The sequence below is a fragment of the Carassius auratus genome, chromosome 32 (assembly GCF_003368295.1).
Source record: "Carassius auratus strain Wakin chromosome 32, ASM336829v1, whole genome shotgun sequence".
Lineage (NCBI taxonomy): Eukaryota > Metazoa > Chordata > Actinopteri > Cypriniformes > Cyprinidae > Carassius > Carassius auratus.
In genome coordinates, this window is record NC_039274.1 from 5593878 (window position 1) to 5654825 (window position 60948).

The 60948-nt window shown below is 38.1% G+C and overlaps 1 protein-coding gene and 1 long non-coding RNA gene across 3 annotated transcripts in view; one reads left to right on the forward strand and one right to left on the reverse strand.

Moving 5' to 3' along the window:
- The window catches only part of LOC113051414 (sal-like protein 1), a 13820-nt gene extending 3748 nt beyond the window's left edge, over nt 1-10072 (forward strand). The window contains exons 2-3 of the mRNA XM_026215155.1: nt 3649-7049; nt 8490-10072. Coding sequence (XP_026070940.1) covers nt 3649-7049; nt 8490-8930 — 3842 coding nt within the window. The 3' untranslated portion in view covers nt 8931-10072. The remainder of the gene's footprint in view (nt 1-3648; nt 7050-8489) is intronic.
- Nucleotides 10073-44269: 34197 nt separating this feature from the next.
- On the reverse strand, nt 44270-57279 carry LOC113052475 (uncharacterized). 2 transcript variants are annotated; one of them, XR_003277033.1, is made up of 3 exons: nt 57205-57279; nt 56380-56492; nt 44270-44892 (listed from the first exon to the last, which is right to left on the reverse strand). It is a non-coding gene; the product is annotated as an uncharacterized LOC113052475 (long non-coding RNA). The 2 variants fall into 2 exon arrangements; XR_003277034.1 differs by lacking the exon at nt 44270-44892 and adding an exon at nt 47911-48265.
- Between the last annotated feature and the right edge of the window lie 3669 nt (nt 57280-60948).

Sequence of the window (60948 nt, forward strand, 5' to 3'; positions counted from 1 at the left end):
CCTTTGTGAGGTATTAGAAAGCAGTATTATGGCTAGACTGAGGTGAGGAGTCTGTCCCTGTTGGCCTGTCAATGAGGGTGGGATGTAGAGCTTTTTTAACCTTTGCCAGGCTTCCTCTGTGGGGAGGCGAGGAGAGATCAGGTCAGAGTGTGTTCATGTGTACCATGTCTCTGACCTCCACCATGCTGTGCTATAGCTAACCAAACAGGGACTCTTACTTTTTTTCTGGGATGGTGTGTGTGTGTGTGTGTGTGTGTGTGTGAGAGAGAGAGAGAGAGAGGGGGGGGGGGGGGTGATGTGGATTGAGATCAATGTGGCTGCTTTCCCCTTTCACCTCAGCAAATTTGCCACACACCCACCCAGAGAGATTGTCAGTGAGACACCCCCGCCCCCCAAAACACACACACAAGCATTGCAAACAACAAGGATTTTGTATCTTGTCATTTTGCCAGTGTTTATGTTGTGAAAGTTTTGGTAGTGGCTTTGTTGTCTGTGTTTTTTTTAATTATTATTATATTTTTTTTCTCTCTCTATAGTCCCCTCTTACAATTGTCCTTTTAAGAGCATGTCATAAGAATTGAGAATAAGGGCTAGGTGATCAGAAGAGAAGCCTTTCCCAGGCACACCATCTAGTGTTCAGTAGGAAGTTTTCTATGACTTGAGAGAGAAAGTGAGGGAGGGAAGCTAAGGGAAAGCAGGAAAGTTGAGGGTGGGTGGTAGATTGTAAGGGACACACAAGGAGGTTCTGAGTGAACGGTAACTCACTCTTCGGAGTCACAACTAGCAAGGCGCCTGCAGCTGAGAAAAGTAATGTAGACATTACAAATTATTCTCATGTATGTTTATCCTCTCTATTTTTCTAGCCATTCTTTTTTTTTTTCTTTTTTATCTACTAAAACACAAATTCATTCTCCTTTCTCTGTCTTGATTTACTTGAGATCAGATCTTTGACAAGCTCTGTAGCATGCTAATGATGACCCAAAGCCATCACGCTGTAAAGAACTGTTCTCATCAAAACTAGCTCTGCCTCACTAATCTACATCACAGCACACAGCCGTGCACGGTGTACAGTAGCTTTCACAAACTGGAGTCGTTTCTTGCTTTCCTTGTACTACGTATTGACACACATCTGGCTTTGTAAGCTGCCCATTGCACATTTTTATTTTGAGTATAATTCAAACTCTTTGATATTAATGTTCTTCAATTTGCGAAATGGGTTTTAAAATTCATTTCAATTGACTTATGTTGTTTGTTTGTTTTTTAAAGATGAAAGTAATTATTTAAAATGTTAATTTATTTGTTCAAATGCTATTCTATTTATTTTTGGGAACACATATGTATTTTATTTTATTTATTTGATTTGATTTGAACCAATGTTTACATGCAGAACAAAGCGTATGCTTTATTTTAAGGTCCGAAGTTGTGTCAAAATGTCTATTTGGACAGACATGTCAACAATCTATTTCATGGGATGATCGTCAAATCATTGTTTGGAAATTGATAGTTCAACTGTCAACATTTTAGAATATGTATTTTCTTAGAAAACAAGGTATCTTTTAATTATTATTTTTTTTAATTTACATTCGAATAGCCCACAGTGATGTAACTTTTGAATATGCATTTCCAAGGATAGAGTATCAACTTCTGACTTCTGTGCATAGCAATCCCCCCCCCCCCAAAAAAAAAAAAAAAACTAAACAAAAACAAAAACCTTTATTCCAAAGATATTTTCTATTCTTCATATTTTAGTCTCTTGCAGCACATATTTACCAAGGAAACTAGATATTTCTTTGTTTGTATTTTATTGTGTGACGAAGTGACTTAAATTTGACTAAAACCAAAAACAAAGGTCTTCAACGGGTTGCACTGAATAAATTTAAGTTGTTTCATTTCTGGAGTGAATTTTCATTACATTATATGACTGTAAATAAACAAGCGACTGTTAGTATGCAGTCGCTAATAATTATTATGAATACTAAATAATTATTATTACTATTAATATCAGTTATATACACATATATTTTGAAAACAAATTAATAACTTTTCCTAATAAGCAATGTGACGTGATTTAAACATCAATCGTTAAATTCTTCCCAAGTAATCTTTTTTCCTACCCCTCACTAAACTCACTTTTTCCGTTTCATTACCCTCTACTCGACAGACTTTTAATATTAAAAGTTTTTCATCAAAAAAGTCGACTTTTTCCCGTCTGGGCAACACATCGTTTGTGTGATACACGGCTTTACTGTCATGGCAACTTTAACATTATCTGATGTTCCAGCTCAGAGAGACACAGGGAGAAGATAATCCCTGAATTAAACAGGATCTGCTTTAGAGCCAGCCGTGATGAGCAGGCTGGGCCCTCACCCCTCTCCCCTGCTCTGACACTCCCATGCTGGGGAACAATGGGGAGCCATCCTGTCTCTCCACAGGGCTGGGACACACTTCTTGCAGGGGTTTCATTTGCAAATGAATCTCCACGATGATGAAAATGTTGAGAGCAAAGCCCCACAATGAGTGGGACTCATAGAGAATTGCAATTTGTAAATCAACTTGTATGTTAAACAGCATGATTTTGGAGGGACAAAAGAGAGGAGGTGGGATGAGAAAGAATGAGGAAACTGGAGAAAGGCCACAGCCCTCAAAGAAGGGAGGGAGTGAACAGAACCATTTTTCTCACTTTTTTTAGTGCTTATGGTTCATTTTCAAGAAGAGATTTCAACCTGTTCCACTGTTAAATTTAAATAAAAATCATCTCGTTTTCTGGAATGTGATATTATTACTGTACACTTAAACTTACACTTGTTTAATCAAGCAAATAGTTTCTTGCTTAGTCAAATCTTCAGTAATTGTTTACTTTTCTGTATTTATATGGATAAACAATCAAATGTTACAAATGTTCCTACTGACTGAACAATGATTTAGAATTCCAAATAATGTCATAAGATCATGAAATTACTTAATTCATGCTTAGCATGGTATGAGTAAATTTCTCTGCTCCTGTAGAGTGCCTAGCAATCTGAATGCCAATGGCTTACTTGTTCCTGTCAGATCCTGATTGCAGGCTGACTGGATACAAATTAGTTTAGTGACAGGGATAACCTGTCCAAGATGCCTGCAGTGGGTTGAAAATGAGCAAAGTTGACAGCAAATTGAAAGTCTAATAAGTCCTTCAAATGGTTGATTTGTGCCTAGTGGACATGTAGACATTGAGGAGTATGAAATATTGGAAATCAATGGCCCTCTATGAGATTTCATTAGGGCCCATTGTTCTCAGTTCATAGTATTTTTATGTTTTGATGGATTATCTGAAGAAAATGATTACCTAAGGTGGTTGAATTGATGGGACTTTGATACACATCTTCAAAGATCACGTTTAAGCAATATTGTAAAAGTGCTATTGATTTTGTCTCTTTTCTTATCTTATTTCATCATAGCTCTACATAGTGTGGAGGCTTTTTTCTTGGTGTTATTTGGTATTTGTTTATTTTTTCATGTTTTTTTTTTTACGTATGAAGGGGATAAGCAGTAAACTGATTAACAGAAGATTAACAACAAAAGAATTTGAACAGATAAAGCTGCTTCTTCAGATACAAAACGTTTCTAATCACTAATCCCCATGTTCGCCCCTCTTATTTTCCTCTGCAGGGGACACAAGGACCCACCCGGACGACTCCCCCTGTAAAGAATCGGGTGCCCATGTCTGCAGCAGATGTTGCGCAGAGTTCTTTGAACTATCGGATCTTGAGCAACACCAGAAGAATTGCACTAAGAATCAATTAGTTCTAATCGTGAATGAAAATCCAGTGTCTCCTTCCGGAACCTTCTCCCCAGGCTCCTCTCCTCATAATCCTGATGAGCAGATGAATGGTACAACTAATAACACAGATCAAGCAGAGTTGACTGACCCTTTGGAGCAGAACGTACTTGACAAAGAGGAGGCCATGGACACTGAGATGTCAGGAGTCTCTGCACCCCATAATGATGGGAGTGGACGTATTGCAGGTGGCAGCCCACTCAGTAGTGTTGGAAGCAGCCATGGAGCTCTGAGCAGCACTGGGTCCAATCTGGGGAACTCTGCCTCACTACCTCAGCTGGGTAACTTGACTGAGCTGGGCAATTTTTCCATGATCAACAGCAACGTCATTATTGAAAACCTACAAAGCACCAAAGTGGCTGTGGCTCAGTTTTCTCAAGAGACCAGAGCAGCAGGGGGGCAAAGGGTGGCTGTGCCAGCCCTCATGGAGCAGCTTCTGGCCCTACAGCAGCAGCAGATCCATCAGCTACAGCTCATAGAGCAGATTCGTCACCAGATTCTTCTGCTAGCCTCACAGTCACCTGAGCTCCAAACACCGCCTAATTCTTCCCCTGTGACTTTAGGTTCAGGCACTAGCCCACTAACCACTCTTAGTTCCCATTTATCTCAACAGTTGGCAGCTGCTGCAGGGTTAGCACAGAGCATAGCTAGCCAGTCTGCAAGCATTAGCAGTTTGAAACAGATGGCTAATGTTGTGCAGTTACCTCAGAACACTTCCAGTGTGGGAGAGTCATCTCAAAACCTTGGATCTTCAGGGCCAGTTACAGTTAATGCCCAACCTTCAGACAAAAGGCCAGGTAATGCAGGAAGCTTGCATCCACAGTTAGGAAATCCATCAATTGCAAAGTCATCCACACCAGCCTTTGCAATGGGAAGCCTTTTGAATCCTGTGGCTAATACCCTTCTACCTCAGTCCCCCCCAGGCATCCCAATATTTTCCAGTGCATTGCCCAGTGTCGGTACTACAGTTGAGGATCTCAACTCACTGGCTGCACTTGCTCAGCAAAGAAAAGGCAAGCCACCTAATGTCTCTTCTTTCGAACCGAAGAGTAGTTCTGAGGATACATTTTTCAAGCATAAGTGCAGGTTTTGTGGCAAGGTGTTTGGTAGTGACAGTGCTTTGCAGATTCACTTACGTTCTCACACAGGTGAGAGACCATACAAATGCAACATATGTGGCAACCGGTTTTCCACCCGTGGTAACTTGAAAGTTCATTTTCAGCGTCATAAAGAGAAGTATCCACACATTCAGATGAACCCATATCCTGTCCCAGAGCATCTAGACAATATTCCTACGAGTACTGGCATTCCCTATGGTATGTCTATGCCTCCTGAGAAGCCAGTAACTAGCTGGCTGGATACTAAACCTGTTCTGTCCACTCTGACATCTTCTGTTGGCATGTTACTTCCACCAACTATACCAAGCCTGCCTCCATTCATCAAGAAGGAAGATAATAACTCAGTGGCTATAAGCAGCCCTTCTCATTCTGCTAAAAGCGACTCAGGTCCTGCTGATGCACCCATGAAGAACACAGATAGTCTGTATGAAGAAGGTGAGAGCACAACCCTGCCTACCTCAAATGAAAAAGTTGAAGAAATCAACCGTTCATCTGGTTTAATGACAAACATGAGCTCTGCGGTAGAGGGTACCATTGAGTACACCACCTCCAACAGCCCCCCAATGGCCACTAACCCACTCATGCCCCTGATGTCAGAACAGTTCAAAGCTAAGTTTCCTTTTGGGGGTCTCCTTGATCCTCTCCAAGGTTCAGAAACATCTAAGCTTCAGCAACTCGTTGAGAACATTGACAGGAAAGTGACAGACCCTAATGAGTGTGTTATCTGCCACCGTGTTCTTAGTTGCCATAGTGCACTCAAAATGCACTACCGCACACACACCGGGGAGAGGCCTTTCAAATGTAAAGTGTGTGGTCGTGCCTTCACCACCAAGGGCAACCTCAAGACTCATTACAGTGTCCATCGAGCTATGCCGCCCCTGAGGGTCCAGCATTCTTGTCCTATTTGCCAGAAGAAGTTCACAAATGCTGTTGTACTTCAGCAGCACATTCGCATGCACATGGGTGGACAGATCCCTAACACCCCTCTTCCTGACAACTATCCAGAATCCATGGGATCAGATGCTGGTTCCTTTGATGAGAGAAACTTTGATGATCTTGACAACTTCTCTGATGATAACATGGAAGGAATCGAGGATGGACCAGACAGCAGCATTCCAGACACACCAAAGTCAGCTGACGCATCTCAAGACAGCCTCTGTTCATCCCCTACTCCACAAGAGTCTTTAATCATGGATAACCAGGAGAAGAGGGCCAACCAGGGAGCAGAAGATGAAGTGTACTTTGATCAAGGAAAATCAGTGGAGAACGGAGTAATGGAAGGAGATAGACTCACAAATGACTCCTCTTCACTTGGAGGTGACATAGAAAGCCAAAGTGCTGGAAGTCCAGCTGTCTCTGAATCTACCTTTTCCATGCAAGCTCCATCACCCTCTAATGGTACTATCCAACAGCAAAAGTCTCCTAGTCTGGAGGATCGGCAGCAGAGGGCATTGCTATTGGACCACATCAGTGCGGGTCTCATGCAGTCTCATTCTGTCAGTCCTGGAGCTCTGGATCTTACTTCAGTTAACTCATCAAAAGATCCTCTTAGTATGCTTTTCCCCTTCCGTGATCGAGGCACCTTGAAGAATACAGCATGTGACATCTGTGGGAAAACATTTGCCTGCCAGAGTGCCTTGGACATCCATTACCGAAGCCATACCAAAGAGAGACCATTCATTTGCACAGTATGCAACCGGGGCTTTTCCACAAGGGGGAACTTGAAGCAACATATGCTGACTCACCAGATGCGAGATTTGCCCTCCCAGCTCTTTGAACCCAACACCAGTCTTGCCTCCAGCCCAACTCCATCCCTTCTGTCTGTTGGACCTTTGTCCTCTATGATGAAGACTGAGGTCAACGGCTTTCTGCATGGTCTTCAACCTGAAGTAAAAGACTTGCCCTCCTCACTGGTGACCTCATCTGCTTCCACCTCTCCAGTACTTTCGACTGCCCCACCACGGAGGATGCCTAAGCAGCACTACTGTACCACTTGTGGGAAGACATTTTCCTCATCCAGTGCTCTGCAAATCCATGAGAGAACCCATACGGGAGAAAAGCCCTTTGCTTGCACTATCTGTGGACGAGCATTTACCACCAAAGGAAATCTCAAGGTAACTACTGGTTTATATAAAATGGAAATGAATTTGTCTGTTCTTATGAATTACATTATTTGACAATTTTACTTGACGTTATTTTGCTATTCATGTTTGTGAAAATCCAGCCAAAATAGGTAATGACTGTATAAAAACAAGTACTGATGAGGTAAAATTGCATTCCCTTGATTTACTATTTCGTTCATTTGTTTTATAAATTGTGCCCACGATTTACTAATTTGTTCCCTCGATATCGACTGAATGCAATAGTAAATTGAAGGAACGCAATAGTAATTATGTGCATGTTTTAGTACATGGAGGGAATGAATTAGTAAATCGTGCACACAATTTATTTATTTTTTCTTGCATGTCATGTGCGGTGCTCCGTTATATATATAGGAGGGTATACAGAAATAATAAAGAGGAAGTGGAAATGTTAGATCATCAAATTAATATGAATATTGGGCTGAAACCTGAGCTTGTAATTGGTGGAACATAGCCAGGAATGGTTCACTTAACAGGCTTTAAACACATTTAACAGCGGCATTCACCCTAAGAAGTGGTACGCTCAAAATCTTTACAGAATTTATCTCATGAAAAAATGTTTCTCTTTGATTGCAATGAATAAAAAGCCTAGCACACAGATAAACAGAATCCTGGGGGTTTTATATGGATATTTGATTGCACTAATTTGTATGAAACATGATTCACTATAGGCATAATTTTCAGGAAGAATTGAAATGGCAAACTATAAAAAAAATTCTGAGTAAATGAGTATGAACTCTTTTAGTGAAGTATAAAATGTAAAATTTATTTTAATGAGTCAGATTTCACTGCATAAAATATTGATTTTGTAAATGTACTATTTTGTGAAATAATTATAAATTAGCAATGCATTTAACACCATCAGTTTGAAAAGATTATCATATGAATGGGGAATGGGGATCACTTAATCATTTTAGAGCTTTGTAAACTGCAAAATTAGCAAAAGGATGTTCAAATACCAAGGTATACATTTTATACCTCATATGTTCAGTGCTACACTAAGGGTTGCAACAATTAAACAAGGTACTTTTTCCCCTGAATGTATTGCATGCTTCAAGGGTGAACTGGGGTCACCTGTCAGATACAATACTGTCCAGCACAATGAAAGTGGACAGTGCAATTTTCTCAGAACACACATCTACCAAAGGCCATTTGTTTCATATGCAGACCACCATTCTCAGTGAGTGAATGTTACAACATTTTAACCTTGTTTTAATAATTAGACAAATGCTGCTTCCAGTGGGCCTATTTAAATACTAATTGTTATACTACTTCTCTTTTTCCATTGCATCATCTTATGTGTTATACATTTTAATGTTTCCCATTTTTAAACATTGTAGCTCTCCTGATCGTTTGTTTTTATACTCTTTAATCCCTTTGCTTCCACTTCCTTATTTCTCTCTGTCTCACTAGGTGCATATGGGTACCCACATGTGGAACAGTGCTCCTGCACGACGTGGTCGCAGGCTTTCAATAGATGGTCCAATAGCTTTCCTTGGCACCAACCCAGTAAAGTTCCCTGAGCTCTTCCAAAAGGACCTAACTGGTAGGGCTGGAAACGGAGACCCAACAAGCTTTTGGAATCAGTATGCTGCTGCTTTCTCTAATGGCCTGGCCATGAAGACCAACGAGATCTCTGTAATCCAGAATGGAGGCCTGCCCCCTCCACTGTCAGGGAGTGTGGGCAATGGAGGCAGTTCTCCGATCGGAGGTTTGACAGGCAGCATGGAAAAGCTGCATAACTCTGAGCCCAATCCTTCTCTGGCTGGCCTAGAAAAAATGGCCAACACAGAGAATGGGACTCACTTCCGCTTCACACGCTTCATGGAGGACAAGGAGATAGTGACCAACTAGAGAATCATTTTTGTTGTGCTCATGAACAAACATACACTCTTTTAACTGGCACACACACACACACAAACATGCTCCCGTATATGCATCCACGAAAGAAAGAATGAAAAAAGAAAAAACTATCAGCATTTGCTTGCCATTGAGACTTTATGAAGAGGAGTTTGAAAAGAACTTGCTTTTTTGTACAATGTACAACATGTTATAGTTTTATGGAGCTTATTTATTAGTGATTATAACCTTGCTCGAAAAACCAAGTGAAAATATTAACAGTTACTTAGTTTTTATGCTATTTTCTGTTTTATCAACAGAGTGAATCTGTATGAGTGTTTAAAGTGTGCTTTTGAAACTTAGCTTTTCTTGGTAGAAGACTTCACCATGGCATTAAATTATTTTCTATCTCTAGTATGTGTTAACTAAACTTGATGTTCATGTAATTATTTAGAGCTTAAAAAGTGCAACGTAAGGCTGTAAATACTGTACACTTATCTGTGCTAGATGGTTTACAATCTGTGTAGAAACTTTCCTCTGAGAAATATCAACATTTCATAAATCCAGGGACATAGGTTAGTCCTTTTCTCTCTGTCTTGTAAGTTAAAAAGAACAAAAAAGTAAAAAAAAAAAAAAAAAAGGTTTTCACCTCAGCTGTTTATTTAGACCTTAGTATTTTCACTTTGCTTTTTACTACATTCAGTTCTCAATCTTTATTTGAGCTTATAGGATGAAAAGCATAAACGGTTATTAGATAACAACATGGAGAGGTCCACACGCTTACGAATGGGAGAGTGAAATGCCTTGTGTGGTCTTGAGGTGTTGCTTGTCTTTCAAACAGCTGCTAGGTACTAGCGTCTTTGTTTCACATATACTGCACTTCATGTGTTGACGCGCCTACGTATGTGGAGCAACAAATTCCTTTACAGCAATTGTACATAGTCTTACTCGAAGACAAGGTCCATCTCGGCAAGGGGACAGATGATGATAGGGTTTTTATAAATATTATATAAATATATATATATATATGGACTGTTTCATGCACTTTCTTGAAAAGTTGGAAGATCTTTTAGGGCCCAGTTTCTCTACAGTTTAATACCTACTAACAGCTACGATACTGTAATTCTTTACTAATCAAATACATCAGTTTTCCAAAAGAAAGTGTCCGTCTTGATGATTCATTTGTATTTTTATTTTTTTTGTTTGTTTGTTTCTTAACTATTTCAAACTATACGTATTTTTTCAAAATGTTGAGTTTGCCCAGTCGACAATCCTGGTTCTAGCTCCGGCAGAATTTATTTATTTATTATTATTTTTTGGCTGATGGACTATGGATTTCTTCTCTTGACAGAGTGCATTAAACGTGTGAAATGTTAATCCAAAGTCGGTTACATATTTAACTTCAACGTGTCAGACCGCGTCCGGCAGGATGCAAATGCAATTACAGAGCGCTTCATTAAAACACATGCAGCTCTGCTGTAAATCACATTTCTGAGTTCATCATTCTGGCGGTTGACAGGCTTCAGCATCTTTAATTAAACATTCGATCGTTTTAGAAGCCCCTTTCTTTCAGAGTTTGTACAGATGGATTGGTTCACCGTTACTGTCCCATTTGGAAAACGTTTCATGTCCGTTTTCTTTGAGTTATTAGGATTTTAGCTGAAAAAATATATGTATAGCCTATATATATATATATATATATATATATATATATATATATATATATATATATATATATATATATATATATATATATATATATATATAAATGTTTAATAGGCCTACCTGGAGACTGTAAATATATACATTTTATAATTATAAAAATATAAATTAGCCTAATTAAATTAATTTAGGCTGCACAAACACAATGTGGCATATATATATATATATATATATATATATATATATATATATATATATATATATATATATATATATATATATACACACACACACATATATACACCCACACACACACACACACACACATAAAGCGTTTAGGGGAATGTCACCGAGGCATAGCATAGGTGGATGTTAGTGGATAGTCTATTAAAATAAATAAATACATACAAATAATAACTATCAATCTATCACCGTTTAAAATAAAATATATGTCCTGCTTTTTCAGCAGCTGCATTTAATTTAACAGACCACTGCACTTCCTGAAACGCAAAATCTGTTAATTTGAGGCTTGCATCCTCTCGCCCCATGCCGCCTACTCCCCTGGTTTTATAGCTGGCTAAATTCCCCAATATTTACAAGATCGCGATGCTAAATGACCCTTGCAAACACTCCGAGAGCGGCAGAGGGTCCCCGCCCCTCTCAATCTGTGCTCACTCTTCTAGCGCCAGAGACGGTCAGGCGCTTTGTTTGAACACCTCGTCAGCTTCCGGAGTATTCAATGACAGACCGCGAGCAATTTATTGACAATATTGATACGAACCGCCTCTCAATTATGACGTTTGTCATCGGTATTTGAAATCAGAGTTATTAGATTTACAACCGTGAAACTTTGCAAGAGGACAAATGCAGTTCTTAATAATTTATATTATGTATTTATTTTTGTCAAATCTATTTATCGACTAAAGCCAATAGGCTAGACTACTATAATTTAATTTTAACGTAAACCTAATTATGAAAACCTAATTGTTTCACATTTTTCTTTTATCTTTTTGGCAGTGTTTAATATCGTTGAACATTATTAACGTTTTATGTATGTTTATGTGTTTTTCATGTCTATACAGAAGAATAAGAAAAAATATCAGATATTGCATAATTGCAGTTTAAGAGAGCGATGAGACAGCTATTTTATTTTACTTCTTTTTTTTTTCTTCTTTTTTTAGCCTGTTATTTGAAGATGATGATGACGATGATGATGATGATCACTGATGGCTTGATATGTGATCAATCAAAAAAAACAAACAAACAAACAAAAAAACAACAACAACAACAAACCGGATTGTTCCAATCCAGTTCTCATTCAAATGTGATTTTTCTACTTTAAACCCCCCTTTTCATTTTTTTTCCTTTTAAAAAAAGAACAAATAACACAATTAATAAATAGAAAATTTAAAGAGATGTACTAAACACAGATAAATATTAATCTTTCATATGTCTTTAGTTCAGTGAAGTTCTTATTATGAGTTTGAATTGTTACACTACAAATCAATTAAATGTTTATTATTATTATTATTATTATTATTATTATTATTATTATTATTATTATTATTCAATGCAGTCAGTCATCCTCTTATTTATACCAACTCAAAACATATGGGTGTCTAATAGTCTGATTTAAACTGAAATTGAACATTATCTGAAATAGTTTTTTTATGAAGCAGACAATTTTATATATAATAAAGTATTTATAAAATAAATAATTTAAGTATAGCAATAAATTATTTATTTAAAACACATGCACACACTGAATGAGCTATGAACAATCCATGAGAGATACTATGTGTGTGTCTGTGTATATGTATGTATTAAAGAATGAGAAAGTGAGAAATTGTCTACACCTAACCAAAATGAGAGCAGGGAATAAAATAATTAAATAATAATAAGAATAAGAATAATGACACCCCTTACCTCCTGCCTTGCAGTGCAAAAAAAAATGAATAAATAAATAAAAACATTTGTGACATTTTACGTTTTCTGGCAGTGCATTTTTAAAAACACACAAAGATGAAGGAACTGAGTGCACCTTTGGGTTTCTCATGTTTTATTGTCGTTTGATCAGTGTTAAGTGTACTCTAGTATTTATGCTCATGCTTCAGAGTATATTGATCAGTTTAATTGGCTTTTATGGTACAGGTCGTATGTCGTATGTAATGCATCTAGGCCACTTTATGTTAGGTTAACTGTAATATTTGTATTGGTTAACAATATATTATGTGTAGATCAGTCTATGAGAATATGCAATTTATTGTATTACATTTAATAATAGTGGTAGGATGAGGAAGAGAACCAGACTGTAATGAGGCTTTCCAAACCTCAGGTTGACTGATTATATGTGGATTTATCTTGTGAAGAAGACACAGTCTCAGAAATGACTGATGTAATAAGAGATTGTATTGAATTCTATTCACTGTTTTGTTTTTGCAATTGAGTTGCAGTGTGTACAGTTATGGAGGTGTGGTGTGAATGAGTGAATAATAAGGAAGGGGGCTGCTGTTTCAGTTTATCAAAGAGGAAGGTTATGAGATCTGACAGGATTCAGCACTGTGTATGAGCCTCGGGGACAGAGTGTGCGATCTCTTCACGTAACGGACCCACCTCTGCTCTGTATTGTCTGTACTGGCTTTAGCCCCGAGGGTTGGCTGTGACTCCCTGCTGTGATTTTCGTCTACGCAGGGGAGATCAAAGACACATTTGGGACAATTGAATTGCTGCTCGACCGAGCCACTACTCAGCCCCACACCTGCCAACCTGTCAAACACTCCCAGGTGTCAGGCGAGTGTGACAGTAGCGGGCCGTGTAGGAGCAAAGGATACGATTAGGGAAATTAGTGATGTCTTTTGTGTCCTCATGGATCCACTGCTCATTTTGTTTTTCATCTGTTTGTTGTCTGTTATTAGTGTTCATCCTTACTTCTCCAGCATTTTCTCCCTTTTTCTTAACTCCCTCCTGACCTGTTCTCATGGTTCCTGATTTCCTGAGGAGAGAGCCTCATGTACACAGACATGTACACAGCTGGCTGAAAGAGGACCTCTAGATTGAAAGAGCAAACATGGAGGAAGATTTCTCAGCCTGTCTTTGTGTGTTTGTGTTATCATGGCAGAGTAATCAAAGCCAACACGTGCCATCTTTACACTGCAAGAACAGCACAGAAGCTGCATCTCAAGCAGCATACAATAAAAAGATAAATTCACACATATTGTTTAAAGCTGCATAAATTAAGAAGAAATGCATTTAGACTGAATTTAACAATTATGTTAACATATTTTAAATAAATAAAGGCTATATTAACTTTCATGTCTCAACAATAAAAGAGGTTTAAGGCTGCTCTTATGATGCAATTAATTTTTTTATTATATTTAGTAAATGTCAATCAAAATGAAATGGATGCATTTTCAAAATAGAAAAAAAAGTGTTTGAGGTAGCAAACAGGCTGCAGAATTGAATATGAATGTTTTTTTTTTCAATAAACTTTATTGTATCAAATTCAAATCATAATAATAATAATAATAATAATGAAAAAATAAATAAATCATAAATTGAAAGGGACCAATTATTGAACCCTGAGTCTTGCACAACTCTCATTTTAGTACAGCTTGTATGCAGCCTGGCATCTTAAGTCAGAATGCGGAGCAGGTGTGAAGTCACCTATGAAAAAATTTCAGTCAACAAGTACAGCTTTCGCAATAGGGCTCTGTCTTCTGCTCGGTCTGGCCACAGGTTCAATCTACACGGTTTCCTGAGGTGGGACAGGGGCCTGGCTGTGGTCCAGGTGTGCAAGTCATTTATCTGTCCACTCCTTCGGCTTTTCTCCTGGCGTAGAGCGACACACACACACAGATATTGTATTACATCTCCCATTGTCCCTAGACAGACAGGTGGGACTCTCACTGTGGGGTCCTGAAAGCCAGGCGGCAGTAGGCAGACATTGGGTGCGTACTTTATCAGTGCACTCATGCCTGCAGAAGCCTCCCAACAGTACGAGGGGAGGGTGTACAGTAAGGTCTTGTCCCTCTCACAGAGCGATGGCTGTCTCAGGCTTGGGTTTATCATCACTGCTGAAATTGCTGGAAGTTCTTTTGTTGGGGCTTTATTGCAAGAGGGGTATTTAGCCTCATTCTGATGCTAATGCCTTACATTTTAGGGGCTCAGAGCTCCCTCTCCAAGTCTCAGGGCCGCAAGGGTGGTGACACTGTCCGTTATGAAAACAGTTCCCTCTATCTCTCCCTCCTTTCTTTTTCCCCTTGTGAATAAAAGAAGAGAAGGGCTGCATTTAGGCCATCTGTGCTTCCAGTGCTTGAGTGTAATTTAATGTGTAGGTCCATTTTAAGATGAAGCCCATGTACTCTTGTGTGGTTTGTCTGTAGAATGGAGCCCAGATCAGTTTCCTCTTCCTTTAAGAGCAGTGGGAGATTAAGTAGGTTGATTGTGTTCCTTTCACCATCCGAATAAGGGCTGGTAACCTTAGCCCGTACTGTCTGCCTGTCTCAAAGACAGGTAGATGCTCCCTCCTCCATTAATGTCATCCTGTAGATTACGTTTCCTCATCGTCAAAGTGTCTTAAGATGCACTGTAAGGACACACATTCCTTACCTATCCTTCCAATAACTGTACGATGACAACGAAGGAGCTGTTTTCAGAAAGAAGAGAAAATGACATATGCTAGTGGTAGGCACATATAAATGTATGCATTTCTATACACTGTGATCAGCCTCATCGATTGTGGTATGCAGTCATTTAAGTAGCTCAGGTATACATAAAACTATTCTTCCTTGCCTACTTTTATTGAGTCCCATCTTCTATTTGGTTCACTCATGAGTTCTGTTATTTGAGATATTGTATATTAGGATAAACAATTATGAGCAAGGATAGGATATACAATTATAAAAATCAAATATATTATTTGATTTTGTTTTTGACAAAAAAGATAAGGTTACCAAATATACAGTTCAAACATTTATAATAATAATAAATGGAAATCGATTATACTAAATGATTATAAGTATATTTTTGATTGCTAATAGCAGAGAACAGTTTGGTATAATCTTTCCGTTATTAAAGTGTTTAATTATGCTGTAAATTGCCTTAACCTGCTTTCTGTATTATAAAATAAATCGTATTTTATATTTATCATATGAACAGTATTCTGTACATTTAGAAACAGCGCTTTTTTGTCTCTTTTTCTCTTTTTCTTACTGCACGGCTAGTACTTGGATACACAGCTAATTTTTTTAACCTTTCTTGTGCTATTATCAATTTCTAAATCACTTTCCATAAAAGCTGCTGATAAATGAATAAATGTAATTCATGTAAATGTATTTTATTAATTTGCATTTTTTTCTATCACACTTTTGTTCATTTCAGTCTTGTTTTCTCTCTGCATTTCCCCCATAATCCATCTCTTTTTTTCTCCATCGTCTCCAGTGTGGTCTCAGGAGTAACGGCTGAGTTTTAATATTAACCTGTTGTGATGAGGGCTTGTCAGCATGAATATGTATGCGTGTACTCTAAATGGATACTGAGCTCTCTCAGTCACCTCTGAATGGTGGGAACAGAGATACAGACCCTGATAGGACTTATAAGAGTCTCTCGCAGGAGCCATTAAGTTTCCAGTGTTGTTTTATGGGCCTGGAAAAAAACCTGTAAACATTCATACTGATATCAGTGGTTCTTTACAGTGTAACTCGATCGCCCCCTCCAAAGCTCTGTGTTTTACCGACTGAGATTCACTGGTTGTTAGGGTGACTGACCCAAATATGTTTGGACCTTTGATCCAAGTCTTGCTAAAATGAGAAATGCATGCCTCAAAAAGATGTTATTCTCTCAGACCAGACGTGACCATGGCATCTGACATGAATGACAAATATCCTGTCTAACAGGTTAATGTTTAATTGCCTAAAGCCTAGTTTTAACAGTTCTAAATTAGCCCCAAAGAGACTTTCTATTTTTATTATATATATATATATATATATATATATATATATATATGTGTGTGTGTGTGTGTGTGTGTGTGTGTGTGTGTGTGTGTGTGTGTGTGTGTGTGTGTGTGTGTGTGTGTGTGTGTGTGTGTGTGTGTGTGTGTGTGTGTGTGTGTGTGTGTGTGTGTGTGTATTTATGTATGTATGTATGTATTTTCACTTTGAGATATTGTGTTCTGCAAGTGATTGAAAAAAAGGATAGAATTCTAGATAGATGTATGTTACCAATAAAGTAGAGTATGCCTTTATAATGTAAAGTATTTAAGCATTTAATGCAAAGTATCATGAAGAGAGAGGAAATATCAATGAATAACCAGAATTAAAGGGATGGTTTACTTATGCTTGTTCCCAGTGTACTTTTAATTTCTGCGTCTACAGCACAAAACATTTACTTACCAATAGAAACAGAGTCCAGCCTTTAGTTTAAAACCTCTTAGAGGTCTTTGGATTTTTTATTAGATAATCGATATGACCATATTAAAACAACAGAGTAAACTTAGTGATTCTCATATACTTCATTATTGCAGCCATTTGACCGGGCAGCATATTTGAGCAAACTGCACGTCACAGACCATCAATATGGCTCTAATCATGGTTAGTTATAGCTGTACTATAATGGCCAAGCCTCCTGTGGTCACTGGTCCACTGTATGATTGCTCCATGTATATGTGTGTGCTGCGCAAACTAGTGGAAAGAGAATGGGATGCTCAGCATTTGCACTAACAATTTGATTATGTTGTTGAATTACTGTAATATAGATCTGCTGAGGCATTCATTTCACCGTATGAAGAGAGAGAGAGAGACAGTCTGCGGTATGTGGATACCGTAAGTGTGTTTGTTGTGGTATCTGTGTGTTTTTCTTTTTCTTTTTTTTATCACTGTTTATTTAGTTTGCTGTGTGGGTGTCAGTGTTCCTCTGAGAGATTTGCTGTGAAATACAACCCTTTAGCTGTCATTACTATGAAAACAATTCTGATAGCCTGGAAATGATAATGCTATTTTGTCTAAGAACATTGTGCTGTGGATGGCAAGACTTATGCAGCCTGTGCCACTTTGACTCAAACAATGATAAAAACATCTCATTTCATTTTCACTTTACAGAATATTCGATGCCTGTGATCTTCAGCAGTTTGTGACTCATTCAGTAATGCAGGACTTGTATCTTTACAGCGCTATATTTCGGTCCAGTCGCTTCCATTCAGCAGCAGTGCGGACACAAGACAGGTGTCATCTTCCCTGACCATGGAGGCAGCTAGGCCTAACCCAGGTAAGATTATCCTCTCTCCTCACCGCATAACTCAAATCAGTCAGCGCTATCACCCAGCTCCACGAGGAGCCATGTCATGAAACTCAACACACGAACATGTGACACTTACACCCGTAAAACATCTCCGATATTTAATATTCAACGGCCGGTGTTATTTACATCTCACTCAGTGATGGACGATCAGTCTCAAACTGGAGTTAACTGCAATTCACAATAATCGCTTTTACATATCTGAGGAGTTTCTCAGGTGGTCCATTCTAATTTGATAGGGTCTTTAAAAAGTACAGTTGTCTTGAGACACTTCAAAACATATTGTCTTTTTGTTTTAGATTATATATTAATGTAACTCTACCCTGACTTCTACATTTCTGTAACATAACCCCTTAGTGATGTCAGATGGCAGTGATTAAATATGGATGGAGATTACATTTTCCTACAGGGAGAGAAAGACAGAGACGGGGAGAGGGAGAGATAGAAAGGAAGTAAGTTTTATTTCTTTTCTTTTTTTAACAACCACCCCACTCGGTCAGATTGAGAAATCTCAGAGGTCCTGTCAGTGTCACCTGCATTCAGAACTAATTGACTTAAAATCAGCTCTACCTCCCAAGCTTTAATGAGTGTTAAATTAATGAAAGGATTCCATCCCATCCTCAACCCCCTCCCTCTCTTTCTCTAATTCTCTCTCTTTCCGCTCTGTTTTTGCATGACAACATTTTCAGATTGCGCTCTGAGACGGATCAGTCCCTTGTTGGCAGTAATTGGGTGCTGGCCTGGGTTAATGCGCTCACCACCATTAATGAAAACGTTAGGCTGTAAGTGGGACTGTATGAAACGGAGAACGTTCTCAATAGCTCCCAAACAGTCACCAGGGGCCATTCTGCAGCAGGCCAGGCCCAGCTTTTATTGGAGTGAAGTGAAGCATGAATTCTGTGAGGGAAAGATGGAGCCAGTTATATTCAAAGCTGTAAGCCAGACAGCTGAATGAAATAACCTTCTTTTTTGAGATAAAGAGAATCTCTTGGGTAAGTCAGGTGAATAAAGGCCCACACAGAAAGTAAAAATACAATGAAAGACACACACACGCGCACACACACACACACACACACACACACACACACACACACACGCACACATGTTTGTTTTTGTGAAAAGTGGGGACATCCCATAGGCGTAATGGTTTCTATACTGTACAAACTGTATTTTATATCGCCTTTCACCAACCCTACCCCTAAACCTAACCCTCACAGGAAACTCTGTGCATTTTTTACTTTCTCAAAAAAACTCATTCTGTATGATTTATAAGCGTTTTGAAAAATGGGGACATGGGTTATGTCCCATAAGTCACCCTCTCCTTGTAATACCTGTGTCATACCCATGTCATTATACAGAGTTGTGTCCTGATATGTCACAAAAACATGCCCCCCCCCCCCCCCACACACACACAAACACACACACACACACTATCTAAACATACAAACTTCTGTGAAATCATATAGATCCTGTGATAGACTATATAAAGTTATTTCCAATAAATACATTTCTTCAGAGTTTCATTGTCATTTGGCTGGGCTTCCACTTTTGGTGGCATGAAAACTAGAAGTACACTAGAACTACCATAGTATACGCAATCTCTCATACTGAGACTCCACAAGAAAATACGCCAGCTTCTTTCTGGATTAATCACAACAAAAGCAGGTACAGAAAGGGAGGAAAAGAGAGTAAATTAAGCAACTCTCACTGAATGATGTCATGAATATATTTAGGGGATTTGCTTTTAAAACTATGACATGTATTTCAATGAATGCACATACATTTCAAGACATTTGAGATATGTATTGCTTTATTTTTTATTGCCATTGCAATGTCAAAACAATGATTTTTTTTAATAATCTATCCTCAGAAAATGTAAATAGATTTTATCAAGCACCGTACTTCAGAAATGTGTGTGTGTGTGTGTGTGTGTGTGTGTGTGCGTGGTTGCGTGTGTGTGTGTGTGTGTGTGTCCAGACAGCATCACCAACAGACATTCAGTGGGGTCACCATCTCAGCATTGGTAACCATCAGCAACAGACCTCTTTAATGGGAGTTAATCATGTACCCTGAGGTGACATGAGAAAAGCGGTTCTGTGTGTTAAACTGTTCCACTGAGCCTGGATTGGTTGATCAGGGCTGTTACAGGATTTCCTGACAACATTGTAGCTGCATTCACACGAACATTAGATGGAAAAACATGTAGTGTAAAATTGTGGATCAGTAATGAAACTGAAATATAATGGACATCTGAATGTTCTTTGAAAAAATATATAGAGTTTCATAATGCATTTTTGTGCAAATTTTCTTGATTTATTTTTCTCTGTCCCTCTTTCTATTTAACAGATTTTATTTTGGCCTTTGCTTACATCAAGACACATACTAACTGTTAAGTCAACAGTTTTTTAATCATTCACTCTATCAGACTGTGAATGTAGCATTTAATAATCACTTAAATGAGCTGTTAAGGAGAAGAAAAAAAAGTTGCTACATAATCAGAATAAGTACAACTACAAAGTAGCTAAAAGAAGTGTGAGACCAGGAGAGGGAAGGAATAAATGAGATCTAATGAAGGGCTGGAGATGAACAGATTGCCTGGCAAGGAAGGACAGTCTCACAGTGTGGATGTGACTGCCGTATCGACATATGCACAGAATCTGAAATCTGAATTTTAAATTCTGAAGAGCTGCTCACACTCTTTAGTGTCAAAGAAATGCCATCCTGTACAGCTGTCACATGACACCTCAGACCTCACATACTCACACCATTAGCATACATACATACACACTGCATACCTAGCTTGTGCATCTGACACACGCACACACACACGCGGTCATGAAGGAACTGGTAAACACCAGTCTTGCCAAATCGCAACATCTTAGACACACATGCTGCCCAATGTTCTTGTTAAAAGCTGAGAATGAACATGAAAAGAATCGGTTAGGAAAATGTAAACTAAAACTTAAACATGTAAAAACTACACATAGACGGATATTTGTTTAGTAAATGTAGATTTTTTTTCCAGATGTCAGTTTAGTGTCTGTAGTTACCAACTATTTCATAGATAATTTTCTGAAGCCATTGTTTGAAGAATTACTTGCTTGCATTACAGCCACATTCTTACAATTAAAGAAAGAAATTAATAATGTAATATAATATAATATAATATAATCAACAACAACAGTAATAATAATAATAATAATAAATAATTTTACTATAAGAGTTATAATTTAGTTATTATGTTACTCTAATAATATTGTTTTACTATATTATTGTTGTTGTTTAATTCTGACATAATATATTTTATACTTCAACACAACTGCAATCTTGCGACTACTGAATAAATGAAGACATTTTTATTATAGCACAATTTTCACAGTCTTCAGAATAAACTAAATAAATTACAACAAATAAATGTGTGCTCATCCAAGCACCAGACAGTCTGGCAGTCTAGCTTATGGAATGCTAACAGTCATGTAGAGAGACACAAACAGTGAAAAGTGTATATCAACACTGTTAGAATGGGGATTGCATTTAGATGACCTGAACTGTTTTATGATACATTATAATATTTGCTAATTATTTACATACTGAAATTCTGATGTTTAATACAGGTATGTTGAACCTGGTAAATGAATAATGAGTGACGCATTGGGTGACTGCACAGAAAATATAGGAAACACACTTTATGAGAGTGTGTGTGTTTGTGTGCATCATGTCTGTGAATGCCTTTTGTGTATGTGCCTGTGTCATGAATGGCTTTGTGTTTGTGTGTGTGTGTGTGTGTGTGTGTGTGAGTGAGTGATAAGAATCTTTAACAAGTCTATTGAGGGTGGCTACACACTTACCCCACATCCAGTCCCCTACTGAATCAGATCTGTCTCTGTTGTCAGAGCACATTAGATACAAGGCCAACACACACACACACACACACACACACACACATGAACACGAACATACTATGTGCTCATACCACAAAGATGCTCACATATCCCGTTCACACACACACTGCAATTAACATTAGAAAATGGGCTATCAGTTGAAATAAGCAAGATGGAAAATCGACAGAACGTGCATGTGTGTGTGTGTGTGTGTGTGTGTGTGAGAGAGAGAATGTGAGAGAAAGTGTGTGTGTGAGAGAGAAGTGGTTAGCATAGTTTACCATAAAACACAAACACTCTAGTATCAACAAACAAGTTTTAAATGATTGCATCATCCTGTTCAAAAACACAAGAAGCACAAAAATCTCACAACTGTTCAAGAGCATCAATTGTGATTCTAGAATCATAATTATTTAAAATCATTTGACGACATCACACTGAGAGAGCGGGTGCTCTCTGTACCACTATTCAACAAGCCAGGGCCTTTATCCCCACAGAGCAGAACATTTCTCTGTGTCTTTCTGTGACTTTGGAACATAATTGAGTTTAAACACTCAATACAACATTAATTAGTTTAGCCGTCTGCTGGTGATACCATAGATAAGAGACTATGTAATTCATATTGATTGGAATATGCACATTGAATACGACCTCTTAAGACAAGCCTCCTTTATTAAGCTAGCACAAAGAGCAGGTCATCATTTGTACAAAGAGAGATCGCTTTAGATTTTATCTTTCTCATAAAAAGATTTGATTGGGTTTTCTCTCCAAAGAAACCGCGCTCCTCATGTTATTCTACTTTGATTATATTACCTCTTAATTAGTTTGCATATTGAGTTGAACAGAGTTTATTGATTTCACCAGGTTTCATTTGCATTGCAAAATTCTTCTAATCCAATATAATCTTATCCATAGCCACATAGAGAATAATTACTTTCTTTCTGCCAGTTTTCTTTTTCCCTCACCTTTACACAGTTTCTCTTTCTCTTTCTCTTTCTCTTTCTCTCTTTTGTATTTGTTTATTTATTTAAATATCTTTCAAGACTGTGAGATGTGTTTTATTAAAGAAATAAATGGTTGTGTTTCTGTTAACGGATCAATAGATGTTTAATTGTAAATTAAAGAACAAAAAAAGTCTCTCTCTCTCCCTCTTATTTTTATTATCATCATTATTATTATTATTATTATCTAATTATTATTTTAGTTTTACAGTGTACAGGCGTTATTTTTACATAATTTAGCATTTTGACTATTTTTTATAAAAAAATTTAGTACAAGGCAGAAACCTTTATACCTTTCTTTTTTGTACCAGAAATGCATTTATAAAGTTTGCAATCTATAACACACACACACGCTATCTATCTATCTATCTATCTATCTATCTATCTATCTATCTATCTATCTATCTATCTATCTATCTATCTATCTATCTATATATATATATATATATATATATATATATATATATTCAGACACACTTATTTTGAAGTTATAGTTTGTTGGCCGAGGTGTTTTCCTGTGGACTATGTTTATCTCATTCTATGTGTGCTTTTTCATCATTGGTTGTTCCACGCTGTATGAGTATGCAACCCATAGTGCTGTGTGTGTGTGCGTGTGTGTGTGTGTGTGTGTGTGTGTGTGTGTGTGTGTGTGTATCTCTGCTTTATTCAGTGACTCATTCACCCCAGGTTGGATCAAAGGCTTTTAAGTGGGCCACACTGGCTTGGAGGCAGAGTGAGTTACCCGGGGTTTACAGCATTATCAGCACCCCAACTATCTACACACATATGCACTGATCTACAGCAGTTGAGCACTATGAATAACAGCATTGTTCTTTAAAGAAAGCTACACTTTTTGACTACTTTATAATTAAGGGTAAGCTGCTATTACATTATACATATATTAAAATTATTAAAAAATAAATAACAAATTTATTCAATATTACTTCATTACTACTAGCTATATATATAAATATATAGATAGATTATATAGATAGATTATATAGAATAGATTATATATTTTGGACCATGTTAAATCTGATACAACTAATCTCAAATTGTGCATTTTAAGTAATCATGATTTTAAGTCCCCTTCTTCCATTTCCAGTCAGCACATCCCATTTTACTGTAATGGTTATACCAGATGGATTCCAGGCCGTTTGTGCATGAACAATAGGCACGGTCAAGATCATGTTTATGTGTCTGCCAAAATACCCATGTAAGTTAGTATGGTGTTACAGGAGGAAGTGGCTATGACTAACACTGAGGTTTCCAGATCAAATGCAAACAAAGAGTATTAGTTTTCAACATTTGTAACCACCATGGCGTCTTCTGGAAAGAGTGAATGTGTCACATATGTCGCTAAGAACAGCTGTTTTCAAACATTTTGAGGCTGCAGACCCCCAAATAAAAAACTGTGGCTGTCAATAGGATAAAATAATTAAGATTAATCTCATGAACAGCCTTTATTTATTCATTCATTTAGGTTTATTTTATTATTCTGTGAACATTCCTGTCCATATAAAGGCTATACTACAAGTAATATAAATCTATAAATTATACAATTTAATTCTGCGTATTTAACAAATTAGGATTTTTCTTTTCAAATCGCAGATTCTAGCTGAGGTCTTTAGGTTGGTTTTGACCCAGACTTTATAAAGTCGTAATAAAATGGCTAAATACTTCTCACACAGACCCTGCAGCCCGAGGGCGCCCACATCACATCACACTGAACTCTGACCTTATCAGGTGAGAAGGCGTAAGTGACTTGTAAAGCATGTAAATGAAGACCTGTGCCCTTTGAGGGGTTACATTAGCCCCTGAGGAGAGACAAGAGGTGGGGAGGGATTGTTGAATTTGTGAGTGAGCAGGAAAGGCTTGTTCAGGCTCTGCTTGCACATTTGTATGTACTGGAGTCCTGTGGTTTGATTGATGCTGTTCTTTGCTGTAAGGTGAAGACCTGCAGTGTAGACGGTCTTGTGTATGACTACCAGTAATGTAAAACTACTTTGCATGTCTGCTCAGCGTGAGATGATGAATCCACAAAAGCTTTTATTTTAAGAGTTTGAAGTATGAGCCGGTTTGTTTCAAAAAGGTCATGGGTCGCTCATCCAATTTTCCATAATTTTATTGCAGTGTCACCATGAGTTCTCAACGATTAAATTATGCCCACAAAACAATGCAAGCAGAAGGAAAAACCATATTAATTCATTATATAAAACATAGGTCAATATAGGATTTTAAAGCTAAGTTTTTATCATCTGCAAAAGCAAACATGAAGTATTTCCATGCAGTTGTCTTCTCTGACTCCTCTGCTCTCCATTCTCTTGCTGTCAGCCTTCAGCATCCCAGCAGGCTCTGAATGATTTATCGACAGGGTAAACTCCATAGGAATCAGACCTAATCTTTAGTTATACAGTTTACAATGTTTGAGTAACTAAACAGCATGTGTGTTACATACACTTTTCATCCAAATGTTGGACTGAAATCCGTATGGAGCTGAGGTATGCCGCATTGAAGGAAATCTCTAAGTGTCTTAATGCTGAGGTGTAATGTATGTGTATAAACTGGTTATGGTAGCATGTGGACACACATAGATTGAATAATAATAATAGTAATAATAAAATAAAAGGGGGGGGGGGTCGAAAATGGATGTATTCTAGCATGTATGTAACACATGAGTTATAAGACCGCACACTCACTTCCAGGTGATTTTTAAATTACCAACATTTCGGCACAACGCCTTTATCAAGTTATAATTTTGTGCAAAGCAAGGAGAAGCATAAATAGACAATTATTCTCAGATGTGAACAGTCAATTAATCTCAGTCCAACCAACAATCAATTAGAATGAAAATAATTCCATTACAATACATAGATTGTCCATTTGTATAAATATTGACCAAATATACATCAACTCAAAACATCATTACATCATCTACAGAAAACAACTCAGAACAAAACCCACATTTAAACCATGTGGAATCAGTGTTCAATCTATTAACCTAATCCAGTCTATGAAATCTTGGAAGGATACTTTGAGAGATTACTTGGTGAGATTGGATCTGTCCCTCCACCTGTAACAACACAAAACACGCTACCATCAATTCCAGAAGGGAATTACCATTGTGGTACATGTAGCCAGTGTAGATATACATATTGGTGTACAGCGTTTAAACATCCTCATACTGGTAAATCTACTTCTACTAAAGGAATTATGAGTTGTAAAACAAAAGGAGTTATTTACCTTATTACATGTCATCCTGGCAAATCCTATGTTGGAAAAATAAGTTGCCAACCCAAAACACATATCGTCGAACATCGTAGTACAATAAGATGTAGAAATATGAATAATCCAGTAGCTGTATGTTTTATTGAAATTATCATCCAAATACCTCTTTACGTTATAAAGGAATTGAGAAGGTTTTTTTGCTGGCGAGAGGGGGTGACTTGGGTTGTATTTAGCTGAAATGGGAGGCTTATTGGATTCATAGATTTAACACTTTTGATTCCACCACTTTGAATGTGGATTTTGAGTTATTTTCTGTAGATATGTGGTGATATGTTTTCTAAGTTGATTTTAATTCTAATTGATTGTTGGTTGGACTGAGATTAATTGATGGTTCACACCTAAAAATAACTGTCTATTTATACCTATCCTTACCTTACATGCAATGATAACTTGACAAAGGCGTTGTGCTGAAACATTTGTAATAAAGAATCACCTGCAAGTGAGTGTGCTGTCTTATGCCTCTTTATGCTACTGTAATGCCTTCTAACCGGCACCTCAGATAGTGTGCATATGCTTTCTTATTTTACTAAGGAACTAACACATCAGTTAACATTTTACACCCCAAAAGATACAATTTAAAACGCATTTACCTCTAACTACTGAATAAACAAATAAACAAGAATGAAAGAATGCATGACTGAATCACTGACTCAGATATTCATTCTCAGAGATTTTCTTTATTAGAATTGTTTTACGTTATCCCCAGTAGTTTATCTACATTCATTCTGCATGCACAGTGCCATTTTTCTGGCATGTTTAAGTGCAGCTATTGTAAAAATGGTTCTCTGCTGAGCAAGTGGTTGTAATCAGGCCTGAGGAAGGGGAAAAGTTTAAATGCAGATGATTGCACCCTAAACACCTAAAGAGTGTGTGAACAGCAGACAGAGCAACATGAGCAAAATTAGTCTCCCAACACTTTTTCACAGAAAACAGGTTAGATATGGGGTTTTATTTTACCTTAAACCTTAGAATATCTCCGGAGAAGGGAGAGGAGGTGCACTTCTGCCGAGCCAGCGCCACTGCGCAGAATGGCCGCCGGTCCAGCGCCGCTGCCAAGGATGACCACCAGCCCAGCACCACTGCCCATGATGGTCGCAGGTCCAGCGACACTGCACAAGATGGCCGCCAGCCCATCTTGATTCCCAGGAGTGTTCACATCCCGTCTGCTGATCCAGAGATGGTTCACGTCACATCTGCTGAGCCAACGCCACAGTACAAGTTGGCTGCCAGTCCAGAGCCACTGCACAAGGTGGCCGCCAGCCCAGAGCCACTGCAAAGTTTTGACCCTGCCTGGACTGATTACGATTTGGATTACCCCATTAAAAGGCATACCTGCATTTAGATCTCTCTCCGTTTTTTACTGATTGAGGCCATGAAGTTCTGTTTGAAGCGTGCATTTGAACGTGGCAAGAGCAATCTTCCTCTACCAGTCATGGCGACTACTAGCAAAGCATTTAGACTGTGTGTGCATCTGTGTTATTGTTACCACACTGTGGTAAGGTTGCAGTTTAGTTCATTGTGTTATTTCTAATATCCTTTTTGGTGAGGCCTTCATGTGGTTGCTTGGTGCCCTTTCTTGAGCTGGTAAGCCACATTCATCCTGGGCACCACTCATGTATCCTCAGAATACCTATTTAAACAGGGAGTTGCTACTAGGAATCTATTGAGACAGTTCCTTCAGCATGGGTAATGCATAAGTATGCTTTATATCGCTAGGCTCTTGGACGTATCCCTTTAAAGGAATCTATCTTGATTCCTAGCCTTGAGCTCCTCCCCGGGCCTAGGAGTCTGGCCCTAACAGGTAAGTCTGGGTATGTACCCTAGGCCTTTGGCCGTAAGGGATAATGTCATGGACAGCCGTCTAATGCCCCAGGGGCAACTCCCATGGAAATGTTAGGGTTGGTACTTAGTACTCACCATAGTTCTGGTCTGCACTCCCCTCAGCATGTTGGCATGGGTATACTGTTCCCCATAGCGACCACTAGAGGATGCAGTTCAAGTTCCCTTGAAAGGGAAGGTCTCAGGTTACGAATGTAACCATGGTTCCCTGAGTAGGAAACAAGACACTGCTTCCTTTATCTCTCCTGCCATGCTTCGGACACAATCTTCAGAAAAAGAAGTGAATGACGTGTTCTCCTGGCACCTATTTATTTTATAGTCGCATCAGTAGTGATGTCAGGGGCTGTCGCCGACCAACTTGTTGGTGTTTTTTCAGTGTATGCTTCAGGTACGAGTCATGACGAGGCGTTCCCCCATAGCGACCCCTAGATGACGCAGTGTCTCGTTCCCTACTCAGAGGACCATGGTTACATTCGTAACCTGAGACGTTATTTTGGGAGAGGAGAATTGCATTGCTTGAACAAATCTAAAACATTTATGGTGAGTTCATAGTGCCTTAAATTATTCCCAGTGTTACTTTTAATTGTTAAATTTATAGCTGAAGTTAAACTCCAGTGTACTTGTTACAACCCCTATTATTCAAACTAGCCCTATTTGAGGAGATATACACATAAAAAGTAAATTAGAAACATTATCTCATCTGTGGATCAGTCATTTTGCTTTGGGGGACCCTTGAATATGTACATATTGTTGTAATCTCCATAACTTTCTTAAAACAGTAAACAGAATATTCCGTCCTCCTGGTTACAATTATTTCCATCTTTTAAGAATGAGTTGTGCAACAATTAGCCCTTGGGTTTAATTTGTGTTGTCCTCTGATTACTGATGCCTCTTAAGACCTTTTAATATGATGTAATTGCTTCCATAGAGAGTTTGGGGGCAGAAGTGAGAGAAGCAGAGGGGTTTTTATCAGTAAAGTATGTCATGACTTAAGAAATGACCTTGTCTAATAACTCTGATATAGTCGATCTCTGAGTTCTGAAATTTAAACCAAACTCTGTTGGTTTAAATTTAAAAATAATCCCAAGGGACCGCATTTAACTTTGTTTTATTTAATCAATTAAAATAAGAAAATTAAATTAAACAAATGATGTAACGAAAATGAGAAGATGATCACTATTAACTTTGCGTGATATTTATACATGTATGGAATTAATTTGATGCAAAGGACAGTTTCTGTATATTGCATTGGCCTTTGTGTGATTTATTTATTATTATTATTTTTGTTCTTCACATCCCCCCTCTCCTCTCAGTTACCTCTCCCTCCTCCTTTCATCCCAACGCTCATCCTCCTTGGTCAGCTCTCTTTTGTCCTCACCCTCCCCTCCATTTTGTCAAGTGGTCATCAAGGGGTCAGCTGGGGTGATGTGAGGCTGTAAAATGGCCCGAACCATGCTGACCACAGAAAGAGAAGAGTTTAATCTCAGTGGTGCTGACCTCTGACTGCTGAGTCTGAGTTAATGTCAGTGCTGAGCCTCCAGCCCCGAGCTGCCAATACCACCATGATTATGACCAATCTGCCCCTCCTAATGCAATTATCTGATCAATCTCCCATTTTACTGAATAAATAACGAGGGAGAGATGGACATCGGGATGAGAATTGAGGACAAAAGAGAGAGCTCTGTAGAGGCACAATTCTGGAGAACATTTTAAGAATTTTAAAGATTGCATGTAGTCAGTAATAGTGGATGTAATAATATAATAATAATAATAATAATAAAATATATTAATGCTAATGTAAAACTGCTCTGTAAAGGTGACTTTGGGCCAGTAGCTTCTCTGAAATATGATATAAAGTCCCATACACCCACAGTTACTGATAGCAGGACTTGACAGGAACCTCTTTCATTCGTTTCTAAAGACTTCTGGATATTTTCATTCCACCCAGTCTTTTGTTGGCTAGGACCTTGAAAAGAAAAGGCAAATTAGTAGATAAAGCTAAAGAGATATGAGATATTGCCTTTCAAAGAGAAGAGAGAAAGAAAAAGAAAGATTTCTGTGCGAGGGTGGTATAATTCAGATGCTAGCTTTTGATGCTAATCGGGTGATTATCGCTGAGGGCCAGGGTTCAGTGTCTCACACTGGGCTTCACCTTACTTAGCTGAACTCTATAAATCTTTCTCACATGTCAGTTACACTCACCAGAAAACATGACGAACATAGCAGAGGGAGAATGAGAACAACATTTTTGAGTGACGTAACCAGACTGTGCTCTTCGGTGAGAATCCGAGATCGTGTGATGACTGAGCTTTACATGATATTCAGCCGAGCTCAACCGACAAGGAAGTGACACGACGGTCCCTCGTCATTTATTTACTTGTGGCTTTTTGTTGCTTGCTTTACTGTGTGCACCTGACACCCAACTCCCCTCTCCTTTTCTTTCTGTTCTTCTCAGTTCCTCTAGTCTTAGCTTACTTATTTCTCTTTCTCTCATCATCTAACTTTAATCAAGTAAATGGATGTATTTAAATGCTACTAATTTCAGCTCAGGTAATTGCTATCCATTAATTAAATTTGATCAAAAAAGGCATTGTAATTGATTGGAAATGTCCAAAGTCACAAAGTGATTAAATCTTCTCTGTGCTTCAGAGCATTGTGCTGAGAGAAGATATTGCCCTCTAGTTTTACAAACCTTCTGTACAGGAAGAAATGCACGCATTGTTTGGGCTATCATCCATAGAGGCAGTAGGCTAAAATATTTTTTTTTTTTCTCTCAAGAGGGTCTAGGTCTATGAATGGTAGTTGAATGTGGTAGGTGGCCAGCTGTGGACAGTAACAGTGCACTCTGAGTATGATAACATCTGGAGATCAGGTTAGAGAAAGAGTCAACACGACACAAGAGAGAGATGGCTGGATGAGGTAGTGTATAAGAGCAGCAACAGGTGGTCGTTGGCAAAAGACATCACATGTGTGTATGCTGAATGAATCACAAGGGTGTATTTGACCCTCTTTTCATCTGTTGTCCTTCCACAGATTAAGGGAAAAACTGCTTTAGATGGCCAAGCAACTTCATGATGACTTTTTTTTTTAAATCTTAAAAGAAAATGAAAAACATTTTTGACCATTCTAAGCTAGATTTTAGTCTTCCAGTGTCTGGTGTCTCATCCTGGTCGTGCTGGTCTGGGTTAGTTTTAAAAGGGTTTTTGCCACTATATATATATAAGAAATCAATCAGGAATTTGTATAATCAGACCGCAGACCTGACCTACAATTGTAAAATTTAATGGATTTGAGATATTCTTCTTTACTGTCTTGAGTACTTCATATTGGTCATTTCTTGTCACATTTAACACAAGACATTGTGCTTGTTTGTAGTCATCCTGAACACAAGGGTCTTATCTAATGTGTCTGTGGTTTCTAAGGATGGACTGATTGAGCTGGCATGGAAACACAGGTCTTTCCATTGATAGTGTTGAAGTCTGGTTGCTCTGCAAGTCTCACTGTTTCCATTGTCTTTATCAGAGCAATGACAGAACACAGGACTGAAATTCAGACTTTCTCAGGACCTCACACACACACACACACAGGACTGAATACAAAGACACATATGCAGACACTGACGTGAACACACACAGACTCACAGATAACAGGCTCATAAATTGCTGTTATTCTGCAAGACTGCTGAGATCAAACCCTTACACTATTGAAGTGTGTATGTGTGTGTGGGGGGGGGGGGATGTCTGTAAGCTTAAGCAGAGCTGGCAATCTAAAGACAGTTTTTTCATTCATTGTTAAGGGTAATTAAAACATGTATGACGAGATGTTTGTCAGCATCAGTGAGATGGAAATAGTAGCACAGAACTTTGATAGTTTAAATTGAGAAACACAACTTTATGAACACAACTGCAAACAGAAAAGCTTGTCGGCATGACAAAAAACATTCCGCTTGCAGGAACAACCAGTGGGTGCAACTAAGCAGCAGGGATGAGAGGAGAATGTAAAATGAAAGCAGCTGTATGCTGAGAAGGAAACTTTGAGAGGAGACCAGGAAAGGAGGGGGTGTTGAATTTTCATGAATGAAAAGAGAAAAAGAAGAGCAGGGAGAAATAAAGGTGTATTATTTATGTATATGTATATATACATATATATATATATATATATATATATATATATATATATGTGTGTGTGTGTGTGTGTGTGTGTGTGTGTGTGTGTGTGTGTGTGTGTGTGTGTGTGTGTGTGTGTACTACCATTCAAACGTTTAGGGTCGGTAAGATTTTTTTATGTTTTTGAAAGAAGTCTCTTACACCAAGGCTGCATTTTTTATCAAAAATATATAGATATATAAATGAAATATTACTACAATTTTTAACTACTGTTTTATATTTGAATAAAATTGTGTTCTGATCCATCAGAAATAATTACAATATGCAGATTTTCTGCTCAAGAAACATTTAACATTATAAATGCATTTACTGTCATGTTTGATCAATTTAACACATCCTATATAAACAAATAAGCGAAAAAAAAGTGCAGATGAATGCAAAAAAAAACTAAATCAAAACCTTTTTCTGTCATAAATTGTATCATTTGCTGTTTAGAAGTAAGCCACTTTTCTATAGTTATTTGAAAAGGTTTGTGAATGTTAACACACACTGAAAATGATGCTTGTTAATTAAATAGGAAGTTTTGTACCCGTCCTCTTTACACACTTACTCTCTCTTTCACTCCATCATTAGCATGTTAGAGGAGGCTGTAGCATGTGTCAAGGTGAAGTGAGTATCAGGTGCTTGTGTTCGTCCTTCGGTCACCAACACACGTGTAGAATCTGTATGATTAGAGTAAGTTCAGCAACTGTCTGATTCATGTTAAACGAGATATGTTAGACCAAAGTTAGATCAACTAATATCTAGACTAAAATTTAAATATAGTATTAATGTTAAAAAGTTTTAAAATACGTATTGTAGCCTATAATGGCACAAAGTCACTTTTACGGACTTTTAAATTAAATGTTCCCTCCAGGTGGAATGACCTCCCCAACTCAATCCGAGCAGCTGAGTCCATAGCCATCTTCAAGAATCTGCTTAAAACACATCTCTTCCATCTTTATTTGACCCTCTAACTTTAGCACTCACTCTTCTAATTCTATTATTTCAAAAAATCTAACTACCTTTCTAATCTTTTTGTATTCTATTTTCTTTTCATTTATTATGCAATTGTCTCTGTGTGTGTTTGTTTTCTTTTTATTTATTATATTATTTAAAAGTCCATGCTACGTGTACTGTGTTAACCTAACTGAGACTTGTTATAGCACTTTTATATCATTGCTCTTTTTGTTGTTTTTGTTTGCTTCCACTGTCCTCATCTGTAAGTCGCTTTGGATAAAAGCATCTGCTAAATGAATAAATGTAATGTAAATGTATAATGCTCCTTTAAAATGGTGATTTTTGGCCAGTCTCGTTTCATTGTGTTTAAAAATGGAAAATTCCTTTAAAGTGTGGCACACAGGAAGTGTCATCATTTGTGCCCTTTTAAAGCATGTCAGGAAGACGAGTGCTCACATTCCACATTTTCACAAATTTTAGCATTGACTGCATTTGTGAAGCTAAACCTGCTTATCATAAAAAACAAATAAAAATGTGTTAATTAGTTAGTCAATCCAGAGTCCAATTATTTGATAATACATTAAAATCCAGTGAATACTAATTCAGTACAATTCATAAAAATTATATTTGCATTTTTTTTTTTTAATCAGTGTGGCAACCAACACACAGAAAGTCAATAAAAGTCAATACATTTTTACAATTTTAATTAATAAAAAATCATTTGCTTTTCATTTTAAATCCTGATTTTGTTAATTTTGGTGTGCAAAGTTTAGTTTAGTTTGACTTCTCTTAACTGTAGCACTGGGCATGAATCCTCCATCATGGTTTAATGCCTCTGACTGTCCAGATACAGCAACACACTCTCTCCGCTGCCGTATCCAGGACACGTCCAGAGTGATGTAATATTAGTCGGCACGGTAACGGACACGGGTAGAACAGCGTATGGGCGATCTAGTGACTCTTAATTATGCAGTCCTCTCTTTTTTGGACCAAGCTGTGGAATGGACCATTAAGCAGGACACAACACACAGGCCATGGGTCAGAACAGGAGTTGCAGAGGGGACGTGACCTCTGTGTGTTCAGCAGAGATAAAATAACACCCATACTAGGATAAAGTGGATCAGTTCGATTTTAAGTTGGCCAATCTATAATTTGACTAATAATTCAATATATAATTATTGTGAAAGCAGGTATTTACTACATGGATTTTACTGGGGTTAATGGTGTGACATTCATTGTTTGGTTGTGCCAATTCATTTATTCAAAAATAATTTTGATATGTTTTATGGCTCATGAAACAAGTGTAGCATTATTGAAATTAAAACCTTAACTAGACTGTAAAAAATATTAAGTTATACGTAAAACTGATTATTGGAGTACATTTTACAAATAAAAATGTAAAAAAAAAATAAATAATAATATTTAAGTCTTCACCTCAAAATTTCTAATTTAATTTAATTTAATTTGATTAGATTTTATAAACCATACTTATTTTGTGAAATTTGCTGCCATATTCTTAGTGAAATTATTTCTATTTGTATATTTATTAATAATTTTATATTTACTAAATTATTTCAGAGTAGTTTGTCATTATTGTTCATTATAAATTCTTACTAATATTTGAAAAACTCTTGTCCTCCAAAGTAAAACTGTGATCCAACAGACATTCAGGAAAAACATACAACAAGAAATTGTATCATAGGACCCTGTAGACCCTCATATCTATCTTAAGGTTAGTTTAGGTTTCAAAATGTCATGTGCAAAAAAATTATGTTATTTGTTAAATACTTTTTAACTTGACAATTTTATTTATTTATTTAAAAATATTCATGTGAACTGTTCTTGAAATGATTTGTAAAATCATATGAAACCATATGTTTACAAAGAGTAAGTTTCTTTTTTTTTTTATGTCCCTTTCTTTTTGTTATGTCCCTTTTCTTTATTGTGGACGTTTTTAATGTTGTTGACCCCAGTAAAAGACATGCTTCCACCTGAGAGATATTGTACGTTACGTTCTACTCAGATGAAGCTGTTGTTTTAAATATCATGAGTTGTTGAGCATTCAGTGTGTGAGAGCTTCAGGCTCTCTGTCATGCTTAACACAGAGCCACTACATTGATGTAACTAGCATAATCCAACATGAGAAATCACACGCTCTCTGTGTAACATCAGTGTGTGTGTGTGTGTGTGTGTGTGTGTGTATGTATGTGATAGCCCCTCTGAAATCCCTGTGTGCTCATGGATGAAGCTCTATCCCCTGTAAGTGAGTGTGTGTGTGTGTGTGTGTGACAGGGGGCCATCAGTGAGTATGACGGGCAGTGCAAGATATGAGCTGTGACAAGCGTGGCCGTCACGGGTTATGACTGCTAGAGGGGGCAAGACAGTGTTTAAGGAAGAAAGAGAGTGTGAGTGTGAGAGAGCATCCGGCACACGTGGCCGACTCGTGCTACATTATCCGGCTGATTGAGTTATGACAGCTGTGTTGCGCACAGGGAATTGCTCTCTCTCTCGCGCGCGCGCACGGAGCTGATGATGATGAAGAGATCACTTTAAACAACAATCTCCATAATATTTCATGCTCAGTAAGCACCCGGAGGCTGCCGGCTCACTTCTCCATCAATTGATTTGATTCACTGCCGGGTTCCTGTGCATGCACACACCTATGCCTAGCACTCAGCCCTGAAGATAAATGGCAGGCTGGATGAAAATAATATGTATGTCCATAGGAAATGGGAGTGGATGTTTGTGTGTGTCAAAGAAAGTGGGTGGTGGGAGGTTATTCTATATCAGACTGGAACATCACAGGAAGCATTGAGATGATTTATAACTGTCACATCCCTCCGCACTACAGCCCACCCTTTTATTCTTTAATTCATCAAAGTGTGAGAAATATCCTGATGGGACAAAGAGCTCTGTGTTTTGCTTGAAAAAAAGCATTGAGTTCAATTAGCAAAATAACATGTAATATGTGCTGATGATTTCTTATCTGACCTGAATTTGGGAAATGTTTACCTGTTCTGTTTGATTTAATTCTAATTATATTTGATATACATTTTGAATTATATTATAAATGTAATACTATTTATGTGCTCAAAAATACAGTAAGAACACTAATATTCTGAAATAGTATTAACATTTAAAATAACCATTTTAATGTATTTCAAAATGTAATTTATTCCTGTGATGCAAAGCTGATTTTTTTTTAGCAGCTTTTACTCCAGTCTTCAGTGTCACATGATTCTATATATATGTATAACTATTATATTATACATATTTTAAATTTGAACATTAACAGATTGAACCAGCTTGCATGGTGACTTCAGTATTCAGAAAAAAAAACCCTGGATGAAAGAGTGAAATGGATGTCAAGACATAAGCTCTCGTGTGTGTTTTATTTGTGTGAATGTATATCTAATTGCATACATTTACCTTTGTCTTTTGGTGTGTGTGTGTGTGTACAGAAGTAGAGGTGGTTCTAGACTCTGGGGATATTTTCGTTGTTGAACAGTGTACTAATGAGTCCACTGGAGACTTCAGGAAAGGGGAGAGAGAGAGACCGAGAGGTAAAGAGTGAGAGAGGGTAGGACTATGGTAGGATTAAGTATCTCTTAAAGAGATCTACTTTCAGACTCTCAGTTATCAAACCACTAGTGTGTATTAATTAAGCCTAATGCAGGGGTGGGTTATTGGAACTCTCTCTCCTGCACACACACACACACACACACACACACACACACACACATTATGCATTTTTACAGACTTTATAACAACATACTTCTACTACTATATAACACTCATGCATGCAAACTCAGACATGTCACTCTTAAAAGCATAATTAGTTGCACAGCTGAAACATAACATGCTGTTTTAATCATCATATTAAGTAACAGCAGGCCTGTGTCGCAGTGTTCTGCTTGTTTGGAGGAGAGCTGGTATCAGGCAGCCCTCAAGCTAAGCTCTGCTTTGATGTTCAGGAACATGATTCCTGGGATCATCTCAACTGCCCCCCTTTCTCGTCACTCTTTGAGGGGTCACTGCTGGTCATTTATGTGTATGTAAACGTGTTCTTAGAATTTCTCACAAAATGCCATAGTTACTGTAACTGTAACAATAATATGATATTAAATAATAATATAAAAATAATTGTAAAAAATATTTACAATAACAAAACCATAAAGTTCAGCCTATGTAAAAACAATATTATATTTATCTCTATTAAACCATTGCAATTAACTAAAATGACAGAAGTAGAAGAAGAAGAAGACATTCCATATAAATGTATTAGTTTTACAGTAGTAAACTTTTTTTTTTTTGGGGGGGGGGGGGGGTCTATAAGTCTATAAGTTGGTTCCTTCCATCACTGAGTAAATGTTGTGTGTTTTTATGTATGTATACACACATGTACGTATGTATGCTTGATTAACTGGAATGGTACCCCTGAATTACAAAATCTCAGTGCAGACAGAGTATATTGAAGAACCTGGTTTGCTTCTAAATACAGAGGCGAAAGCAACACTTTGGTGATCACATACATTTTAAAGTAAGTGGGGGTGTGCGTGAGTGAGAGAGAGAGAGAGAGAGAGAGAGAGAGGGATCCTTGGCAGGGATGCCCCTCTGTCCTGGCATTCAACCTTTGACTGTGCCAACATTGTTGTGCCAACATTTGTATCAGATGTAAGCCAACTGTGCCACTTATGGGTGGTTTCTGATGTCCGCTTCCAACTGGAGATCAAGAGGGCCAAATGAAATAAAACAGCTGTAATTTGCATCACTGTGAAAAGTTGGCTGTGACATTCTGCTCCAGGGCCACAGCGCATACCCTCATTTTATAATGTCAGGTTTTAATCCTACTGTCTGACAATATAAAACCTATACCTAAGGAAGCATTAGAATTAAACCTTAACTTTAGCCCATGGTTGATGTTGAGAATTTATGCCTATATTTGAGAGACCATTTTGCACTAAAAAAAAAAAACTTTTATTATTATACAAAATAAAACAAATATATAATGTAACTACTTCAAATCTGTCTATGTAAAAGTGTAACCATTTTATTGTGCTGTTCTTTCACCATTTTGTAAATGCAAATGTGTTAACGGTAATCTTTGATTTCTTCTGAGGCTGTCACTGTTGGACCTATTGATTCCCACCACGAGTCAACAGACATGCCACAGATGAGCCTTGCTCTCTCTCTCATTCTGTCTCTTTCGCTTCTTCATGCTTATTATACCAATTATCGGTAACAGAGAAACGTTTCACTTTTTTGACTCCCTGCTGTGTGATTTGAGCAAATCAATATCTCTGATCAGAGTTGCCTCTGCAGCATTCTTTATAGGGTCCAATCACATCTTGTAAAGAGGTTTGTCCTTCAGATATGTGAAACTAATCCGTGCCAAATATCACACATTATTCTGTTTTATGCTATGGCGCTCAGCAAACACGGTAGTATATTTGCATGAATGGCACTGATGTCTCTTTATAAAGCACATTCAGCTCTGTGAACGCTACAGTGTGAAAGATGAGACCACCAAGATCACAATAAGCCGCTGTCTGCTGCACATGTCTCACTCTCAGTGTGCCTCGGTGTTGTCTAATTACTCGCCACAATCACTGGAACTCATTGCTGTGTCTGAATGCTATAGACATAGGCTGAAAGTAGATTAAGCACCCGGACTCAACCAAAAATTTCCCACATTTTGAGTGAGATGCAACGGACAATGTCTATTTGACCCAAACATCCAGTTGAGATTGAGCTCGGCATTCAGGTTCCGTTGTTTTCGTCTGTAATTTGATTGACAGGTTGTTTGTCATGCAGCTGGGGCTGACATTTTCAAAGCTGGAGGGTGCACATGTGTTTGTGCATGCATTGGGGGGGATATCCAATCTGTCTAACTGCCCCCCCCCCCCACACACACACACAGACACACACACACAGCAGCTGACCCCTCTGGGTCGTCACGACTTAAGTAAGAGTGAAGTTGCTTAAACAGAAGAGCTCTGGTCAGAGGGGCCCGGCCCGAACCCACAGCTGCACCGATCTCCTCTCGTGCTCAGGCTTGTCTGTGATCCTTTAAGAATCCATACATATTGATTCAGACTGATAATAAACAATTTGATTAGCCTTCTTCTATAGGCTGTCAGTCCAATCACTCTCAGCGAACCATCTGAGTGGAAGAGGAGGGGAGGGGAGGGGAAGGAGGGAGATAGAGAGATAGATAGCGAGCAAGAGAAAGCTGAAAAGGACGGATGGAAGGTACAGGGCCTAGAGGCGAGAAGAAGGGAGGGCAGAAAAAGGGATCCTGGTGTGATTAGGCGTCAGCGTTTGCTGAATTGGACAGGACAGCTGAGCTGCCTGGTTATTAACTCCCTCAGAAAATTCTCAGGCTCTCGCGAGCGCGCCTGAATACTGCCATCTGGATCGATAAGCAATCTCCGCTGTGTACTGAGCAACTGCACCTTTCATTTGTCTCAGGCGGTCCCTCTCTCTTACTCTTGCCCCCTCGCCATTGAACAGGTGTATTGTCCAGTGAAGAGAGAGAGAGAACGAAAGTTCTCCTCCGCTCTTCCCATTTCTGTTTCTCTTTGGCCATCACTCAGATTTGGTCTTTTTTTTTCTTACTTACTCTCCTTTAGTCAGTAGCTTTAGGGTCTCTATCACCTCTAATAAAATGACCCTGGGGGAGAAAATGCAAAGCCATCACTCCCTAGCACAGGCCAGCATTCGGAGGGGACGGTAAGTCTGTGCGTGGTCAGGGGAAGATGGGGGATGGGTTTGATGTTTGATGCCTGATTGGGGAGCAGATGTCATGACCGGGACTCCACCACAGCCCAGAGAGGACAAGCATTTGGCAGACACTAGAGAGGGAAAAAATTAGAAAATAGGAATTGGACATGTTTCGCTAAACATGGAGGATGCATTTAATAGGAATATCTAGCACATGCAACTTGTATGGACCATATTGCTCAGTAGTGTGTGGGTTTAATAGACCCTTAAATACTCATTTGCGTTTGCAAAATGGGATCCGTGCTTAGGTTGAAGCATCTGCACATATTGGCAATGTTGTACAGTTTTAGCTGATGCTTTGGCAGCAGCGGGAGACAGAGAGTTTAAGTGTGTATGTTAGCGAAGCGCTGCCTACAATGGCCACTCAAAAGATGAATGTCTATACTGATTCTGTGTGCAGATTGAACAGGCCTTGGGCTGATCACTTTGAGTGATTCTGCAGGCCATTGATTGGGTGGATGGATCTATTGATGAGTCAGGCAGCTGATGGGGAAGATGGGATGAACATTAGCCCGTCCTCTCACAGCACACATTCACTTCACTAGTTCAGAGGTGCAGAACGCAAATGAACATATAAACTGTATGAGGAAAATCACAGAAGATACAAGGACAATGACTCACGTAGGTCTTACCTAAAAACATCTGTACAGAGAAATAGTTTATATAAAGCCACAATTTTGTGGTTTTGAACATACAGGGTTTCCACTAAATTTAAATTTAAGTCACAACAGGAAAATTATAAATGCGGAGGCACAACACCCAGACCCACATATACTGTACACCCAACTAACACCCTCACTAGGCATATATTGTACATATCATACACAAACAATGTGCACTAATAGACACAATACAAACAGCAATCTAATTTCACCAGACAAAATAGGAAGAATGAATCAAGAATACCCTTTTAATCAGTTCAAATCTGCAGCTTTTTTGGGTGTTTATATGGCTCCAAATTTCCCACGTAATGATGCATAATGCCTTGTCCTTGGATATGTTTGTAAGGAATGTCATAGCTGCTGTAGTTTGAATTTGTGTACAGTAAATATAAATTCATGCCAAATATTGGAACTAGAATCACTGTAAATCAGTAGTATGGAAAAAGGGATCTTAAGATTTTCATTTAAAATGCTTTTCCGTGATTTGGACTTTCTTAAAATTATTAAATAAATAAATAAATAAATAACCTTGCTCTTTCCTGTTGATGTTTCACCGATGTAGACACTTTCCCCTAAGAGGCTTTTTTTATCATGTCTTTGTCTACTCTTCTTTCAAGGTCATTTCCAACCTGGAATCTAAACCTCTGAATGGGCAAAGTTAACATTTTAATGAACAAGTTAAAACATTTCCATCTCAGACCAACCGATTTAAAACAATCCCACAATCTGCTGAGAGAAGAGGGTGAAATTACTGCTTTCTCTGTCTGTCTTTCTCACCCTGGGATGTGACATGCCGTTCTGTCGTCTTGCTCTTTGAAACTCAGAATGATTCCGACTGCTTGATATTGTTGGTGCCTGTCATTGCTAAGCTTTTTAGATGATGCAATTGTGAGTTGGTAGAAGTCATCCAAGAGCAGTCTGTCTCTCCATTCTGCTATCCATAAAAAGCTTGGATTCACTGACACGGGATATTTCTTCATAAAGCCCAAGGCTCAGTAGACTCGGTAAACAAATGCAATGATGGGAGTGTGACAGTGATGGTAATATGTGGCTAGGTGAGCTGCCTCAAGGAGTTGGTCACCTTTCACCACCTGTCATCTGCCCCTCATATCAAATACACACAGGTACTCACGTATGTTTTAGCTGCCGGAGTATCTCAGAGGTGCTAACATGCCCTAACCCTGCTAACTTCTCAAGAAGATGCATCTGGCGCTTTTTAGATTCCCCCTCCAGACGTGTCTCACTCTCTGGGGCGTTGATATAAATGAGAGAGGACTGCATGCTGTTTGTCTGAATCTGTATTCTACCTGTTTGTGATCTATAATTAGTGTCCAGGACGCCTGCCGTCAATGGGTAAACATGCATGGCAAAGTTTAAAAGCTTATAGAGCAGAAAGTGACCTCCAGTCAAACAGCACTTTCCAAACAGATCGCCCTAAGTGCCTTTAAAAATATTTGTGTTCTTAGCTACAGGGTCTTGCTTCTGAAAATTTTGGTTGTGTTACATAAAACAAACTGTATAATGATAATGTGCTGTATTTGCTTGCATTTAAGCATCCTTTGGAGAGGCCATAGATTATGCTCTCTCGGCTCCTTCTTGAGAAAGTGCATATGTAGGCATCATACAAATTAGAATTCATTTGATGACTTATGGATTTAAATTTGCAACAAATTTGATTGAGGATGATTCACTGGCTTGGAACTGGATCCATCCAGCCTTCTGCCCATTGTGTCCCTTGATTGATTTTTAAGTTAGCGGGAAGCAATCGGTAAGCACCACCCAATCAAGGCCTACGAACATAGCGCAGATTAGACAATTTGTGGTAATCAATGAAAATATTCCATGATTTGCTAGCACTCAATCGGCACCGTAAATCAAGACCGTAATGCCTGGGTTAGTTAGCGATAAAACAAGAGCCCCTGACAGAACAAACTATAATGGATGAATTAGAAGGGCAGGCCAGGAAGTGGGAGTGGTGGGGGGTGTAATAAGGCTGATATACAGGCTCCATATACCCACCAGAACCCTGCGCCCACACAAGAGCTGTCAACTGCTAATGGGCTAGCAAAAGTACTGGCATTTATCAGCTGCTTTCCGTCCAGATATTTATTCATTTATTTAGTACTCTGATGCAGAATCATAATTTTCAATGTTTAACATCTGCCATCTCTCTCTCTCGCTCTCTCTCTCTCTCTCTCACACACATACACACACACACACACACACACACACACGAACAGAAACATAAGGTTCTCTGCTCTGCATTTCCACATCTGCTCATCTGCATAAATTACAGTCATGAGACAATCTTTTGAATGTTGCTGTGATTAATTGTTATTTGCATTATTTATACATGTTACTGTAAGTGCTGTGTGCTTAATATCTTAAGCATATTTAAGAGCACAGTTCTGATACAACAATCTAATGAGAGAAATGTGCCTCTTCTCTGTCTTGTGAAAATCAAGAGTATAGCCAAAATGGAAAGAAATTAATATTCGTTTTATATTATATTATGTTAATAATTAGTCTTCATGCTCTTTGTTTCTTTATTTATTCCACGGTGGAACACAAAATGAAATGTTGGGAAGAATTAAAAGAAAGAAAGAAAAAAAGAAAAACCTATCAAGTCTATAGGGGGTGCACCTTCAACCCATTTAATCCCAAATTTTTCCCAGACATGAAAATATCCAAATGATGTGTCATTAGTAACCCTTTGAAATAATCAATAATTATTTTTTACAATTATTTTGGAAAAGTGTGTGAATAAATGTTTTACAGTTGTGACCGGTGGGATAATGTGTGTACTGAAATAACATATTTCTGCAGTCATAAAAAATGGTAAGATATCTAGATAGCTATTTTAAACAGTTTGATCACATTCTAGGGTTACTATTATGCAAAAAAAAACCTTATGCAACATTGATAGGAAAACTGAGATTGAGAAACTGAGAAAAAAAAATTGTAAAATATAACATTATTTTTTTATATTAATGCTTAGAGTATTACAACATGATTATTGTAAATTTTTGTAACATCTGAATTTTTAATTTAGTGCAATATTTTGTCACTGAAACATTTTATTGTCATTTTCACTAGCAACTGCAATTAGATTTATATTGTATATCTAAGTTTACTGATATCCCACTGGTCACTATTGTGACCATAAGCATGTCTACTCATTCTATGACCACACTCAACAAAACAAAGTATATATGAATGCATATATTTATACTAAACATCCTAAAGATCACATGTACCAAAAGTCTTTGTCATATATTTATGTTAAGACACTTTACTAGCCTTAAGTTTTGGAGCTTTGATGCAGCCATCATCTTCTCAAGGTGCAAACAGGAAGTAAACTGCTCTGGTCATGTGACAATTTGCACTAATCACGTGAAACTGCACATATTTAATTGAGACCCTTTATGTTTTCCATATTTGCAGGAAGTACACTAAAACATCAGTCAGTAAGGTTTTTAGAGCTTTATAAATGTAAACCTTTTTTACGGTCACTATTGTGACCGGTGGGATTAAACGTTAATGCTTAGATTAAAGGTTAGGTGCATTTCATAATGATATTAAATGATTGGGTTCATTATGAATTAAGAATGAATGAAACCAACAACTAACCCTGTATTCTCATTAGTAATCATAGGTATCCCTTTGAAAAGTGTGCTTCTATAAAGTGTGCTATATATATATATGCACTTAGGGATAGGAGCTTTAAAAATTTTTGAAATTTAACAATGCACACATACTTATAAAAAAAAAAAAAAAGAGATCAGACTGACAATTTATTTTAAATTGAAGTGTTTCTTCTAGGTTTTAACAGACTGTTTTATTTAGCACACAGTTGCAATCAGTGAACTTATCCAGAAATACAAATCAATTAATTGAATTTCATATTTAGTGAATATGATTTTTTAAACTTATCTAAAGATAATATATGTGTACTGATATGCAGTTTCCCACACAGAAGTTGCTCCACACATCCTTTGAGCCCAACAAACCCACAGGTCGACCCTACCCTGACTCTTTGCAAAGGTAAAATGAATCTAATTTGGTTTGAAAAGAGAAAGATACCTTAGACTCTTTTTTTTCTCTCACCCACCTGGCCTGTTCTCTTGACAGGTGCAGGGTCTTTGTATTCTGTTGTAATGGCTTGACTAGACTGATGCTCCAACGGCTGACCTCTACCAGAACATTTGATTCTATCATTCTTAGACCTGCTCAGGGGTCAGGCTGCTTTATCAGAGGAATTACCTAAAGTGCCTGTTATTTCATCATCCTGCCCGCCAATACAAGCTATTCCTTTAATTTATACACCCCGAAAACAACTGCAGTCTCCATATATCACCCTCTTCCTGCAAGGGGTAAAATATCACTCGCTCATCCAAGGCCAGGTGTAGAATCATTAACCTCTGTCGTAGTGAGAGCAAGGGGCTATAATGGGATGGAGGCGATGCCTGTAGAGAGAGAAAGAGAGAGAGAGGCTTTTGTGACTTGAGCTGTCCTTTAATACACACACCGGCATGCATCAATAGACTGACTTCCTGCTCTCATAGGCAGCTGCTGAACTCAGGAATGTGAGCTGTTCTGTAGAACTTGTGTTTGGGACAATTCTTAACTCTAATGTGAAGAAATCTCAGAAATAATATTCTGGGTACAATAGACAAAATAAGTAAGAAATGTATACATATATTCAGCAAGGAAGCATCAAATTGATTTGAAAAACAAATGTAAAGCTTTTATTTTATGGAAACACTTGGATTAATTTTGCTGTTTGACTTGTGTAATATTTTACTTATGTAAGGTTTTACCTGTTATACTTCCATGGCTGCACATCTGGATATAACACAGAAAAGTTATTATTTTCACTCTCTAAATCATGTTAACTCACACTGTTTTGATGCTATACTACTGAATAAATGGACTGGCTCTATTTCTTTCTGTCACTCATAGGAGGACGGACAAGTTGAAGTAATTTTTTGTGGTAATCAACATGTGCTGTTTATTGACCTCATCGTTTGCCATAGTGGGAAGTTTAGTCTAGAGCAGTATAACTATGAGAATCAGTCTCTTGAAAACCTGCAGAGGTCCCTTTCAATGTGTTGTACTACCATTCTGCTTTAACAAGACCCCAGTGAGAATGCGCTTCAGCAATCTGTCTGTAGCTGTAGTATGTTGATGTTACAGTAAGGGCTTGCCTGACTTTGCTTACCCTTGGAAAGCTTCTCTCCCTATGATCCAACATCTGAGGAGATGATAAAACCCCCCTGGTAGCCTCAGAGCAGCTGCCTGGCTTAACATTGTCAAAAAGCTTTTTTTTACTCCCCCCATCGTTTCAACCTCTGGTGTGTATTTTATTGAGCCGTTCTCATCCCTCCCAACTGCATAAGCTGTGTTCAAAATGTATTTCCCTGCTCATTAAAACGGACAGACATGCACACTACATACAGACTCTCTTGTTCTGAGAATGGATCAGGCTATGAAAGTTCTCTGAACTTACTTTTAAGTTTTCACACAATGAACTTCATTAATATTCTATAACTTTGATACGTAAAAGTTAAAAAGTGCATTCCATCTACACTATTTTTTAACTGTTCGTTCATGTGCATGTGCACAACACATGCAATTCTAGACAACATTTTTAAGATGCCTAAAGTTTTAAACCTGCATCTCCAGATCTGTGCGTTCTGTTGCACTTTAGCATCAGAACACTTCCTTCATGAGCAACTTTACCTGTTCTTAGTAAGTGTTGCATGTTCCCTTTAATAGCACTGTGGTAATGGTAAAATTTTAAAAAGCAATTATTCACAGTAAATTACAGAGTAAAGTGTAAGGCCCTTTTAATAATATACTGTAAATGTATAAAAGAGAGCACAACTATGAAAATCACCCAGTGTAAGCTTACATATGTAGACTAAAGACTTCGGACATTAATATACATAATTTACTAACTAGAAAATTATAAAACTTACACAGAGTAATTAGGCCATATGTATCTTGAGAACTTACTGTAGGTTCATATTAATTTTGTCAGTCTTTACAGTAGTAAAAATTTACAGCTAACAGTATATAAAACTACTTAAAAATATGGAGCATCATCATAGCCTAAAAATATATTAAAATCTTTTTCATGTTAACATTTCTAAAATGCTCAGTAGCTAATTTGTCTCTATGCATGCACAAATACATTGGTGGCTGAGGTGAAGTGCTGTAAGAAGGACTCTCTTGAAAAGGCCACATTTAAAGAATTTCACTTCTGGAGTCCCATGCGCTGCACACCTTATATGTCTTCACTGATGATGACTTGCTAAATTCAGCAATGTGTAAAAATGCACCAGCACAAATCTTTCTAACTCCAGACAGGCCTTTTGTTTCAACACATCAAGACCAAACTCCCCAAGCACCATCACAAGGGTACAGACATCTCCCAGTACACTTCACAGGCTGTTTTCATCTTATCTCCCATCATACAGAGCAAATATCAAAAATGTGATTTGAATGTCAGGGGAAATTATCCCTGAAGGACAAAGGAAAAAGGTACAAAATGGCAAATTCGTTCAAAAGCACATTCAGTTTTCTTTTACTGGAATCAAACGAGCCGTCTCCCTTAAAGACCTCGGGCCCTATTTTAATGATCTAAACGCAAAGTGTAAAGCGCACGACACAGGTGCACTCAAGGCGTGTCCAAATCCATTTTTGCTATTTTAACGAAGGAAAAACGGTTGGCGCGTTTTTTAATATTTGGCATTTTTGTGTGCTGCTGTGTGTCCCTGTGTTTAATAAGCAGCGCGTACGTGTGTTGCGGACCCACTTCTATACTAACGCGTTCTTTAAATAACAAAGAAAAAAAATTGCGCTAGATTTTAGACCAGGTTTGAGTTAGTCTATGGCACAGTCTATTTTCAGCTCCTTAGAATAGTATTGAGCTAGCAATGCACCTGAACACACCTCTTTTTTAGACCAGCACGCCCATGGGCGCACAAATGAGCACAAATGAATTTGCTAATTAAACGACGTGGCGCTGGACGGGAAAATGCGAACAGCACCGGACTGAAACTAGCAAACACACTTGCGCTGCCTTGCGTCACATTGCGCCGGGTGTATGATATGGCCCCTCATGTCTATGAGAGGGAGAGAGATGAAGAGAAAGAGCAAGGGAGGGAGAGAAAGCCCTCGCTTCTCCAGACAGTAGGCTAACAGCCCAGAAGGTTAACTGAAGTCTGGGAGTGTGACTTTGGTGGCCTATCTTTAACAGGACATCCTATAAAGGTTTAAATGTTTGATTTCTGCTTAGCTATAGAAAAATGGATCTTTTGATATTTCTTTTGCATGGCTAATGTCCTCGGACAAGGACTTAGGACAGGTTATTGAGTTAGAGCACTAGATAAATCTGAACACCAGTCTTACATTACTCAACTAATGAGCTAATGAAATTTGAAAAATCAGTTCAGTTCCTTCAGGGGATTGGACAGGAACCGAGACATTAGCAGGTGGCATGAAGATTGTTTGGAACTTTGAAAAATGCCCTGACATATAAGGGAATTGTTCAACAGCATTTCATCCATCACTGTGAACCTACAGATATTTCAAAGCCACAAAACTTCAGGCCTATCTAAGAATGAAATCTGCAGAGCATCCTAAATCTTTAAAAACTAATTTAGTTAATGACTTACCGCTGGCGATTAAAAGCTCTGCCTCCAGTTATACTGGCCCACTGATCAAAGTGTTTCATGATTTACTCGGCAGCATTTGTGTGTTTGAGTGTGTGCTGGCACGCACATAATCCTCCTTTTGCATCCTCGTCATTTGCAAGATAACCTTGTCATCGATCTGCAAAAAAATGCCTGTAGATGAAACGTGCATTCTTGAGATCTCTTAATCAAGAAGCTTATTGATTATATGACTAATGATGGGCCATTAAGATATGGCTGAAATGAATGGTCTGTCGTATCACACTGAGCTCTCAGCTAATAGGATGTTTCAATCAAGAGATGTTCATGATATCGCTTCTGTTACAACCGCTCTCTAATGTTATCTGTTCTTTAAGATAAGTTAATGTTCTTGTTATGTCTATAATGCTATTGATTTGCCAGTGCTTAGGTATTACAACACTATTTCATCTCTTTTCCTCTGTATATAAAATTATGATACACTCTGGAGGGGGGAAGAAGCAGTGGACAGATGTGCTAAATGACTGACCAAGTCATCTTATGTTTTGCACTGGCTTTTCCATTTAGTTTGTACTTACTAGTGTTGATCGGGAATCATTTCAGTGAGAAAAGAAATGTAGTTTAGATTTAAAGCTGCAAGCAGCATTGAAAGAGCCCTCCCATCCAGAGCCATATCCACCTCTGTGGCCTTAGGAAAATAGTGAACTGTGGACAATATGCATTTAAAATGGTAAATATAGGAGCAATATGTCAGAGTCATTTATATGTGCCAAATTTGACCAATGATTATAACTGAATATTGGCATGTAGATGTCTTCAGGCCATGACTTTTATCAAACATGTGAAGTTTGGTGCAGATTGAATGGTATGTTCGCTTTAGCGTACAGCTAAAATAAAAATATTGTTGCCAACAGGTGGCGCTATGATTATAACTGAATGTTGGCCTACAGATGTCTTCAGGCCAGGACACTTTTTGAACAAGAAATTCTGGGCAGATCAGACCAACGAAATATCAAACATTGTCAAGATGCCATGTGCAAGACCTTTAAAAAAAAACTCAAGATCTACACAATTTAACATTGCAAAGGCCTTTAGATTAGCCTGACCAAATATAATGCTGATGTCATTAAATCTCTAGAGTTTGTTAAGTGTAAATCATGCTACTTCCTGGTGGCAGCAAGTGGCACTATGACTGTAACTGAATATGGACATGGGCTTGTGCATGTGTTCAGGACTCTTATTATCAAACATGTGAAGTTTGGGGCAGATCGGACATTGTATGCCTGAGTTCAACTTCCTGTTTCATAGCGAAACACATGGTTTGTATTTTTCATGTTCAAATATAAAATATATTCTCTGAATGGCTAATTTGCTGTTCAAGCATGCTTTCACACTTGGCCCGTTGTTTCGGAACCTGGCTCATTTCCCCTCTTAGCTCGTTTTATTTGGGGATATGAGAACATGGGAATCACTGCGCCAAAACAATTGGTCCAAGATCACCTGAACGAGGTGATCTCAGCTCGACTCTCAACACAACTCTAGAGTGAGAAAGCAGTGAGAAAGCAGTGTATATCCAGTGTATAATGGGTAATTATGTAAGTTCCGGAAAAAGCAGTAGATGGTCCTGGCTTCCCAATGTGCATACTATCCACCCTATCAAACAGTATTACAAATTAATAATATCACACAGAATTTAGGATGGATAGTATGCACATTGGGACACAGGTGAGATCTGATTGCTCTTCTTCGTAGTAAGAGTAAGGTTTATTTTAAAAATGTTTTCCCGACGAATCCTGGACTCCTGTTCAAAATGAGAAATTAATGTAATGACAGCTACAAAACAACAATAAGCCCTTGAAGCTGTTGTCATTCCATCTTGACGGATGAAAGCTATGAGCGGAATTCTGGAAAAACAAAAAAATGGAACTTTGACCAATGAGAGGACAGTTTACTCACATGTGGCTTGTATTATCAATTTTGGTCCATTTAGAAACTTTGCCGTGTGAAAGGGTGTCGCACCAAGAATAAAGAGCAACATTTTGCCACACCTAAGTCTGAAGCCTATGTAAGATGTAAATATTCATTCAGGTATGTGTGCAAAGTTTCATGGTTTTTCGAGCATGTTTACGCCCTCAAAAATGTGATTCACTTCAGAGAAGATCGCTGTTCCTTTTGTAAGCATCATATGATTTCTGTTTAAATTGAATCCAAGTTAAATTTAAGAATGCTGGTTTTTGATATTGTGTGAAATAAATTAATTAATTAATAACAGAAAATATTACCAAATATCAAAATAATATAGTGTAAAATAATGCTTATTTAAAAACAAAAACAATAAATAAACTTACATACACTAAAATTAGGTTAGTGTAGAAATAGGTTCAAATAAATCAGAAAATAAATGAACCCCTCCTCCCCTCCTAAATTATTAGAATCATTTGAGACCTAAGACTGGAGTAATGGCTGCTCAAAATTCAGCTCTGTCATCACAACATTACTTACTTATATATATCTATAAATGCAGCCTTGGTGAGCATAAGAGAATTCTTTCAAAAAGACAGAGATATAATCATTACATGAGCTTACTGATGAGACTGTTGGCAAGACTTTGCTGACATCTGCACTGGTGTGTTTGTGTGTGTTTGTGCGGATCGCCAGCCCTCCAGAGTGGTGTAGGGTTTCACAACACACAAAGGCCATAAGTGGTGTAAGTTTTGTTTAACGGAGAACATTCAATAGCTTGAGGACGGGGTTCAGCTACATCCCGGGCCAGAAGGGAAGCCTGACAGACATCCCAGGGGCGTGTGTGTAACCTTCAGTATTGTGGTGTGAGACAGTGTCCACATGGTGTCAGTGGGTGTGCACGAAGCCGATGAATGAAGACCACTACAAACATGATACCAGATGCACTGCAGACCAGATGTCAAACAGTTGGTACCCAGAACACACCACAGCATGACAGGGGACATCTACAGACTAGGAAGAGGTGTTCAGATCATTGTAAATCCAACTCAGTGAGACTGATCTGTGTGAACTGACTTCTATGATAGAGGTTGAACATCTGAAGCATAGATTGAGATTTGTTGTACACTTGATCTGGAACAAGTAATGAAAGGAACAGAAAGATTCATGTTGAAAAACAGCCCCTGACCCCCATGTGTGCTGGAGTGCATCACCTGTCTGGGCTTCGGCTTTGTTGTCTATTCCGTCTGCATCTCTGCGGTGTCCCTATCTGCTACATCTCCCTCCCTGATCTCGGGTGCACGTGGCTGTAATGGCAGGCGCATAAACAGAGTATGCAGCTTGTCAGACCTAATGGTGCAATGTTAAAACATGAGGCCTCTAGGGGTCCATATAGCGTGCACCTTCAGACCATCAAACCCCCTGCCCTCAGCAGGCATTACGATCAAAAGCTTCACCTTGCAGCTGAAGGTGGAGAGCGGCAGAGGAGAGATGAGGCAGAGTCCTCATTATGGTTCCGAGACATCCATTTGGGCATTTTTAATATGTGTATCCTATTAAGCTCTTTAAGTGCTTTTTGATAATTTTGCTTTGTACTTTTACAGCACTCCAGTCTATTCCCAGTTCAATTTCCTCTTTTATCGGACGTTTGAAATATTGATCTCTGACAGATAAAAGCAAACACTATAATCTTGCTCCTGAGAGAGAGAAAGCGAGAGAAGGAGAGAGTGAGGCAGTGCTGTAGGAATGCACTGGGGACGTCTCTTCCTTCCAAACCCTCTTTGTTTTATTGCGTTTCTTTTTCAACAGAATTTGCTTACTGCTAACCGAGATGCTTATGTAAAGCACCTGCTCACTGATGGCTCGTTGATATGACCGTCTCCCTCGGTCTCATTTACCTCTATCTGACTCTCTTTCTCTCTCACACTCTCCGATCTTCCCCCTCCCTCGTCCCCCATCAAATCCCACACTCCCCCCTCAACATTTTGCGGAGCGGAGCGGAGGGGCGGCAGAGGTGCTTTCGATGATTGCCACAGCTTAAACGGCTGTCAGGCCGGCCTGAATAAGCATGATTTATCCCCGTAGTGCTTTATGGAAGTTAGTGTTTTCTGTTAACCTGAGCTCTCAAATGCAGCTTGCTGCTGCCTGGCCGTCACATTAACCTGAATCAATCACGGCTTGATTTTTCCATAAAAGAAAAGCCAGCTGTAAATAACTGGGTGGATGCAGCTCGAGGATGAATACGTGGTGCGTCGTATGGCCAGCTGCCGTGGCTGCCACTCAGCGCTTCAGTGTGGCCTTATTACAGCGTTGCCGTTGCTGATGTTCCTCCAAAAGCTTTTTTTTATGAAGCTGGGAGACACTGAGGGTCTCTTACAGAAGATTATCTTAGCCTACACACTAAAAGAATTCGTACATTTCACAGTCACTGTTTCTGTAAGGATGACATTGTGTCTCTGTCTCACTTCTCCTCAGAGCATCATCCTTATGTCCCATCAGCATCTCATAGCCCTTATTATGTCCCTGACGACGCAGGGATCTCAGACTTTTGCAGTTCTGTCAGTTTTTTTATTAGAGGTATAGCAGAGAAAGCAAACCCTAAAGCAGCTCTTCTATTTTTCTGCTGCCGTTTTCAGCCTTTTTAGCTTTCACAGACACTATTTAAGACTTCCTGCAAACATTCAACCCACTGTATTGACTCCGTCTGACAAGCGTAAACCTTCTCCGCTTCTCCGTCATTTCCATCCCAAGATCAATCACCTCATCAATGCTGCCTGACTGCTATGAAGTGTTAGGAGGAGGTTCGATTCCTGCTCAGCACCCTTACAGACTTGCTATAATATAGAAATTGATTAATCTTCAAAGTTTTCTTAAGTGCTCGTCCTGGTGTTGAGGGATGGCACTGCTCTGTAGAAACTCAAGCTCTTTGGGTTTTTCACCAAAGTGGAACTTCTGAGGAAACAGCCCACACAAATGAACGTTAAATGAAAGCTTCTTTACAGTTGTGGGGGTTTCTTTGTTTTAGTCTGAAGTAATTATGAATAATTATACCAGCCAAGATAACAACATACATAAAAGTCAGCTCTTCTGAAGTGTGGAGTAAAAATATAACTTAATATTTCACAATAAAAAATTTAATACAGAAGTCTATATTTAAATATAAATAGATTTGAACAGATTAACAGAATGATGTGAGTGTGTGTGTGTGTGTGTGTGTGTGTGTGTGTGTGTGTGTGTGTGTGTGTGTAAAATAAATAAAAATAAAATACTGGATATCTACATTTAAACACAACCATTTTATGCTACATATATTTATGGTGAACTGATCATATTAAGTTGAGATTAATACCACACAATACAGTATACTACACAAATACCTGACAATTATGTGGGTAACCGCATAGTGAATTTTTAAAAATCAGACATATTATGTGCAAAAATGTGTGTGTGTGTGGGGGGGGGGGTACACTTTTGCTCATTTATTTTCTTCAATTCTGATCAGTACAGACAATAACTTATGGCTTTTCAAAATGCCTCTGACATATTCATAGACCCACAGCTCAACAGAGAGAATCAAGTGTGTCAATTTTACTTTAGTCCCCTCTTTCATTCAAAGCATACAACTGAAATGGACATCCCCCTCTCGCTCTTGCTTTCTGTTGTCTTTCTTTCCCTCACGTAGGGCCCAGTTGATGAGTACACATGTCCTTTATAAAGCAATCTCCACTCGTGTAGACTGAACCATATATTCAGTATAGCCACATTGTGGACATGTGTTCTTGCTAATATGCCTAGCTTGGCATTTGGAGAGTGAGTGTAGGGGTAGAGCTGCTGGTGCTAGTGTTTTGGGAAGTGTAGTAATTACTGTTCGGACAGTGTCAGCGACCTCCAGATTGCAGGATCTTGTCTCTTTTGTCTTGGCTGTGCCACTCTCTACACCGGCTGAAATTGTATCTATTCACTTTGGCTCTGTTAAAGAAAATGCTGGTAGTATTGTGAGCCAGTGAGCCGTGATGGTAAGGGCTTCTTCTCTCGTCCAGTAAACACACAAACACTCTCTGTGTGTGGGGGCTCGTTTTTGTGACATATCAGGACTCAACTCTGTATAATGGCATGGGTATGCCACAGGTATTACAAGGAGAGAGTGACTTATGAGGACATAATCCATGTCCTCATTTTTCAAAATGCTTATAAACCATACAGAATTAGTTTATTCATTTGTTTTATTTATTTTTTTATTTTTTATTTTTTGAGAAAGTAAAAATGCACAGAGTTTCCTGTGAGGGTTAGGGTTAGGTGTAGGGTGAGTGTAGGGCCATAGAATATACAGTTTGTACAGTATAAAAACCATTACACCTATGGGATGTCCCCACTTTTCACAAAAACAAACGTGTGTGTGTGTGTGTGTGTGAGAGAGAGAGAGAGAGAGAGAGAGAGAGAGAGAGAAAGACAGAGAAGTAAGGAAAAGAAAGAGAGTGCAAGAGAGGAAAGGAAAGAGAAAGAAGCATGCTATGTGTATAATTTGATGACTATCAGGTGAATACCATGCTCCACGCGGACTATCGACAGGTGTCAGGTGACATGTAGGCAATGGCAGTATTTGTCAGCTGTCCCTCTCTGAGTATCTCTGGAGTCTTGAGACGTTCACACACACACACACACACACACACACACACACACACACACACACGTTTGTTTTTGTGAAAAGTGGGGACATCCCATAGGTGTAATGGTTTTTATACTGTACAAACTGTATATTATATGGCCCTACACCAACCCTACCCCTAAACCTAACCCTCACAGGAAACTCTGTGCATTTTTACTTTCTCAAAAAACTCATTCTGTTTGGTTTATAAGCATTTTGAAAAATAGGGACATGAGTTATGTCCTCATAAGTCACTCACTCCTTATAATCCCTGTTTCATACCCATGTCATTATACAGAGTTGAGTCCTGAAAAACAAGAGCACACACACACACACATACACACACACACACACACACACACACACACACATCAGGCAAATATATTTAATTCAATCAGCCACTATATTTGTGCTTCCCTCTAAAATTTCACACACTACATCCTTGCATTTTTCTGTAGTGCCCACTGCTCATCTGTGGGAACCATTAAGATGCTTCCAGCCTGATACACACTGGTACTTTGGTCTAAGTTAGCATGAGCATTTAGCGCTTAGCGTCAGCATGCTAATTGGTATTCTGCAGTGCTGTGGGAGGCTGTTCAGGATGTGGGAGAGTGAACCAGTGTTCGATCCTATAAGAACAAACACTCTGTTCCCTGCCCTGCTGTCAGAGCACGGCAATACGAAGGAGAACAGGACCTGACATTGCATACACACCATACAGCTCAAACACACACATACACTCTGGGATTTCAGATGCATACCACTGTTTTCATCATTGGATATTGACTGGATTACTTTTTTTTTGTTTTTGTAATAGACGTTTCATAACTATTTTCATTCATCGTTGGCCTGTTTGTATTTATTTCAAGAAATTCAGTAATGAGGCTGCTCATTTTGTTTTCTGAGTGACCAAGAGTTCAAAGCTATTTGTCACTCTAAAACAGCATTTTATAAGCAATGGTGACCATGAAGCACAGCACAAATTATTAAATAATCCTTTAACCTTTACAGGGACCTTAAATATGCATGGCACAAATCAATATCATTAGCAGCAACAAAATACATAAAATAAAATCAATGCTAATAAAGTGACATTGGTCATATATTCTGTTTCATTTCCACCCTTACCCTGTCGCACAATGATTCCCATATTTCTTTGCACTACCATATGCTTCGGCATGGATCTTTTTCATTACAAGCGAGGTCGGGTCAATTAAGAGCGCTGTTAACACTCTTGAGTTTAAGTTCACACACCAGCCAGCTGTTAATACCATCCTATTCTTAAGAAAGAGAGTCCAGCTCTTTAATCCACTCATTAAAAAATAAAAACGTGCTTCTCGTTTAAGAGAGGATGACCAAACAATACATGATTCAAATTACATTTGATAATGTGCCTCACTATGACAATACAAATATCATCCACAAAACAATAATGATATATGTAAATCACGAAAAATAAGCTCATCCTCGGTGCTATGTAATTTCCATAAACCAGAAAGAAAGATATGGGTAACCATGTAATTGATTCGTATGTGCCGATGTTATTGTAATGTTTTTCTAACAAACCTGTTAAGGCATTTCTGCACTGGGTTTTTTTTTTTTTTTTTTTTTTTTTGAGTGTATGAGGGTGGGTGTGTGTGTGTGTGTGTGCTTGTAGACCCTCATACCTGTGGGAACCCCGTGGAGCCCAGCGTGTTTCCTGCTCTTGAGTTTGAAGTGCTCTTCAGCTCGACTGTGGCCTCCGAAAATCATTAACACGCCTTTGTTTCCCAACGTCATCCTGCAAAGAAAGAGAATGAGTGAGCGAGAGCAGGATTTTAGAAATATAAAGCAAAGCAAAATGGGTAAATAATAGATTTGAAAGTGTTTAAATTCATATGTCCTCTGAAGCAAAGATTTAAATCTAGATCCAACATAAAACAAATATGCTGGGTAATAATGTTGTTACATTTGTATGTCTGTGTGTGTGTGTGTGTGTGTGTGTGTGTGTGTGTGTGTGTGTGTGTGTGTGTGTGTGTGTTTGTTTAGCTCAAATACATTTCATTACACAACATTGAAACTCTCGGTGTGCTAGTAGAACATTTAGATACCAAGACTCATGGCATGGTTGTGATCCAAAAAGGGTCAAATGAATGCAAAGACTGATTAAAAACAGTTGTGGATTTATTTCTGAGAGAGGATTGAAATATATTTATTTTTAAAAATATAAGTAAAAGTTTATATATACTTGCATTTGTTACTGGTTTTACACTTTTTAATTTCATTGTGCTTTGGTTTGGAAACAGAGCGAGAGATTTACGGTAAAACTCCTCCTGTTTTTGACGACATTTAAGCAGGAAATCCACACAACACACACACACACACACACACACACAAACACACACAAACAGGCACACAAATGGACTCTAGAGGTTTTGTACCCATCATGCCAGTCTCGCATAAACATGCATACACTTTGGGAGTCATGTAAATTGCCCTAGAAGGGAGGTCACCTAAGTGTAATTGTGCTGAAATTGGCCATATATCCGCCCTGCCATTCCTCTGCCATTCCTCCATTCACTACCTCTAAAATAAAAAATAAAAAAAATAAAAAACATCAGTTACAAATTTGAATTAAATTTTTTAAATGTGTTATTTTTATTTTATTTTAATGTATTTCATGAAATAAAATATTTTAAACTCAATTACAAATTAGTATTACACATTTTAACAAATTTGTTATTTTTATTTTACTTAAATTAAATTTTATAAAGTAAAATATTTTCTTATTTACTTTATTTTACTTTGTTTTATGATCGAGAACTATGTAATTTTCACCATGTCTTTCGAATCTTAATATTCAGTTTAGGCTATTAGCTTTAAATAACTATATTAAGCAAAAGATATAATGACCGTAATCATCTTTTTACACTTATGATTTTTATTGATTAAATGCATTTTTAATTAGCTACTGTAAATATACATTTGACTACTCCTCTTTAAGCACTTTTGCATAATGGTTTTGTTTAAATGAAAACATTTTTAAATGTCATTCGTGTATTTTATTTAATAAACAAATAGGTAATATAACTTATTTTCCCCCAGAAAACTGAAGCTGTTTTAAAAAAAAAAAAGAGAGAATGAAAATCAGCACAGGTGAATTAAATAATTTTGTGTCCTCTAGACAAACCCACATATTTCACTGTGCAGAATAAACCTTTACTTGTTTTCAGACTTATATGTTATGTAATTTTCTGTAAATTAAACACATTGCCATCTGACAATGGCATCTGTCTGCAGATTAAAAATGGCATTATCAGTATCCTCTCAGCTATGTGTGATTGGACACACCTCAAACAAACTCAACAGAACCCACTAAAGACATTAAAGCTTTTTAAACTAAATAAGTAAAATAGCAAATACTATAATAAACAGAATTCTATGTGTAAAGCAAGTTTCGCTCGACACTTGAGTGCTCGTGTGTAAAAACCAGGAATACACACTGTTCAAGTCGTCCTAAGTTATACTGTGGGCTGGAGTGCAACGCCTCCTAGTGGCGTCTCATCAGAGCGCGCCTCGCTTCTGCTGTCTTTAACATGCGCGCCCGTAAAGACCGAGATTCAAGAGCGAATTAACATAAAAGCACGAGAGATCGCCGGTGCCGTTTATCTTTTGATCAGCTATGACGGATGCTCAGTTAATTCAAATCTAACTCTCTGCTTCGCGATCTTCATTAATGTGCGTGTATGTTTTTTGTGAAGGAGCGATGCTGGAATGCAGATGTGAGAGGAATAGCAGGTAATTAGTAGATAAGAGTTCCCATTTGAGGCAAATGCACACATTATACATAATAAATAGTATCGTATTTTATTTATTTATTTGTTTCAACATAGAATATCCAGCATGATATAAATAATAAGACCAGAAGAAAACATTGTATATGAGATAAATTGACAGAAAGGCTGGAATGAGATGTGCACGGTTTAATAAATGCTTGGTTCGCGAGACGCACGTCCTGATTTTGCCAAGTCCGATGTGTTCCTAGGTCAACATATTTTGTTGACCCTGGAACAACATTTTACTCCAAAAATATATTCTTAACCATATCCCTACACCTAAACCTAACCTTAACCATGAGTAATCCCTAAAATCAGAGGAAATGATAGATGAATGACACTGATGTACAAGCACCAAACACTGATTTTAAGCATAAACTTCACAAAATCTATAAACTGGTTCTTCAAATCTGATTGGTTAATCACAATGTTGTTCCAGGGTCAACAACGATGTTGTCCCAGGAACATGTCTCACTTGGTAAAATCAGGTTAGGCTTCGCGAGACACCGGCGTTAAGGAACAGAGTTGTAATGGAGATGAAGATAGCACAAAAGAGCTCTAGATTATGATACTGTGGTAGTATTATCTTTTCTAAAATATGATCTGAGTATAAAGCTTTAAAGAAGTAGCCAAATCACATCCAAGGAATCTTAAACTGCAATAAATGGCAATTCATTCTTATTAATCATTGCTTCTAAAGAAAATTATAAATAATATAATTAAAGGAAAGAAAGAAAGGCATAAGGTGAGCAGGCTCTGTCCTGGCTCTTGAGCTGTTTTCGTAATATTTCGTAATATTTCGTAATATTGTTATTGTTAATTTGTTTTTAAACCGTCTTTCATGTGTGCATTGAAATTACAATTCCAATTAATTGAATTGATTTTGGACTTTCGTGAATAATGATCGCTGAAGTTTAAATAATTATCACACACTTCTATATGAAGTAGTATAAAGCTCTGAAAACCCTTAGCCCCTCTTATCAAACACAGCTTTGATTCTACTTTGCTTCTGTGTACAGTAGATATAATGCAGCATCACAAGAACTGCATCACTGTATAAATGTATCATTCATGATTTATAGCTTATTTTCTACTGATAATTCCATGTTCTCATTTGTTGTTTTATTCCTAATTTATAGAATTTTCATAATTGCATATGTACAGCATTACAAATGTATAGCATTTTCCCTACACTTGTAATTCCATTGTAGATGCATTTACAGTGCCTCTGTCAGGTACAGTTGCAACATGAAAAAAGGCTCGTTGTTAAGCTTTTATCAAAAATTAATGACAGCAAACACACATCACCTTCACTGCATTCTGTGTGTTTGTGTGAGACAGAACCAAAACATGGCCAGTTTAATTATTAAACACAGGAATAAAAAAATAACAAAATATATTTCACAAAAGCTACAACTAAATAGAGTACATTAGAATCCTATCTGTCCCTGAATAGAGAATTAAAAGTGTCAAAATACCTAGAAAGATAAAGAAAAGTCCTGACAATGTACAGAGTCAGCAAATGCTTCCTAGCCGTACAGTCAGACAGGTAACAACTAGAAGACAAATCCTGCTTCGACTGCATGCTCAACCACACACGTCAAAACCATTTCCAGTTTATATATGTATAATACCTTAGATCAAATTAATTATTATTTAATTTATCCTGCTAAAAAACAAGTTTATCATTCTTATTTAAATCATAACAAAATGAAACATCAAAAGGACGGCTCTTGTTTGACACTGAACGTCAAAAAGAGGGACACAAATTCTTTGCCGTTCCTCTTTATTGCATTTTCTTTCCTCCTTCCCTCTCTCCGTCTTTCTCAGACATACTCACACTTTTAAGTCTTTCACACACACAGTTACACGTACACACACACACATTCACACTGTCTGTTTCACACACTTGTTAGCTGGATAAATTATTTGAACACTGTACTAGAACCTGTTGACTGGAAGTGTGTGACTTTTACCCCTACACACTCAAAACACACACACACAGATGAAAGTGTCATCCCACTCACTGCGGTGGTCCGCATGCAGTAGAGAGACCACTGCAGAAACACTCTCGACAAACACACACACACACACACACACTCACTCTCTCTTTCTCTCTTGTAGCAGAGTGGGTGTTAGTAACGCTGTAAGAAGATAAGAGTGATGGTAGTAGCAAAGACGATATGTGTATATGGATTAAAAGGACAAGGTGGGGAACTCAGTGAGCTGTACATCATTATATAAGGAAGGGGGAGAAAATAGTCTATGAGTGTGTTATTCCGGATGTACGACAGCAGTGAGGAATAAACTTCATTAGTTCCCGAAACAGCATAGTGGTTTAGACCAGGAACACAGAGTACTTAAAAGTACAAAAGCACACATATGTGCTGCAAACAAACATTTTTACCCATATGTGCAATC